The sequence below is a fragment of the Puma concolor genome, chromosome B1 (assembly GCF_028749965.1).
Source record: "Puma concolor isolate L17-30 chromosome B1, mPumCon1.1.hap2, whole genome shotgun sequence".
Classification (NCBI taxonomy): Eukaryota; Metazoa; Chordata; class Mammalia; order Carnivora; family Felidae; genus Puma; species Puma concolor.
The window spans coordinates 38,574,346-38,646,434 of record NC_141670.1 but is presented as its reverse complement, the minus strand read 5'-3'; the positions used below and the strand labels follow the sequence as shown (position 1 = coordinate 38,646,434).

Below are 72,089 nucleotides of genomic sequence, written 5' to 3'. Positions count from 1 at the left end.
AACATGAGATATATCAACAGGGGGGAGGTGGCTGTTTTCTTTGGAGGCAGGATACACACAGACCTCCCTGAAGTTTCCAAAGCCTGGAAGGATTAATGAAAGTTTACCTGCATGTTGAGAGGAGCCAACTCCTGCATACTTGTTTCTCCCCACACCTCATGCCTTTCTGTATGTTGCACCTCTACTTCATGGTGAATAATGGGCCACTCTGGCTCATCAAACCCTCTTTTTATTGCTAATGTTATGCCCACTGCACCTAGGGTGCTGAGAGAGACAAGAAGTATGAAGAAGATGCCTTGTGTCTTTGTGCTGGTGACATGGAGGAGGCTATTGTAAGACTGCAAGTTTTCCAAGGTGTACTCAATCCTGGAATACTGCAATCTTACCTACTTAAACCTGCACAAAAGATGCTTGACTAGGGAGTTCCTGTTCCTCTCAGTTTTCTTAAGGATTTAGCCCAGTATCTCATAATATATGGCCTTATATCCTGAGAGATTTCCCGTAAGATTACACAAATTCTCTCAACAGAGAAGAGGTGCCTGTTTTTGTTGAAGTCAGGACAGACACAGACTATGCGGAATGATCCAAAGTGTGGAAGGACCAAGAGCCTGCCTGTATGTTCAGAGGAGCCAGCTCCTGGGCACTTTGCTTGTGCCCAAATCTGATCTCCTGGTTCTATCTGATCTCCTGACCTCCTGGCCTCTTGTTTAGCATGAGTAATGGGCTTTTCAGGCCATTTGTCACTTTATCAGTGATCTGTTGTTATGCCTACTACACTTTTTTCTTTTTTGCATTTTTATTTATTTTTTTAATTTAAATCCAAGTTAGTGAACGTTATAGTGTAATAATGATTTCAGGAATAGAATTTAGTGATTCACCATTTATATAACACCCAGTGTTCATCCCAACAAGTGTCCTCCTTAATGACCCTTGTCCATTTAGTTCTTCCCACAACCCAACACCATGCCAGCAACCCTCAGTTTGTTCTTTGTATTTAAGAGTCTCTTATGGTTTGTCTCCCTCTCTGTTTTTGTATTATTTTTTGTGTCTCTTCCCTTTATCTGTTTTGTATCTTAATTCTGCATATGAGTGAAGTAATATATTTTTCTTTCTCCAACTGACTTATTTTGCTTAGCATAATACACTTTAATTCCATCCATGTTGTAAATGGCAAGATTTCATTCTTTTTGATCAAGTATTACAATGTGTGTGTGTGTGTATCACATCTTTAGTCTGTGTCTATATGTGTGTCTAGTATGTGTACACACACACACACATTTACCACATCTTTATCTAGTCATCAGTTAATGGACATTTGGGCTCTTTCTATACTTTGGCTATTTTCGAAAGTGCTGCTATAAATATTGGGGTGTATGTGCTCCTTTGAATTGGCACTCCTGTATCCTTTGAGTAAATACCTAGTAGTGCAATTGCTGGGCTGTAGGGTACTTCTATTCTTAATTTTTTGAGGAACCTCCAGACTGTTTTCCAGAGTGACTGTACCAATTTGAGTTTGAATTTCCACCAGTAGTGCAAATACGTTCCTCTTTCTCCACGTCGTCATCAACATCAGTTGTTGCCGAGTTGTTAATTTTAGACATTCTGACAGGTGTGAGGTGGTATCTCGTTCTAGTTCTGATTTGTATTTCCCTGTTGATTCGTGATATTGAGCATTTTTCATGTGTCCATTAGCCATCTAGGTGTCTTCTTTGGAAAGGTGTCAATTCATGTATTCTTCCATTTCTTCACTGGATTATTTGTTTTTTGGGTATTGAGTTTGATAAGTTCTTTATAGATTTTGGATACTAACCTTTTATCTGATATGTCATTTGCAAATATCTTCTCCTATTCTGTTGGTTGCCTTTTAGTTTTGCTGATTGTTTCCTTCTCTGTACAGAAGCTTTCTATCTTGATGAGGTCCCAAAAGTTCATTTTTGCTTTTGTCTCCCATGCCTCTGGAGACATGTCAAGTAAGAAGTTGCTGTAGCCAAGGCCAAAGAAGTCTTTAATCAATTTTGAGTTTATCTTTGTGTATAGTGTGATTAATTGATTTATATATTTGGGTTGGGGTCATAAATATTTACAATGGTAAGATCTTCTTTATGGATAGACCCCTTGATTATGATATAATGCCCTTCTTCATCTCTTGTTAAAGCCTTTATTTTAAAATCTAGTTTGTCTGATATAAATATGGCTACCTCAGCTTTCTTTTGATGACCATTAGCAGGATAGATGGTTCCCCATCTTCTTACTTTCAATCTGAAGGTATCTTTAGGTCTAAAATGAGTATCTGCTGTGAATCTCATCTGCCTTCCCTTATAGGTTAAGGCCTTTTTTTCCCCCTTGTTGCTTTCATAATTCTTTCCTTGTCTGTGTATTTTGTGAATTTGACAATCATATACCTTGGTGATGGTCGGCTTTTGTTAAATCTAATGGGAGTTTTCTGTGCTTCTTGGATTTTGATGTCTGTTCTTCCCCAAATTAGGAAAGTTTTCAGCTATAACTTGCTCACATACATCTTCTGCCCCTTTTTCTCTCTCTTCATCTTCTGGGACTCCCATGATTCAGATGTTATTCCTTTTTAATAAGTCACTTGCATTTTAAGAATGAGACTAGCTCAGGGTCTCCGTGATGCTCTGCCATCTTAACTCCTCTCTTTCACCTACTGCACTTAAAATGGTGACAGTAGCAGGAAGTATGAGCAAGGAATTTTGTGTCACCCAAACCACAACCCTAACCCTAGCATTTGCTCTGCCCCTGACATGAGCCTGAATTCTAGGTGTGAGAAAAAAAATCATTCAAAACACATGACTGACAGAATGTTATTTAGACAGGAACACAGAAGGAAATCTTGCCATTTGCAATGACCAGAATGTGGTAAGAGATTCTGATTCTTAGCAAAAATCTAACCCAAACCTACATCTTTATAGTCATCTCAGAACCCTATTTCTAACTATGACTTTCAAGGTACTCAACACTCTCAGCTTATCTTTCCAGATGTTCTCTACCATGCCTGTGCATTAGACTCTACCCTCACCTGGACCCTAACACTAACAATTCTTTCTCTGACCTTGAACATGGCCTGAATCATAGGTCTGAAGAAAAAAAACATTTCAAGACACATGACTGACAGAATACTAAGAGAGGAACACAGAGGAAACCCTGGTAGTTTTGTTTGTTCATTTGTTTTTGGTTTTTGTTTTGTTTTCTTTTTTTGCAATGACCAGGATATGTCTGCAGAAAATGATTCTGAAGGAAAGCCTAACCAGGACTCACATTCTCAGTCTACCCATGAACTCTAACCCTAAACCTGACCGCACCATAACACTCACCCTCAACTTATAACTCCAGAAAGGTATTTTCACTGAGCACAGATTGACCCACAACCTCACCTGGGCCCTAAACCTAACCCTAGCCCTTGCTCTGGCTCTGACCCAGGCTTGAATCCTATGTCTGAGGAAAAAACAGGTTGGGGACACATGATCAAGTGATTATTATTTGGCCAGGAACACAGAAGGAAACCATGCCATTTGAAATGACTGGGATGGGAAGAGAGAGTATGATTCTTAGTGAAAATTTAACATTAACCAACACCATCAGCCTAGCCCCTGAAACCTAAACCTAACCCAGACCCACACCTTAACACTCATCCTCAATTATCCCTCTGGAGAAGTGTCCACAAGGCAAGTGGATAGATGACTACCCTTCCTCAGGCCTAACCCCAGCCCTAACCCTTGCTCTGTACCTAGCAAGAATCTGAATTGTATGTTTAAGAAAAAAGCAGATTGGGGCGCCTGGGTGGCGCAGTCGGTTAAGCGTCCGACTTCAGCCAGGTCACGATCTCGCGGTCCGTGAGTTCGAGCCCCGCGTCGGGCTCTGGGCTGATGGCTCAGAGCCTGGAGCCTGTTTCCGATTCTGTGTCTCCCTCTCTCTCTGCCCCTCCCCCGTTCATGCTCTGTCTCTCTCTGTCCCAAAAATAAATAAACGTTGAAGAAAAAAGCAGATTAAGGACACATGACTAACAAAGTATTATTCATCCAGGAACACAGGAGGAAATTGTGCCTTTTTCCATCACGGAGATGAGGCTAAAGAGGATGATTCTGAACAAAAACATAACCTTAACCTGCACACTCAGCCTCAACCCTGAAGCCTAACCCTAAATGTGACTGTCATGCTAAACTTTTCCTTCAACTTTTCCCTCTGGAGAAGTCCACCACTGCTGGTATATAGGCCGCTACCCCTACACAAGCTCTAATCCTAATCTTATCCCTTTCTCTTGCCCTACCTGGGCCCAAATCTTAGATCTGAAGGAAAAACCAACTTGAGACACATGAATTATGGAATGTTACTCATCCAGGAATATGGAAGAAATCTGTGCATTTGCAACTAATGAGATGGGGCTATAGAGTATGATTCTTAGTGGAAACCTAACATTAACCCACCCCATGAGTCTAGCTCCTAAATTTTTTTAGTTTATTTATTTATTTTAAGAAAGAGAGAGAGAGCAAGAAAGGGAGTGACAAAGAGGGGGAGAGAGAGAATCCCAACGAAGCTTTGTACTGTCAGTGGAGAGCCTGATGTGAGCTCAAACTCATGAGCCATGAGATCATGACCTGAGCCAAAATCAAGAGTCAGATGATAAACTGACTGAGACCCCCAGGCACTCCAAGCCCCTAAATCCTAACCCTTAACCTGACTCTCACACAAAACACATCCTCAAATTATTCCTCTGGAGAGGTCTCTGCACTGCCTGTTAACAGGCCTCTACCTTCACCCCACATCTGACCCTAATTCTAGCCCTTCTTCTGTCCCTGACCTGGAACTGATATCCAGTCTGAGGAAAAACCTGATTTGGGATACAAGACTGAAGAAATATACTGGGCCAGAACCAAAGAAGGAACCCATGGCATTTGCCATGATTGGAATGGGACTAGAAAATATGATTTGAAGGATCCCTAAACCTAACCCACACCCTGAAAAATTACTCTAAGCTTCTTACCATAACACAGGCCCTCAGCTTATTCCACCATAGAAGTTGTAGATCTGAGGAAAAGACTGATTCAAAACACATGACCAAAGGAATATTTCTCAACCAGGAACATTGCCAATTGCAATGACTGAGATTGGACTAGAATATGATTCTGAGCAAAAATCTAACATTAACCCACAAACTCAAACTAGCACCTGAAACTTAACCCTAACCCTCATTCTCCCACTACACTCATTCTCAAATTATCCCTCCAGAAATGTCTTCACACTGTCAGCAGATAGGCCCTTACTCTCATGTGGGCCCTAAACCTAACACTAGCCCTTGCTCTGGACTTGAGCCAGGCCAGAATCTTATGTATAAGGAAAAAATCAAATTGGGACACATAACTGAATTAATATTATTCTGTCAGGAAAACAGAATAACCCTGACCAACACACTCAGCCTAGCCCCTCAATACTAGCCCAAATTCTGACCTTCATGATAACAACTTTGATAACATGATAAACTTCATGATAACAACCCTCAACTTTCCCCTCTGGAGAGGTCTCTGCACTGCTAGAGGATAGGTGTCGACAATTTACATGGGGTCTGACTCTAACCCCAGCCATCTTCTGGAACTGACCAGGACCCAAATCCTAAGTCTGAGAAAAGAAAATGATTCAGGACATATGACTAACATAACATTACAGGACCAGGCACACAGAAGGAAACCATGCCATTTGCAATGACTGGAATGTGGTTAATGAATATGATTCTGAAGGAAAATTTAATCCTAACCCATGCTCTCAAACTAACCCCTGAACCCTAACCTTAGCCTGATCTCAGCCTAACACGCCTTCAAGTTATGCCTTTTTCCTTATCCTTTATCCCTTAAGAGATTTTCTGACCAAGGCCCAAATCCCAGCTCTGAGGAAGAAACTGATTTGGTATATATGACTGATGGAGTATAACTTAGCCAAAACACAGAAGGAAGTCATGCCCCTTGCAAAGACTGGGATGGGGGAGAGAGTATGATTCTGAACAAGAACCTGAGCTTCATCACAAACTCAATAGTCCTGAAATGTTAACCTTAATCCTGACCTCAGAATAAACATCACTCCCCAAGTTATCATGATGTAAAGGTCCCAGAACTCTTGGCGAACAGGTCTCTAAATTCATTGGGCTCCCAACCCTAACCCTCCCCATTGCTCTGGCCCTGACTGAGGCTGGAATCCTAGGTATGAGGAAAATATACCGATTCTGAACACATGACTGCCATAATATTAAAAAGCCAAAAATCCAGAAGGAAACTATGCCATTTGCAACCACCAAAATGGTGCAAGAAGTATGAGTCTTTGCAAAAACCCAGCGCTAACCCATAACCTCAGCCTAGCCCAGGGACTCTCATGTTATACCTTGTCCTCAAATGACCCTCTGAAGAGATCTCTTTACTGCTGGAAGGTTGGTCCCTAATTTTACCAGAGCCCTATCTATAAACCTAACCCTTTCTCTGGCCCTGACCCAGGCCTGAATCATAGGTCTGAGGAAAAAGCCAAAATGGGACACATAACTGATGGACTATTACTCAAACAGGAATACAGAAGGAACAATCTTTGCATCCTTTTGCAATGACCAGAGGAAGAGACTATGATTCTGAGTGGAAACGTGAGCCTCACCACACACTCAGCGTAGCCACTGAACCCTAAACCTAACTGTGACTGTCACAATAATAATTGCAGTCAACTTACCCAACTGGAGAGGTCTCTTCATGGCTGGCAGATAGGCCTACATCACTCAGACCATAACCTTAACACTAGATCTTGCTTGGCACAGACCAAGGCCCAAAAAATAGGACTGAGGGAAAAACTGATTCAGGACATATTATCAAAGGAATATTACTGGAGCAGGAACACATAAGAAAACTTTGCCAGTTGCAATAAAGGGAATGTGGCTACAGAGTATTATTCTGAGCAAAAACATAACCCTAAAACACACTCAGCCTACACCTAAACCCTAAACTTAACTTTGACACTCATGTCAAACCTCCTTCAACTTACACTCTGAAGAGATCTTTGCCATGACAGCAAATAGGCCCCTAATCTCACCTGGACTCCAACCCTAACCCTATCCCTTGCTTTTGCCATGACCTGGGCCATGGATTCACTAGGTCTGAGAAAAATTCTGGTTCAGGACACATGACTGACAGAATATTATTCAACCAGGAACACAGGAGGAAACTGTGCCATTTGCAATGAAAGACATGGGATTAGAAAGTATGATTCTGAGGGAAATCCAAACCCTACCCACACAATCAGCTGAACCCCAAAACCCGAACACCAACCCCAACATTTACCCTAACCCTCGCCCTCAACTTATCCCTCTGGAGATGTCTCCACACCGATGGCAAAGAGGCCCTTAACTTTGCTCACACCCTAACCATAACCCTAGCCATTTTTCTGGCCTGACCAGGGCTGGAATCCTAGTTGTGAGAAACAAACTGATTCAGGACACATGAGTGAGGGAATATTACATGGTCAGGAAAACAGAAGGAAACTGTGCCCTTTGCAATGACTGGGATGGGGATAAAGAATATGATTCTGAATGAAAACTGAACTTTGACCCACATGTTCTGCACAGCCCCTGAACCCTAACCTTAAACCTGACCCTAACCCTAATGATCACCCTCTACTCTGTAGAGGTCCCAAACTAGGACCCTAACTTCACTGGGCCCTAACCCTAACCCCAGCCTTTACTGGCGTCCTGACAAGGGGTCTGAATCTTAGGTCTGATGAAAATACATATTCTGGGGACATGATGGCCATAATATTAATTGGCAAAAATACAGGGGGAAACCATGCCAGTAGCAATGACTGGGATGGTGGTAGAGTGTATGATTCTTTGGACAGTCTAACCTTAATGCACACCCTAGCTTAGCTGAACCCTAACCTAAAGCTGACCCTCACAATGAATCTCACCACCACCTACCCTTTCAAGAGATTTCTGCACTGCTTGTAGATAATCTCATAGCCTCACCCTAACCCTAAAACAAATCCCTTCTCTGGCCTTGACCTGGTCCCCAAACCTAGGTCTGAAGAAAAACCCAAATTGGAACACATAACCAACGGAATATTTCTTGACCAGGAACACAGAAGAACCTTGCTTTTTGCAGCAACTGGGATAGGTCCAGAGACTATGATTCTGAGTGAAAATCTAAGCCTAAGCCTCATGCTCAGCCTAACTTTGAGCCGTAACCACAAACCTGGCCTTCATCGTATATATCGCCATCAAATTATTCATTTGGAGAGATATCCAAACTGCTGGCATATATGGAACTTCCCTCACACTGACCCTAAATTTAACCCTCACCATTGATCAGGCCCTGATGTAGGCGCAAACCTAAATTTGAAGAAAATACTGATTTGGAATATACGACCAATAGAATATTACTCAGCCAAAATCACAGAAGGAAACTATGCCTTTCAAAGACTGGGAAAGGACAGGAGAGTATGATTCTGATCAAGAACCTGAGCCTCACCACACACTCAATAGCCCTGCAATGTTAACCTTAACCTTGACCTCAGAATAAACATCACTCCCAAATTCTCACTCTGGAGAGGTTCCAAACACCTGGCAGTTAGGTCCCTAACTTCACAGAGCTCCTAACCCTAACCCTAGCCCTTGTTCTGGCCCTGAGGCTGGAATCCTAGGTGTGAGGAAAATATACCACTTCTGAAAACATGACCACCCTTATATTAAAGGGCCAAAAACTCAGAAGTAAAATGTGCTTTTTCAACCAACAGAAAGGTGCTGCTTTGCAAAAACCTAACCCTAACCCATACCCTCAGCAAACCTGGGACCCCAACACTAACACTGAACCTCATGTTAAACCTTGCCCTCAACTTACCCTCTGAAGAGATTGCTTCACTGCTGGTGGATAGGTCCTTATTCTCACCCAGCCCTGTCTATAAACCCAATCCCTTTTCTGGCCCTCACCTAGGCCTGAATCTTAGGTCTGAGGGAAAAAAAAAGTTGGGACACATAACTGATGGAATATTACTTGGCCAGGAATATAGTGGGAACAACATTTTCATCCCCTTGCAATGACCAGGATGGGACAAGAAACTATGACTCTGAGTGGAAATTTGAGCCTCACCACACACAGAGTAGCCACTGAACCCTAACCCTAACCCTGTGCCTCACAATAACAATCACACTTAAGTTATCCATCCAGAGAGGTCTCTGCATGGCTGCCAGATAGACCTACCTCACCTGGGACCTAACCATAACTCTAGCCCTTGCTCTGGCTCTGACAGGGTCCAAAGTATAGGCCTGAGGAAAAAACTGAATCAGGACACATGAGCAAGGGAATATTACAATGCCAGGAAGAAAGAAGGAAACTGTGTCTTTTGTGACAACCGTAATGGATATATAAAGAATATGATTTTGAGTGAAAACTAAACCCTGATCCACATGCTCTGCTCAGCCCCTGAACTTTAACCCTAACCTTAACCCTCACCCTAATGAACGCCCTCAGTTTATTACTCTGTTGAGGTCACAAACTACTGGTGGATAGGTCCCTAATTTCACTGGGCCCCTAAGCCTAACCCTAGCCTCTGCTCATCCCTGAACAGTATCTGAATCCGAGGTCTGATGAAAATACCATTTTTGTGGACATTGCTGTAATAATGAGCCAAATACAGAATAAAACTATGCCATTTCAAACAACAGGATGGTGGTAGAGAGTATTGTTGCCATGCACTGAAGAAGAAGTTCTCAGACACCAGACTGAGAGGATGTGTAGGATTGCCTCTGTGAGAGAGCAGCAAAAGGAGAAGACTGCACAGTTTTTATTTCATGTTTTATGGGATATAAGTATCAAAGAGTATCAAAGAATGGAAAGAGAACACAAGAGATTTTTAACATTACCCAGACACACATCTGGTGGTTACATGAAGGCATGCAGGGAATACCTGCAGTTCCAAGGAGTGTCAGTAAGTTACAGCCATTTTCGACTTTCTTACTATCCTCTGGGGGATCATGGGGCTCTGTATCTCATAATGCTATCACGTTCAATAATCTTGAGACCAGAACATTGCTGACATTTCAGCTATTGCTCTGCTCACCCTCCAGGGCTTACAATACATTCTCTAGAAATAACTCCACAGAGGATGATTCTTTGTCACAACTTAACCCTAACCCACACCTTAGGCTAGGTCCAGAATGCTAACTGGAAAGCTGACACTCACATTAAACCTCACCCTCAACTTCCCCTTTGAAGAGATCTCTGCACTGTTGGCAGGTAGTCCCCTATCCTCACCCAGGCCTTCACCCCAAAGTTAACCTTTACTCTGACCTTGACCTGGGCCCAAATCTTAGGTCTGAGGAAAAACCTGAATTGGGAAAAAACCAATGGAATATTGCTTAACCAGGAACACAGAAGGAACTTTGCCCTTTGTAACAACTGAAATGGCAAAAGAGTATGATTCTGAGTGAATATCTAAGCTTAACCCACATGTTTAGCAGAGGCTTGAAAACTAACCTTAAATTGACCCCCACAATAACAATCGCCCTTAAAATAATCCTCCGGATATGTATCTGCATTACTGGGGATTAGACCACTTCCCTCACCCTGGCTCTAAAAAACCCTAAACCTAACTTAAACCAAAACTCTTCCATTTGCAACGTCTGGGATGGGATAGATAGTGTAATTCCGTGCAAAAGCCCAATCCTTACTGATATCCTCATCCTAACCCTTGACATCAACTTATCCCTTTGGAGATGTCTCTGCACTAGGAATAGATAAGCCCTTACACTCACCTGGGCCCAAACCCTAACCCTAAGACTTGCTCTGGCACTGACATGGTCCTGAATACTAGGTTTGAGAAAAAAAGTGATATGGAAAACACGACCAAGGGAATATTACTTGGCAGAAAACACAGAAGGAAATCATGCCATTTGCAACAACCAGGATGGCCCTAGAGGGCATGTCTCTGAACAGAAACCTAACACCAACCCACATCCTCAGCCTAGCCCCTGAACCCTAATCCTAACCCTAACCCTGATTTTCCCACTAAACCTTGCCTTCAGCTAATCTGTCTAGAGAGGGCTGTGTACTGCTAACAGGCCCTTACCCTCATACAAGTCCTAACCATAGCCCTAGTCCTTGTTCTGGCCCTGAGCCAGGGCCAAATAATAGGACAGAGGAAAAGCCGATTTTGGACACACAAATGATGGAATATTACTTTAACAGAAACAAAGAAGGAAACTAAGCCATTTGTAATGAATGGAATGGGGCTTGAGCATATGATTCTTAACAAAAACCTAACCATAACACACGCCCTCAGTATTGCCCATGAATCCTAACCCTAAACCTCACCCTAACTCTATTCCTCAACTTATCCCTCCAAACAGGGGCACCTGGGTGGCTCAGTTGGTTAAGGGTCCATCTTCAGCTCAGGTCATGATCTCTTGGTTTGTGAGTTCAAGTGCCAAGTCAGGCTTTGTGCTGATGGTTTACAGTCTGGAGCCTGCTTCAGATTCTGTGTCTCCCTCTCTCTCTCTGCCAATCCCCTGCTCTCAATCTGTCTCTCTCAAAAATAAACATTAAAAAAAAATTATCCCGGGGCGCCTGGGTGGCACAGTCGGTTGAGCGTCTGACTTCAGCCAGGTCACGATCTCGCGGTCCGTGAGTTCGAGCCCCGCATCAGGCTCTGGGCTGATGGCTCAGAGCCTGGAGCCTGTTTCCGATTCTGTGTCTCCCTCTCTCTCTGCCCCTCCCCCGTTCATGCTCTGTCTCTCTCTGTCCCAAAAATAAATAAAAAAACGTTGAAAAAAAATTTAATAAAAAAAAAAATTATCCCTCCATAGAGGTCTCTATACAGCCATCAGATATGTCCTTCCCTCACCCAAATACTAACCCTAACCCTGCCCTTGCTATTGCCCTAAAGGTTCAACCCTAGGTGTGAGGAAAAAAATGACTCAAGACACATGATTAATAATATTAGACAGGAATAGAGAAGGAAAATGTTCTATTTGCAATGATCAGCTGGTGCTAGCAAGTATGATTCTCAGCAAAAACATGACCCAAACACACACCACCAGCCTCACCCCTCAATCCTAACCCTAACCCTGCCCTTACACAAACTTTTGCCCTCAACCTATCCCTCTGGAGAGGTCTCCATACTGCTGGTGGATAGGTGACTACTTTCACCTGGGCTCTAACCCTAGCCCTTGTTCTGGCCCTGACCTGGGCCTGAATCCTAGGTCTGAGGAAAAAACAAAATGGGACAGAAAACCGACAGAATATTACTTGGCAAGGGACACTGAAGGAAACCATGCCATTTGCCATGACCAGCAGGGAACTAGAGTATGATTCTCAGCAAAAAAACTGATTCTATCTCCTGAATCCTAACCCTAACTCTGACCCTCACATTAACACTTGTTTTCAACCTACCCTTTTCTAGAGGTCTTTACACTGCCCATGGATAGGCTCCCCTTACCTGGACTCTAAACCTAACCCTAGCCTTTGTTTTAGCCAAGACTCATGCCCAAGTTGTATATCTGGGAAAAAAACAATTTGCACCACCTGAGTGATGGAAAACTACTGGGCTTAAAACACAAAAGGGAATAATGACATTTGCAACAAACAGATTGGGGCTAGAGACTAATATTTTAAACAAAAACCTATCAAATCCACAATTTCAGCCTAGTCCTTAAACCCTAACCCTAACCTTGACCATTACCCTAACACTCAAACCTCAACTTATACCTCCAGAGAGGTCTCAATACTGAGGAAAGATAGGCCCCTACACTTACCCTGGCCTGAATTCTAGGTTGGAGGAAAAGAGACATTTGGAAAACAAGACCTAAGAATATTACTCTACCAACAACACAGAAGGAAACGCCATTTGCAATGACCAAGATGAATCTTCAGAGTATTATTCTGAAGGAAAACCTAACCCTATCATACATTGTCTAGCACTTGAACCTAAAACTGACCCACATCCTAATGCTCAGTCCCTACTGAGAAGTTTTTGCACTGCTGGTGGATAGGCCCTTACCGTCTTCATGGGCCCTAACTCTAACCCTAGCCCTTTATCTGTCCCTGAACTGTGCTCAAATCCTAGGTCTGAAGGACCCTAGGTCAATTTGGGACCCACGGCTGAATAAATATTATTCTAACAGGAACACCAAAGGAAACCATGTCATTTGCAATGACCAGGATGAGGCTAAAAATTATGATTCTGGGAGAAAATCTAATGATAACACACATCATCTGCCTAGACCCTGAAGGCTAACCCTACATCAGACCCTAACACTTGCCATGAATTTATCCCTCGAGACAGGTGTCCAGCAAGAGAGCAGATGCAGAATTTAATATGAGAGAGGCTAATGTCTGGGATGAGACAAAAACCCCGAGTAAGTGTCCTTGCTCCGTATTTATTAGGATCAGAAGTCTTACAAAGGTGACGGATATGCAGAAAGAGAAAATGACACAATGATCAACACAAGTGTGTGAGAGAAAGGGGGTTTCAAGAATATGTGGTGCTAGGGGTTTGGGTCAATACAAAACAAAACCCTGGAGCTGAGAAGATAGCTATTTATGGCAGGCACCAGGTGCCTCGTCTGTGTATCTTAACTTGCCTAGGGGATGACAGAGCATGCTATCTCAGGGCTAACAAGGCACTTTTATTTTGCCAATTAGCTCTGGGAAATTTCACCCTGATGTGGTGGTCTATTGCCTGTTTACCTGTTTTCCTATTCTGGACAAGTTCCTCCTGTGGAAGTAGCTTTCTGCTTTTGTTCTATGCTGGGGGTGCTTTCTCCCTGTTTACCTATTCTTGGATGCTTTCATCCTAAGCCTACTTAATCCATTCGTGTAAGCTCAGGGAATTTGTAAATTTATTCCCCAGAGTCAGGTCTCCTCACTGATTGAGGATAGGCACCTACACTCGGACGTGCTATAATGTTAACTCTAACCCTTTCTCTGGTCTTGAACCTGGCCTGAATCCTCCAAGGGGAAAAAAACTGATTGGGGACACATGATCAACAGAATACCAGGCAGGAACACAGAAGGAAACTGTGCCATATGCCATGACCATGAGTGGATTAGAGAGTATGATTCTTAGTGAAAACCTGACCCTAACCTATACCCTCAGCCTATCATCTGAATCCTAACCCTAACCCTGACCCTCACACTAACACTCACCCTCAACTTATCCCTCTGGAGAGGTCTCTGCACTGCCTGCAGATAGGCCACTACTCTCACTTGGGCTCTAGCCCTAATCCTAGGCCTTGCTCTGGCCCTGATCCAAACTCAAATACTAGGTCGGAGGAAAAACCGGATTCAAGACACATGACGATAAGTCATTTACAAATATATTCTCCCTTATCTTTTAGTTTTGTTGATTGTTTCCTTTGCTCTGCAGACATTTTTTTTATCTTGATGAATAGTTCATTTTTGCTTTCATTTCCTTTGCTTCCAGAGATATGACTAGGAAGAAGTTGCTACACCCGAGGTCATAAAGGAGGTTGACTGTTTTATTCTCTAGGATTTTAATGGTTTCCTGTCTTACATTTAAATCTTACATTCACTTTGAATCTATTTTTGTGTATATGATGTAACAAAGTCATTAGGTTTCATTGTTCTGCATGTCACCATCCAGTTTTCCCAACACCATTTGTTGAAGAGACTTTTTTCCACTGGATTTTCCTTCTTTGTTGAATAATAGTTCACCATGTAGTTTGAAGTCTATTTCTGGGTTTTCTATTCTCTCCCAATGATCTCTGTGTCTGTTTTTGTGCCAGTACAATAGCGTCTTCATGATGACAGCTTTGTAATACAGCTTGAAGTCTGGAATTGTGATGCCACTCACATCACTTTTCCTTTTTAATATTACTTTGGCTATTAACAGTCTTTTTGGTTCCATACAAGCTATAAAAGCTCAGTGGATAATGCTGGTGTTATTTTGATAGAGATTACATGGATTCTCTGGATTGCTTTAGGTAGCATAAACATTTTAACAATATATGTTCTAATACATGAGCCTGGAATTTTTTTTTAAATATGAAATTTATTGTCAAATTGTTTTCCATACAACAGCCAATGCTCATCCCAACAGGTGTCCTCAATGCCTATCACACACTTTCCCCTCCCTCCCACCCCCCATCAACCATCAGTTTGTTCTCAGTTTTTAAGTCTCATGTTTGGCTCCCTCCCTCTCTTTTTTTTCCTTCCCCTCCACCATGGTCTTCTGTTAAATTTCTCAGTGTTCACATAAGAGTGAAACATATGGTATTTGTCTTTTTCTGTATGACTTATTTCATTTAGCATAACACTCTCCAGTTCCATCCACGTTGCTATAAAGGCCATATTTCATTCTTTCTCATTGTCAAGTAGTATTCCATTGTGTATATAAGCCACAATTTCTTTATCCATTCATCAGTTGATGGACATTTAGGCTCTTTCCATAATTTGACTACTGTTGAAAATGCTGCTATAAACGGGATACAAGCGCCCCTATGCATCAGCACTCCTGTAATCCCTTGGGTAAATTCCTAGAAATGCTATTGCTGGGTCATAGGGTAGATCTATTTTTAATTTTTTGAGGGACTTCCCCACTGTTTTCCAGAGTGGCTGCACCAGTTTGTATTCCCACCAACAGCGCTAGAGGGTTCCTGTTTCTCCACATCCTTGCCAGCATCTATTGTCTCCGGATTTGTTCATTTTAGCTAATCTGACTCGTGTGAGGTGACATCTCAGTGTGGTTTTGATTTGTATTTCCCTGATGAGGAGTGACGTTGAGCGTCTTTTCATGGGCCTGTTGGCCATCCGGATGTCTTCTTTAAAGAAGTGTCTATTCATGTTTTCTGCCCAATTCTTCACTGGATTAGTTATTTTTTTGGGTGTGGAGTTCAGTGAGTTCTTTACAGATTTGGATACTAGTCCTTTGTCTGATATGTCATTTGCAAATATCTTTTCCCATTCCATCAGTTTCCTTTTAGTTTTGTTGATTTCTTTCCTTTGCAGTGCAGAAGATTTTATCTTCATGAAGTCCCAATAGTTCATTTTTGCTTTTAATTCCCTTGCCTTTGGAGATGTGTCAAGTACGAAATTGCTGTGTCTGAGGTCAAAGAGGTTTTTTTCTGGATTTATCCTCTAGGGTTTTGATGGTTTCCTGTCTCTCATTCAGGTCTTTTATCCATTTTGACTTTATTTTTGTGAACAGTGTAAGGAAGTGGTCTAGTTTCATTCTTCTGCATGTTACTGTCCAGTTCTCCCAGCACCATTTGTTAGACTTTTTTCCATCGGATATTCTTTCCTGCTTTGTCAAAGATTAGTGGGCCATACTTTTGTGGGTCCAATTATGGAGTCTCTATTCTATTCCATTGGTCTATGTGTCTGTTTTTGTGCCAATAGCATTCTGTCTTGATGATTACAGCTTTGTATAGAGGCTAAAGTCTGGGATTGTGATGCCTCCCACTTTGGTCTTCTTCAAAATTACTTTGGCTATTCGGGGTCTTTTCTGGTTCCATACAGATTTTTAGGATTGCCTGTTCAAGCTTCGAGAGGAATGGTGCAATTTTGATTGGGATTGCATTGAATGTGTAGATAGCTTTGGGTAGTATTGACATTTTAACAGTATTTATTCTTCCAAATCCATGAGCATGGAATGTTTTTCCATTTCTTTATATCTTCTTCAATTTCCTTCATAAGCTTTCTATAGATTTCAGCGTATAGATCTTTTACATCTTTGGTTAGATTTATTCCTAGGTATTTTATGCTTCTTTGTGCAATTGTGAATGGGATCAGTTTCTTTGTCTTTCTGTTGCTTCATTGTTAGTGTATAAGAATGCAACTGATTTCTGTACTTTGATTTTGTATTTTGTATTTGTTTTCCTTTTGTTGTCTGATTGCTGATGCTAGAACTTCCAACACTATGTTAAACAACAGCAGTGAGAGTGGGCATCCCTGTCGTGTTCCTGATCTCAGGGGAAAACCTTTCAGTTTTTCCCCATTGAGGATAATATTAGCTGTGGGCTTTTCATAAATGGCTTTTATGATGTTCAAGTATGTTCCTTCTCTACCGACTTTCTCGAGGGTTTTTATTAAGAAAGGGTGCTGAATTTTGTCAAATGCTTTTTCTGCATCTATTGACAGGGTCATATGGTTCTTAAATTTTCTTTTATTAATATGATGTATCAAATCGATTGATTTGCAGATGTTGAACCAGCCCTGCAGCCCAGGAATGAATCCTACTTGATCATGGTGAATAAATCTTTTTATTTGCTGTTGAATTTTATTTGCTAGTATCTTATTGAGAATTTTTGCATCTATATTCATCAGGGATAGTGGCCTGTAGTTGTATTTTTTTTTCTGGGTCTCTGGTTTGGGAATCAAAGTAATGCTGGCTTCATAGAATGAGTCTGGAAGTTTTCCTTCCTTTTTATTTTTTGGAACAGCTTGAGAAGGATAGGTATTATGTCTGCTTTAAATGTCTGGTAGAATTCCCCAGGGAAGCCATCTTGTCCTGGACTCTCATTTGGTGGGAGATTTTTTTTTTTTTCAACGTTTTTTATTTTTATTTTTGGGACAGAGAGAGACAGAGCATGAACGGGGGAGGGGCAGAGAGAGAGGGAGACACAGAATCGGAAACAGGCTCCAGGCTCCGAGCCATCAGCCCAGAGCCCGACGCGGGGCTCGAACTCACGGACCGCGAGATCGTGACCTGGCTGAAGTCGGACGCTTAACCGACTGCGCCACCCAGGCGCCCCTGGTGGGAGATTTTTGATAACTGATTCAATTTCTTCTCTGGTTATGGGACTGTTCACATTTTCTATTTCTTCCTGTTTGAGGTTTGGAAGTGTGTGGCTGCTTAGGAATTAGTCCATTTCTCCCAGGTTGACCAGTTTGTTGGCATATAATTTTTCATAATAATTTCTTGTATTTCTAAGAGATTGGTTGTAATAATTCCATTTCATTCAGGACCTTATCTATTTGGGTCACCTCCCTTTGCTTTTTGAGAAGCCTGGCTAGAGGTTTATCAATTTTGTTTATTTTTTCAAAAAACCAACTCTTGGTTTCAGTGATCTGCTCTGCAGTTTTTTTTTTTTTAGATTCTACGTTGTTTATTTTGGCTTTGATTTTTCTTATTTTTCTTCTTCTGCTGAGTTTGGGGAGTCTTTGCTGTTCTGCTTCTATTATCTTTAGGTAGGCTGTTAAATTTTGTATTTGTGATTTTTGTTTGTTTGTTTCTGGAGATAGGCCTGGATTGCAATGTATTTTCTTCTCAAGACTGCCTTTGCAGCATCCCAAATCATTTGGATTGTTGTAATTTCATTTTCATTTGTTTCCATATATATTTAAATTTCTTCTCGAATTGTCTGGTTGACCCATTCATTCTTTAATTGGGTGTTGTTTAACCTCCATGCTTTTGGAGGTTTTCCAGACTTTTTCCTGTGGTTGATTTCAAGTTTTGTAGCCTTGTGGTCTGAAAGTGTGCATGCTATCATCTCAATTCTTTTACACTTTTTTTTTTTCTTTTACACTTTTGAGGGGAGGTTTGTGACCCAGTATGTGATCTGTCTTGGAGATGGTTCCATGTGCACTTGAGAAGAAAGTACTTGAGAAGTACTTGAGAAGAAAGCACTTCTAACGTAGTGAAACATGGTGTTGCTTGAATGATGGTGTCTCCCCAGGATTCTTTCACGCTGGCGGGCACATGTCACCTCTCCCCGTCGTTCCCCGCATAGGTGTTCCTACGCTTCTGGCGTAGTGAGACCAGATGTCAGTTGAAAGGTGGTTTCCCCAAAGTGCAGACGGGCAGAGTGGAGTGTAAGGAACTTTACGCCTGGTCTCCGGAGACTTTTGGGAACACTGCTTATTGGGGGAAACAAGCTGTTAGTTCAAAGATGCTTTCTCCAGACTGTTGTCTCACACAGGTGAGGATGCGGCACTTGCCTTGGAGGCCCTGCAGAGCTGTCCAGACAGGTCTCCCTTCGCGAAACAAGCTATCAGTTGCAAGACCCTTTGCCCAGCGTGTAGTTCCACAGAATCAAGTTACATAGCACTTCCCGCCTAAGCCCCACAGGGTTTCAAGCCTTTCTCACTTCGTGAAACAAGATGCGAGTTGACAGCTGGTTGCAGCCTAGCGTTGCTTCACAAAAACGAGCATGTGGCACTGTCTGCCCAGGCCCCGCGAAGGTTTCCACACAGGTGTGTCCTTGGGAAACAAGACGGGCCTTGAATGATGACGACGGGCCCGAAGTGTAGTTTGACAGTGTGGAGCATATGGCCCTTTCTGGAGGGTCCCGGCAGAGGTGTTCCACCCCTGCTCACTGAGTGACGCAAGGTGTTAGTGGAAAGGTGGTTTTCCCAAAGCGCAGGTGGACAGAGTTGAGTGTACGGAGCAGGACGCAGAGTCGCCGTAGAGGTTTGGAAACACTGCAGGATGAGTGACATGAGATCTTAGTCAGAAGTTGGTTTCGGCAGCGTGTTCTCAGGCACAGTTGTGGGCACGGCACTTACCTGGCAGGCCCCGCATAGGCTGCCAGACACTTTTCACTTTGTGAAACAAGCTCCGAGTTTAAACACTGCCTGGCCGCCGTGGTGTTTCACATCATGGAGTGTACGACACTTTGTTCATATGCTTCCCCCCCACCCCCTCCCACCGCCACCTTCATCACCACGCACCCATGCATAAGGCTTCCGACCTCTCTAACGCAGGGAAACGAGACGCTGGGCGAGGGACGGTTTCGCCATTGTGTTGGCTCACCAAACCGAGGGCCCGGCACTCTCTGCCTAGGCACCACGTCGGTTTTCCAACAGCTGTGTCCTTGTGAAACAAGATGTTCCTTGAGTGATGCTGTCCCCGATGTGCCGTCTGACGGAGTTGGACTCTCCAGCTCTTGGGTCCTAGTCCCGGCAGAGGTGTTCCAGCATGTGTGACTGAGCGAAACATGTTAGTTGAAGGATGGTTTCCCCACAGGGTTCTTTCTCAGGTCGACTACGTGACACTTCGCTTGTGGGGCCCACGTAGCTTTTGACACAGTGCTCACGTAGTGAAACCCGGTCTTCCTGGAAAGAGTGTTTCAGCACGGTGCTAGCTCACAGGATTGAGTACATGGCACTTTTCCACCTAGGCCCCGCCGTAGCTTTTCGAACCCTTCTCACTGAGTGAAACGACATGTTCATTAACGGAGAGATAGATGGGTTCCCACAGTGGGGCTGCTGAGAGCCGAGCCTAGGGCACTTTCTGCCCAGGCCCCACACCGGGGTTTCAAACACTTGTAACCCAGGGAAACGCGATGCCATTCTAAAGGTGGTTTCTGCACCGTGTTGTTTCACAGCATTTCAATCCGTGGCCCTTTCTGCATTCGCCCCACTGGGTTTGCACACCGTTGGGACGTGGTGAAACAGCACGTTGTTGGAAGGCTGCCTTCTCTTCCCCGGGAGCTGTTTCACGGAGCGGAGGTGTGTGGCGTTTTCCTGCTAGGCCCCGCGTGGGGTTTCGAGCGCTTCCAAGTTCGTTGCAGCAGGTGTGAGTTGAAAGATGCATTCCCCCAAGGGCAGTTGGAGACAGTGGAGTATAGGACACTGTTCACCTAGGCCCGCATAGATTTTCAAACCCTTCCAAGTGAGAAAAGATGTTCGTTTCAAGACGGTGTTCCCCCACAGAGCTCTTCGGAGAGTGGAGGATAGACCACTTCCCTGGTGGGCTCCGCATAGCTTTGCAAACAGTTCTCACTTAGTGAAACCATGCAGGGCCTGAACGACGGCTTCATCAAAGTGCCGGTTCACAGGCTTGAGTACATGGCACGTTCCTCATCGGCCCCGCAGGGGTTTCCCGACACTTCTGACGTAGTGAAACATGGTGTTGCTTGAATGATAGCGTCTCCCCAGGATTCTTTCACGCTGCCGGGCACATGTCACCTCTTCACGTCGTTCCCCGCATAGGTGTTCCTACGCTTCTGGCGTAGTGAGACCAGATGTCAGTTTAAAGGTAACTTGTACTAGGCAAAGATTTCTTACATATGAAAACTGAAAGGAACAATCATAGAAGAACAAATGAATGCATAAACTGGACTTCACCAAAAAGAAAAACTGCTCTTCAAAAACACTGTTGAGAGAAGGAAATCACAGACTGGGAGAAGAAAAACCTTGCCAAAAAAACAGGTGATAAAGGATCTGTATCTAGCTCTTTCCACCATCTTTCTGTGCCACCATCATGATGCATGTGACTGTCGTGGCAGATACTCCCCAAAGTATAACAATACTGAAAAGAGAAGCAAACGCCAGGTTCTTACTAGGCCATGCTCCAAAGACATTGTCCACTTTCTAACTGTGATGATGAAGCATGGTTACACTGGTGAATTTAAAATCATTGATATCTCAGAGTTGGGAAAATTGTTGTGAACCTCACAGGCAGGTTAAGCAAGCATGAAGTGATTGGCCCCAGAATTGACGGACAATGCAAAGATCTAGAAAATTGGCAGAATAATCTGCTAAGTTTGGTTTCATTATACTGCCCACCTCAGCTACATGTAGTCATGGACCATGAAGAAGCAAGTTGGAAACACACAGAAGGGGAAATCCTGGGATTCTTTTTCTAGGGATGTAATACATATGTGCAAATAAAATGCCTCAGTGGAGAAAACAACAACAACAACCACAAAAAAACAAAAAGAAAACAAAATAAGAAGGAACTGTGTCTAGAATATACAAAGAATTCTGAAACTCAACAAGAAAAGATACTAATTTTTAAAACAACAAAAGATTTAGACGATTCAAAGAAGATACACAGATGGCAAAGAAGCACATGAAAATATGCTCACCATCATCAGTTATTAAGGAAATGTATATTAAAACCATAATGAGATATATACTAAATATCCATCCAAATGGCTTGGATTTAAAAAGCTGACAATACTAAGTGTTCATGAATATGTATGTAGGAATTGGTGCTCTGACAGACTGTTGGTGGGGATGGAAAACAGTACAACTCCTTTAGAAAACAACTTGGCAGCTTCATAATAAGGGAATGTAAAGGGACATGAGATTTTCAAGGGTGATGAATATGTTAACTGTCTGGATTATGGTTATCATTTCAAACGTGTAAACATATGTCAAAACTATCAAATGACACACTTCATGTATGTGCAGTTTACCTAACTAAGCTGTTGGAAACGAAAAGCTCTTTCACAGGAAGAAATGTCTAAAACAGTGGGTAAGACACAGATGGAAAGAAGGATGTAAAACAATACAAGATGAAGCCAGAGGACTGTGGCCTTTAACCTAATAGCAATGAGAAGTAATAGCTAAGCTTTAAGCAAGGGCGTACCATGATGAAAGACACATTTTTAAAAAACATATACTAATTATGGTTTCAGGGTAGACCAAGGTCCTGAGAGGTAGAACAGCAGGGAAAACAGTCCTGAGGTTATTTCAATCATCTAGGAGAAAAATAATGACCTGACCTGGGTGAAGGCACAGAAGAGAAGCAGAGTTAACACATTATATGTGCCATTCCCACTAAGAAAGGTACAGTAGAAATGATGACTCTTTGGCTGAGAGGATACAATAGTTCTCCTTTTATTTTAATATAAAACATATTTCTGAGATAAGCAGCTCTATAATACAGCAGTATTCTCTGGTGCAGTAGTAGGCAAGGTGTGTACATAATACTACAGCAATATACCTAAAAAGGCGTCCTATCTTTACAATCCATGCCAAGTTGTTCAATCAGCAACATGAAGTTCTTAAAGTAAGGCAACTCACAATGCTCTGAAGCTGTTTCAGATGACTGAAGTCGACAAGGTCATCCATAGAAGTAATTTGCTTTTTGACCTACCAATGAATAATACCATTTCAAAATGTCCCCCAAATATTTATAAAATATACTAGGTGTAGAGAAGTGATAAATACCCATCTTTTTATAAAAGCAAAAACATGGGCACCTGAGTGGCTCAGTCGGTTGAGCATCCGACTCCATTTTGGCTCAGGTCATGACCTCAGGGTACTGAGTTTGAGTCCCACGTTGACCTCCACAATGACAGCATGGAGCCTGCTTGGGATTCTCTCTCCCCCTCTCCCTTGGCCCCTCCCCCACTTGTGCATGCTCTCTCTCAAAATACATTTTAAAAATAAGTGAATAAACATTTAAAAGTGAAACCACAGAGACTTTTTAAAAGAACGGATTTTTATCAAAAAGACACTGTTATCCATAGCTAGTATTTCTATGTAACTTTTTCACAGCAAATGTCTCTACAACAAAGAAAGATTTTCTATTTTTCACTACATCTTTAATAAAGTAATTTTTTGCCACTGAACAATATTCCTAACAAATGTGTATCAAAATAATATAATAAAAAATAAAATAATAAATAAAATAAAATTATATTGTCTATTTTTTTTACCTTTTTCTTTTTCTTAGAAATTTTCTTTGCAGGTCTGAAAAAACCCAACAATTCTTTTCAGGCAAATATTAAATACTTAAAATACAAAGCATATCTAAACCTATTGTTTCTGATATAAAATCTCTGCATTTGAAACTAATTTTCTACAAAGGAGATTAAACAACAAAGTAACATTAAACAACATAGAAAATATACTACTGCTAATATTAACAAAGGATTAGGTGTATCCAGTTGTAGTATATGTGCTGCTGAAGCGAGCACAACAAAGTACTAAAGTTAGATAAAAACTAACAAAAGCAAAGGAAAATCCTAATGCTACTTGCATTATTTGATAGGAATGATACCATTGTTTCTGTTGTCATTTCACTAAAAATAAGCTTTTACTGGCACTAAAACCTACTTGGAAAGTGCAAGTTAAGTCCCTATATGAAAGAACCCCTTTTTAACAATCATGATATTAACGTGTTGAAGACTCACTATGCAACTACTCTCTAGGCATTACTATGACCACTTCAAGGTATTTGAAGTCCCACAACAATCCTATGAAGTGGGTTATTATATTAGGTATTTTACACAGGAAGAAAATGAGGCACAAAAAGTTGAAGTGACTTGCCCAAGAAGCCCTAATCGCTGGCCAAGAACAGATCCTGAATTCAAACCCAGGAACGTGCCTTCAAAGCATGTGTTTTATACTATGTGGTTAAAGTAATACTCCAGTGTTTCTAATATGACAGCAAATGAATCTATATTATGATTCGATTTCTAGCTATAGTGATACATAATAATTTCTGAATCTTACACATTTTTTAAGACTTTATACTTGGCAAGATGGGAAATCTACTTTCAATAAACTAAATATTTGCTTCTTCTAAAGAAGTTCCTCAACAGGCATTCATTCATTTATTCATTCATTCATTCAACTGTTTATTCCCACATTCAACACATACTTATTGAGCATACAATCTGTGTCAATGGCACTGTTGGTACAGGAAGCATGGTTTTTGTAATTTAGAGCTCTCTAATCCAAAAGGAATAATCTGTTATGGATTACTAGTTTCTTTTCCAATTGTAAATAAACAAAATCTTCCCCTTTCCCAGAATCTAAATAAATATTAACTTAATAGAACCAGATACTTTAAAGTCCCTAACAAAATCATAGCTATTTGTGATACTATCAAAGGCACTGGATATCTAAAATCATCAAGGAAGGATTAGTTTTATTCAGAATGACCTCAGTGTTTGCATACACTTATGATAAGTGTGTGTGTGTGTATACACTTATATATACATATAGAAGTCATACACATATATTTATATATACATATAGAACTTATACAGCCATATATATGTGTGTGTATGTATATATATATATATGTATATATACTTGCATACATACATATATATTTTTAAATCTGCACATTCAATTATATGAGAATACCTCATTGTGGAACCAATTCAGAATAAACCAACTTCTTCCACAAAATTACATGAATAAGAGTACTAAAGACAATTACTATAATCTTTATTTATTTATTTATTTTTTTAATTTTTTTTTTCAACGTTTATTCATCTTTGGGACAGAGAGAGACAGAGCATGAACGGGGGAGGGGCAGAGAGAGAGGGAGACACAGAATCGGAAACAGGCTCCAGGCTCCGAGCCATCAGCCCAGAGCCCGACGCGGGGCTCGAACTCACGGACCGCGAGATCGTGACCTGGCTGAAGTCGGACGCTTAACCGACTGCGCCACCCAGGCGCCCCAACTATAATCTTTAAAAGATAATGTAATACAATCAACAAACTTCCTAATGTTTGGAAACGCAAACAAAATTAAATTAACTAATCATGTCTATCTCTATTGATCATTTCCAACAGAATACATACTCTAAAAGCTCCCATCTTATAAAAAGAGAAAGAAAATGCCTTTGCAATTCACATTCTTTTTCAGTTATCATCCATTTCTCTATTACCTTTCCCAATTAAAAAAATCTAAGGAGTTGTTTACACTTAGTCATCTTCCATGCTTCCATGGTGACTACTGAAACTGCTCCTTGACAAGGTCACTTACCCTCATCATAACTTTTCAAGCAGTGTGTTTGATATGTTGAATATTTCTTGCTTTAGCTTGGACCTACCTACACTACAGCATTTATTTTCCACAAAAGGTAATCACTGCTAAAATTCCTTCACAGGCACAAAGAATTTATAGATTTTACCTGCTTTCATGCTGATCCTTTTCACTGAAATGGCTGCCATCATTCTTTTGTACTGGACCACCAGTTAGGGAATCTGCCTTCTGCAACACTGGTTTGATCTCAGATCCTTTTGATGTCCCTTTTTCATTTTCACCTTTCTTTAACTTCTTCATATGTAAACCAGGTTCCCTCCTTAAAAAAACAAAGCCATTAAAAAGCCATAAAAAACCTAATGTTTTCTAATAATTTTACTGATAAAGAATAAAAAGACAATTTTCATCAAGTTCTGAATTTTACCCATCTGACTTAATTTGATTAATTCAGAGAACAGTGCTGAAGTACCAACCATACAGAAGGAAATACTCATCTGTTGCTTCAAACACAGATAAATATACAATTAGAATACAATGTGATTTGTAAGAATTGACATGTGAAAAGCTGTAAGTGAGGATAAGAAAGGCTTTACTGAAGAGGGAAAATAAACAGCAGAGGTCACCAGGGAAAGAAACCGAAGAAAACCATTTTCTTAGAGATTAGAATGTGAGCACAAAGATTACACAGATGGCATCTAGGTGCCTTGAAAGGAAAAAGTATAAGCTTTTAGGAATTTGGAAAAAAAGCATAAAATACATGGAAGCAAGTAGTAAGAGATCATTCAGGAGAGAAATTCTGAAGAACCTTGAAGGTCACACTAAAAATTTAGAGTTGATTGCCTAACGGCAGTGACTCTTAGACATGGGAGTAATAACAGATTTGTGCTATATTTTCGGCTTTGCTTTTAAATATAAGAATGCTTAATTTCAACAAAGTTTTAAAGTAGCATGAGGTCCATATAACATGAAAGAAGAAATCAGGGAAATACCTTAGGGGATAAATTACTTTTAAAATACCCATATGTCAGAGCGATATCAGTATCATAGCTGAATAAGATGTACCTTGTTGCATCTCCCCACCTACAATCAACTGGCATCGTATCCACCCACGGGCAAAACTGCCTTTGCAGGAGCTGTGGGAATCTAGCACCTTATTCCAAGGGACCGAGGAAAAGTCTTACCTACCCGTGCATCAGGTAACAGGCAGACATACTACAGTCTAATCTGTGGACCTAGCAATAGTCCATAAAGTGCCTCCAGCCCCTCCCTCTCAGCCACATCTGGGAGTCCCTCCCTAGAAAACACTCTCCAAGATAATCACCCGTGGATGAGAGAGCCTTTTTGGAAAACCAGGTGTCCTGCAGAGAATTTTCAGAATACCACTGGAGCAAAAAAGTCAGGTTTGGACACACTGAAGTCATTAAAGACTTGAGGGGGTGACTGCTACTTCAAATGCAAAGACAGCAATGCAAAATTGCAAAGAATATAAAATATCAAGGAAATATGATACCATTAAAGGATCACAATAATCTTCCAGTAATCAATCAGAAACACATGGAGATCTCTAATTTATTCAAAAGAGAATTCAAAAATAGCAGTTTTAAGGAAACTCAGTGAGTTACAAGAAAAACACAAAAAGCCAATTCAGTAATATCAGAAAAACACTCTATGAATAAAATGAGAAGCTTAACAAAGAGCTGGAAATAGTAAAAGCTAACTAAACAAAAATCCTGGAGCTGAAGAGTATAATGAAGGAGATGAAAAAAGCAGGAGTGATCACTGACAGGAAATGGATCAAGCAAAAAAAATGTGAATTGAAAGACAGGAACTATCAAATTATCCAGTCAGCAGAGAAAGTAAAAAGAATGAAAAAGAGTGAGGAAAGACGACTATGTGACTACAAGTGAACCCTCATAAGGCTATTATCAGTTTCTCAGCAGAAACCTTACATGCCAGGAGGCAGTGGGATTACATATTCAAAGTGCTAAGAGAAAAAAGACTATTAATCAAGAATCCTTTTCTCAGCAAAATTACCCTTCAGAAATCAAATTGAATAAATACATTTGATACACCGCATTAACAGGATAAAAAAAATCGTATCATCCCACCATGGAAGGAAAAAGAATTTGACAACATTCAACATCTTTTCAGGATAAAAACTGTCAACAAAGTGGGTACTGAATTATCATACCTGGGCATAATGAAGCCCAATATGATAAGCCCATAGCCAACATCATATGCAGTGGTAAAAAACTGAAAGCTTTTACTCTAAGTTCAAGAACAAGTCAAAGCTGCCACTTGACCACTCCGATTCAACAGGATAGAGGAAGTCCTAGCCAAAGCAGTCAGGCAAGAAAAGGGAATAAAAGGCATCCAAATCAGAAAAGAAGAAATAAAACTGTCTGTTTGCAGATGATATGTTCTTATATATAGAAAATCCTGAAGATACCACCAAAAAGCTGCTCAAAGGATGAAGGACACAAAATCAACATAAAGATGCAGGGGTGTCTAGGTGGCTCAGTCAGTTAAGCTTCTGACTTCGGCTAAGTTCATGATCTCGTGGTTTGTGGTTCAAGCCCCCTATTGGGCTCTGTGCTGACAGTTCAGAGCCTGGAGCCTGCTTTGGATTCTCTCTCTCTTTCTTCCCCTTCCCTGTTCACACTCTGTCTCTTTAGCCTCTATTACAAAGCTGTGATCATCAAGACAGTACGGTATTGGCACAAAAACAGACACACAGACCAATGGAATAGAATAGAAACCCCAGAGGTGAACCCACAAATGTATGGCCAACTAAACATTGACAAAGCAGGAAAGAGTATCCCATGGAAAAAAAAAAGACAGTCTCTTTCTTCTGGGAGAACTGGACAGCAACATGCAGAAGAATGAAACTAGATGACTTTTCTTACACCATACACACAAATAAACTCAAAATGGATGAAGGACCTGAATGTGAGACAGGAAACCATCAAAACCCTAGAGGAGAAAACAGGAAAAAAACCTCTTTGACCTCCGCCGCAGCAATTTCTTACTTGACACATCTCCAAAGGCAAGGGAATTAAAAGCAAAAATGAACTATTGGGACCTCGTCAAGATAAAAATCTTCTGCACTGCAAAGGAATCAATCAACAAAACCAAAAGGCGACCGACAGAATGGGAGAAGATATGTGCAAATGACATATCGGATAAAGGAAGGGCTAATATCCCAAAACTGTAAAGAACTCACCAAACTCCACACCCACAAAACAAATAATCCAGAGATGAAATGGGCAGAAGACATGAATAGACACTTTTCCAAAGAAGACATCCAGATGGACAACAGACACATGGAAAGGTGCTCAACGTCACTCCTTATCAGGGAAATACAAATCAAAACCACACCGAGATACCACCTCACGCTGGTCAGAGTGGCTAAAATGAACAAATCAGGAGACTACAGATGCTGGAGAGGATGTGGAGAAACAGGAACCCTCTTGCACTGTTGGTGGGAATGCAAACTGGTGCAGTCACTCTGGAAAACAGCGTGGAGGCTCCTCAAATAATTAAAAATAAAACAACCCTATGACCCAGCAATAGCACTGCTGGGAATTTACCCAAGGGATACAGGAGTGCTGATGCATAGGGGCACATGTACCCCAGTGTATACAGTAGCACTTTCAACAATTGCCAAATTATGGAAAGAGCCTAAATGTCCATCACCCGACGAATGGAGAAAGAAGATGTGGTTTATATATACAGTGGAATACTACTTGGCAATGAGAAAGAGTGAAATCTGGCCGTTTGCAACAATGTGGATGGAACTGGAGGGTATTATGAGAAGTGAAATAAGTCAGGCAAAGACAGATACCATCTGTTTTCACTTATAAGTGGATCCTGAGAAACTTGACAGCAGACCATGGGTGTGGGGGGGGAACGGGGGAAAAAAGTTACAGAGAGGGAGGGAGGCAAACAATAAGAGACTCCTAAACACTGAGAATAAACTAAGGGTTTATAGGAGGTGGGGGAGAGGGGAAAGTGGGTGATGGGCATTGAGAAAGGCACCTGTTGGGATGAGCACTGGGTGTTGTATGGAAACCAATTTGACAATAGATTATATTTAGTAAAAAAAAAATTACAAAATCAGCATCAAGAGATCAGTTGCATTTCTAAACAATAACAATGAAATAGCTGAAAAAGAAATATGAGGAAAAAATCCCCTTCCCCAAAGCATCAAAAAGAACAAAATACTTTGGAATAAATTTAACAAGAACTTTCTGAAAGATAGGTAGAGTAAAAACTACAAGACATTGGTAAAAGAAACAGCAGAGACACAAACAAATGGGAAGATACCCCGTTGTTTATGGATTCGAAACATTAGTATCATTAAATATCCACATTACCTGAAACCACCTACAGAATCAATGCAATCCTTGTCAAAATTCCAATGACATTTTTCACAGAAATAGGAAAAGCATTCCTCAAATGTGTAAGGAACAAAAAAGACCCCAAATGGCCAAAGCATTCCTAAGAAAGAAGAACAAATTTGGAAGCATCACACTTACTGGTGTCAAACTATTACAAAGTTATGGTAATAAAGACCATATGAAGTTGCACAAAGACAAACACATAGATGAATGAAACAGAATCAAGAACCCAGAAATAAACCCATGCATAAAGTCTCCTTGTTAAGAGACCCAAAAATACTCAAAAGAGAAAAGGTAATCTCTTCAATACATGATGCTGAGAAAACTGGATATTAACATGCAAAAGAATAAAACTGTGCCTCTACCTTACACCACTCACAAATAAACCCAAACGCAAATAAAGACTTCTATATAAAATCTTAAATCATAAAACTCCTAGAAGAAAACATAGGATAAAAGCTCCTTGACATAGATCTTACCAATGATTTAGGATAGGACATCCAAAGTACAAGCAATAAAAGCAAAAACAACCAATGCAATCAACATTGTTTCTGCACAGCAAAAGAAACAAGCAACATGACGGAAAGGCAACCTATGGAAAGGATGAAAACATTCGCAAGCTACAAATATGAAAAATGTCAATATCTAAAATGTGTAAGGAATTCATACAATTCAACGGCTAAAAACAAATATAATTAAAAACTGGGCAAGGCACCTTAAAAGGCGTCTCTCCTCAGAACATATTCAAATAGCCAAGGGTACACAAGAAGGTGCTCGATATCACTCTTCATCAGGGAAATGCAAATCAAAACTGCAGTTTTTATCTATCACTTTGACCTATTAAAATAGCTATTGTCAAAAAGACAAGAGATATCGTTGGCAAGGATGTACAGGAAAGGAATTCCTTGTACTCCGTAAGACTGTAAATTGGGACAGCCACTGTGTAAAACAGTATGGTGGCTGGTCAACAAACTAAAAATAGAACCTCCATATGAGCCAAAAATCCCATTTCTGGGTATATATCTTAAAGACATGACATCCTTACCTTGGAGAGATATCTGCAGGCCTATGTTTATTGCAGCATTATTTACAATAGTCAAGAAACAACCTGCCATTTGTGACAAAATGAGTGAAACTTGAGGGCTTTATGCTTAGTGAAAAGAAGTCAGACACAGGAAGACAAATACTGTATGATCTGACTTATATGTGGAATTAAAAAAAATTGCATGAAAAACAGAACAGACTGGTGGTTGACAGGGTTAGGAGGCTGTGAGAAATGGGTAGATATTGGTGAAAGGGTACAAACTACCTGTTACAAGATTAATAAATTCTGGGGATTTAATGTGCAGGATGGTGATTACAGTGAACAATACTGTATCATAACATTTGAAAGTTGCTACAAGAGTAGATCACAAACAAGAAATGATAATTATGTGAGGTGATGGAAGTATTGACACTATTGTGGTAATCATTTGACAATATAAAAGTATATCAAATTAATACAGGTATACCTTACAGTTACACAGATGTGTGTTACTTATATCTCATAAATCTGGAAAAACTTCAAAAATTCAAATGTACTCATATGTCATTATCTATCGCTCAAAAATAGCAATCATCTGATTAGTTATGCTTTTGTTTTAAAAAAAAATGGTTTGCGGCACCTGGATGGCTCAGTCTGTTAAGTGTATGACTTTGGCTCAGTTTGTGATCTAAGGGTTTGTGGCTTCGAGCCCCACATAGGGCTGTTTGCTGACAGCCCAGAACCTGGAGCCTGGTTTGGAATCTTTGTCTCCCCCTCTCTCTGCCCCTCCCCAACTCTCACTTTGTCTCTCTCCAAATGAATAAACGTTTAAAAAATTAAAAAAAAAATGATTTGGTAACTTTTGTATACTTTTAGCCTAATATCTAATCCTGATAGAAAATACTGGGGGATTCACCAAAAAGAAAATTATAATTCTTTTTTCATGGACTAAATGCATGCAACAGAATATTATTACCATATAGCTACATACATTTCCAAAAATAATGAAATTTCCCACAGATTATTTAGGACTTAAACATGAGCCCCAAAGAGCACCAAAAACAAAAACAAAACTAGCAATTGTGTTTTTTTCAAAAAACTGTTATACAGGTAAATTTTCTTGTGGAAATAACATCCAAGAAAAGAAGAATCTCTCTGAAAGCAATTATCAAACAATTCCTCTCGACCCAAACTTCAAAAATGAATCTGTAATTACAGAATTTGAAATAGCTTTCATTTTGAACCCAGTCAATAGAAGCAACTTTTAAGTAGAAAACATCTGGTGAAAGCCACCTCAAACTTAGAAAAAACAAAACAAACAAACAAACAAAAAACCCTAACATGTAGCCATGGTAACAAGAAGCCACCAAAATCAGTTTTAAATGTGTTAATGCCCACTAGCCCTACTCACCAACCAATCCATTTCAGCTCCTTCCTTCTGAAAGACAGACAATAAAGGACAAAAATCACTCCAATACACATGCTTCAGCGTGCCAACCAATCCACAACAGTCTCACCCAAATAAGCATGGTGCTTCAGATGATGACAAACCATTTAGTTTTCTGAAAGTCCCCCAATCCTTATCCACTCTTCCCCAAACCCTGTATAAGAATAGCAGACTGCTCTGTTAGAAAAGACTATACCTAACCAGCATAGCTCGCTCTTATTTGTAAGTGATCAATTCCAACTTCATCTTTTTATTTCAGATATTGAGGGCTCATAATCCTTTGGCAAGAATTTTTAAAGTCCTATAATAATTTGCCACCATATTTTAATTTTCTTAATAAATATAAAGGAAGTTTACTATTCCTTTGATACATTTCACCATAAATAAAACTAACATAAATACAACTAAAGGAATAAGTAGCAAGTAAACACAATATTGGGCCCCCCAAAATCCAAAAAGTGTATATAACTGGCAGGTTTAGTTGTCAGAATTAACCCACGCCATACTTTGGCAAAGTGAGTACTAGTATTATGTTAAAAACAATACACACAGGTTAAACTCCGTTCACTCAATAAACATTATTGAGTAAGTACTATATAGACTAGAACATTTTCTAGGCACTGAGGACATGGCAATAAACAGATAACAATCCTACTCATGAGTGAAGTAAACATACAATAACAATAAGCTACACAAGCAAAATATACAGTATTAGAGGAGAAAAACTAAAGCAGAGAAACCACATTTTGATGTGTCATAGGGAAAAGGGTAGTTGAAGTACTAGTCAGGATGGCCAAGAAAGGCCTTGCTGAGAAAGTGACTTTTAAGCAAGAACTGAAAGAAAAAACAAACAAAAAAAGAAAAAGCAAGCCATGAGGTATCTGAGGGAAAGCATTCCAGATAGAGTCAACAGCAAGTACAGAAGTATGTCCGAAGTACTTAAAGAGTAGTGAGAAATTCAGTATGGCTGGACAGAATGAAAGGGGTAGAAAAGACTTCAAATCAGAGAGAGAGAAGGAGACACCTGATCATATATAGGCCTTGTCGGCATTAGGAAGAGTTTTGGCATGTACTCTGAGTGAAATGGGAGGCAATTAGGCTTTGAGCAGAGGAAGGACACAATCTGACTTACGTTTTACTAGATCCAATGTGTTTAGAATTAACAGAAACAGAGGAAAAACAAAAGAAGAAACAAACAAACAAGAAGACCAGTTAGTTACCTATTACACAAATATAAACAACAGATGATAGTCTCTTGCTCATGGAAGATGTGTTTGGATTCTGGATATATTTGAAGGAAGACCTGACAAGATTTGCTGACAGATGAGATGTGATGTGTATGAGAAAGAAAAAGAAAAGAGAAAGAAAAAGAAAGAAAAGACAGGACTCAAAGATGATACCAAGTTTTTTAGCAGAGCAACTCATAGAACTGTTATTAACTCAATTAGTAAAGACATGAAAGGCAAATATTAAGAAAGAATATCAGGAGTTCAATTTGGGACATGTTAAGTTTGCAATAGCTATCCAGAAAGAGATATCAAGTAGGCAGTTTGATATGCGGGCCTGGAATTATGGAGAGAGACCCAGGCTGAAGATATAAACTTGAGAATCATTAGAATATACAAGATAGTAAAAGTCAAGAGAAGGAAAATGAAAGGCAAATTCCTGGAAGACATCAATGGGTTAAAAGGTGGGGGACAAGGAGAAACAAGCAAATCAGGCTGAGGTGTAGAGACTAGAAAGGCAGCGGGAAAATCAGGTGAGTGAGTGATATCCTACAAGCAACATGGAGACAGAATTTTGGAGGAGAGAATTTTCCGTTGGGTCAAATATTGCTGAAAGTTTAAGTAAAATGAGATGTATGAAATTATGTTTAGATTCAATAAAGTGAAAATCGGTGGTAACCTTGAAAAAACAATTCTGGAGGAGTGAGAGGGAAAATTGCTACAATGAATTCGAGAGTGGATGGGAGGGAGGAAATCAGGATCAAAGAGTGAGGAAGGCTCTTGAAGGATTTCATAGCTTAGTGGAATGGTCATGGTTGATCTAATTTTCTATTGTTGCTGTAGTTTTCAATTGTTACATAATGTTTAGGTAGAATATTTGTAATATTTGGAAGTCTTAAAAATTGCATATATGTAACACTAGGGTTTTTGTGGTTTTTTTTTTTTTTTTTGCTTTTTTAAAATGCCAGACCAAGGTACTAAATAACTCAAAAAATTATACAATGAGAAGACTCCTTAAAATTTTTCTAGATATATATTATATAAGCTGATTACCATTTTTCTCATGCTTAGAAAGACCACAGAAAAACTAAGTGTCAAGGGCAGTATTTCGTGCTTGATAAAAATTATTGAACTCTAAGGGCACCTGGGTGGCCCAGTCCATGAAGCATCCAACTCTTGATTTCAGCTCAGGTCATGATCTCTAGGTTCTCTAGGATGGAGCCCTGCACTGACAACACAGAGCCTACTTGGGACTCTCTCTCCCTCTCTCTTTGCCCCTCCCCCACTCATGTGTGCATGCTCGCTCTCCCTCCCTCTCTCTCAAAATAAACAAACATTTTTAAAAAGTCACCCAACTCTAGGATATTTTACACTATCCAAAGTAATTAACCATATTAAAATTTTATACACAGAAGTAAAAGGGGTTGGGAATGCAGAAAATAGTCCAACTTTGTAAACTGAATTGTCATAAATTGCATAACATGAAGGCACTGTTGAAAAATTTGGTGTGGTGCATGTTGAAATATGTTCTCTAAAAAGGCAGGATAATGGCATGCAAGCAAGGTACCTTTATAAAAACAATTCATTGCATTATCAGCATCTTGGTTTATAGCACAGGGGTCATGAAATGTTTACATAGAATATGAAACATGTTGCCACGTGAAACCTCTTGGCAATATTCAGATTAAGTTGAGGGTCCAACATTGGAGCACCCATGCACTGGGAAACAAAACCAAAAATCTAATAACTAGCAATTTTGTTGGTAGACTGCCAGTGTAGCAGGGAACTTCCGTTTGCAATTCAGTAGATATTCAAAGTATTCTAACAAAATATGCATAAGACATGACATCAAACCAAACCAAATGCCTTAAATATACTTTGTTAAACCATCAGTACACATAGACCTAAATTCATTTTTTTAAATGGTCCCATACTCCATTACTTTATAGAAGTGAAACTTTACTTCCTTATTAATGAATGGATATTTAGCCTATCTCTGGGGCACCTAGCTGGCTCAGTCTGGTGAGCATCTGACTGTTGATGTTGGCTCAGGTCATGATCTTATGGTCGTGAGATCGAGCCCTGTGTTGGCCTCTGCACTGTTAACGTGGACTCTGCTTGGGATTCTCTCTCTCTCCCTCTCTGTCTCTGCTCCCCCTCAATGCTTGGGCTCCCGAGTGTGCACATTCTCTGTCTGTCTCTCAAAATAAGTAAATAAACATTTAGACTATCTCCAAATGTTTGATATGGGAATGCTATAATAAATATCCTTCACATATACATGTAACATATTTATATAAGTAACCTTAATATATCTATCCTATTTTGTATATGTAATAATATATAATAAATGCCCTTACAGTGTGTGTGTGTGTGTGTGTGTGTGTGTGTGTGTGTTTGCACGTGCAGGCGCACGCGCTTGCTTATAGAAGTCACGTATTTCAGAAGGACCCAGTCCTGGCAATGAAACCATTGGAATAAAGGGATGACCTACCTGAAATATTTTCCTCATGTTATATTATTTATTTTTGACAGTGACAGAGACAGAGCACAAGGAGGGGAGGGCAGAGAAAGAGGGAGACACAGAATCTGAAGCAGCCTCCAGGCTCTGAGAGTCTGACACAAGGCTCAAGCTCATGAAGTGCAAGATCATGACCTGAGCCAAAGTTGGATGCTTAACCAACTGAGCCACCCAGGTGCCCCGACATATTTGAAATTTTGAAATACACTGCTAAATCACCTTTCAGAAAGGAGTTACCAATTTCATACAGCCACAGTGTCTAAGAATGTCATTTTGCTCACATTTCCTAACTTTGGTTATTTTTTTAATAAAATATTTATCACTATGACTGCAAAAAATGGTATCTCATTGGTATTTACATTTTTCTCATTAGCACGTAGGATGAAATATCTCTACAAAAAATACGAAATTTGTTCATCATGAACATTAGCTCAAACTAGAAAAGTTTGTTGAATAGGAAAATAACAATTACCTACTACTTAAGTATTGCTATAGTCTTACCTGTCAGAATCTTTATTTCTGTAATAGGCAACTGATGGTTATCAGTTTTTCCATTCTGTTTTTGTGGAATTAATCCAGCAGCTGCAGCATCATGTATGTTTTCTGATACTTCCATGTCACTTCCTCTGTGCTTCTTTTTTTCTTCAACCTTTAATGGAACTTGATACTAAAGGTAATTGTTACTTTAGTCAATAAAAAGAAGTTTTTTCATTCATTTTATCAGTTGACACTTAGTTTGTCATAAATTCAATGGAGGAAAATATTTTGTGTTTATCATTACAAGTAATTGTAATTTTTATAAACTCTGCTTCATTTCTACTGGAATTAAAAAAAAACAGAAGTTACTAAAATTTCTAAAAGGGCTTTCTTAATTTTGTACTCTTATTCATATCCACACTTTGCTACCGAGAATTCCCCACCCACTCCCACCCCATCTGACCGAGAGATACAAAGAAATAAAAAGACAAGAGGCAAAATTTATCCTTTTCTATCCTTACCACCTGGGTTTTACACAACAGCTAGATTTAAAACATGTGACATGGAAGTGCTCCAGTAACAAAAACAGGAATTTTTCCTCTTTCTGCACGGAGCTATTCTTTCCCTGACTGCCTTTTACAATTCTTTTTCTTTTGGATCCTAAGTTTCTCAAAAAAAGTGACAGTGTCCCCTAAAATTTATGAACCAAAGTTTGCCACAACACAAAATGAATAAAGTGAAACGGACGTTAGGGTTGAATTCTGGGAAATTAGTAATGCTCTCCGAATCTCACATTCAAAAACCACAAAACTTTATAGGGAGAGGGTATAAAAGTAATGATCACCTTTAATCCCATTTACTACTGATAACGTGAGTAAAACTCAAAAAGGTTAAATGATTTGTCCCAAGTTTCTAAAGTGGCATTACCTAGCATTTTATGGCACCAAAAGAGATGATACAATTCTTGAATGCTGAATCAGAGAAATGACCACAAATTCATTAAATTAGTCAGATGCATGAAAATTATGACTTTGGCACAGTAAATTAATACCTTGATAGGGGACGAGTAGATTAGCTACTTATTCTTTTAAAGGAGGGTACCTCTAGATTTTGTCTATTTCTAAAGTCCACACATCTCAAAACTCAGTTTTCTCCCTTGGAGTTAAATACTGAAGGTTTGCTGAAGGTTTATGCTACCCACATGGTAAAAATCATACAGGCCAAAAGGTATCATACTTTATTGAACATAAAGTGAAGGTTTGACTCAACAGAAACATCTGAGAATGAGATTTTAAAAATGTGAAAAAAAGGGGTGATAATACAAATAACTGCTATTAAGCCTATCTCAAAGGGGTCATGTTGAAATTCTAAGTTCCAAGATTGTGAGTAAAGCAGACAAGACTGCATATATTTGTGGGGAATAAGCTTAGGAATTCCCTGAGCCTACACTGATGGGTTAACCAGGCATAGAAAATTACAAAACCATAGGATGCTCACACCCTATGTGTGAGCATTTGTATTCCCACAGTACAAACCCTCCTGGTTCAAGGGTCAACTGTATACCTATATGATGTCTCCACTAAGAGATTACTGGAACTTAACATAGCACCAAATTAGAAAATCAAAAACCCATTCCTACTTTCCCATTCTTTTCTGGAACCGACGGCCATTTTTTGGCCTCCAGACATCTTCACATTTAAAACAAGTATTCTTGAGGGGCCTGGGTGACTTAGTCGATTAGGCGCCCAACTTTGGATCAATTCATGTTCTCACAGTTCATGAGTTCAAGTGCTGCATTGGGCTCCTTGCTCTCAGTGCAGAGCCTGCTTCGAACTTCTGTCCCCCCACCCCACTCTCAACAATAAACAAACATTCACCAAAGTATCCTCAATATTTAGTAAGTCACTAAAAGCCACTGTGATCATTTTGTCTTCTATTTCTATAGCACCCTTTATAGGTTACAAAACGTTGCCACATTTGTTCATTACACATAACCAAGAGGTGGGTATTGGTGCCATTTTTAGGAAAGAGGTCATTGACATTCAAGCAAGTTTTTCCAAGATCCCACAGCTAGGAAGTGATGGAACCAAGATGCTAGCATGTCTTGATTTCAAATACAGTGCTTGTAGCTTTATGCAGCAGCTGCCTGGGCCTAAGAGATCAGGACTTTTTTTACCTCCTTCCTTAGTTCTCACCTTAGAATAGGTCATCATTACTTTACTTATATTACTACAAGTATGACTGCGACGTTATTTTAATTATCCAAAAGTCAAAGTCAAAGCATCTCTTGGATGTTTTAACATCACTCCATGCTTATATTTAAAAATAAGAAGAAGACAGTACCTCAGGAAGAGAAGGTGATTCCACATCTTCCTCTTCTCCTAATTCTAATGCTGACATCATATCTAAAGAATAGTGTCACAGATAAATTAATGAAAACATGTGTTACTATAAATTTTAAACACATACAAAGTCTATCTCCATTCATGAATATTTCAATAAAATAAAAGCAATAGCAGAAAAGATGTTCAGGGGTTCAAGATTTTCCGGAAGTAAAAGGGGGTAGTACTTGAGATACTTCTAAAGAAAGATAGCAACAGAAAAATATCTTCATGAAAAAAGGATAATATATTTGGATCTACATACTTTCAGATTTTTTTCGTACTAGCATTTAATCATAGGAAAACAACTCACAGAGATTCACTAGCTTACCACTTCTGTAATTTTTATGCACTCCACCAGCAGAAGTCCAACTGTCATTAACTGTTTACTCTGGTGGCACATTTTCAATAATACCAACACCACCTTCCTTTGCTTCCATTGCTGACTTTTCTGTTCCTTCCTAGAAAAACAGCACAAAACAAAAACCCAACTTCAGAAAAATATCACATTAATTCATTTGGTCATGCACTCACCCACTCAAAAAGACAAGCACATACTGTATCTGTCAAGTCATAGCCACGATCCAGGGAAAAGCTGGAAATATAAATAAAAGACAGAGTCTGTTCTATATGCTAGTAGCGGTAGAGATGCATGAAAACAGGCAAGGACAGAAAAATACCATCCACTAGTTCTGCAAGGGAAGTGAATAACGTACAGTGAACGCGCAAAGGAGAAAACACTTACATTTGGGAAGCTCAGCAAACGCTGGGAAGATAGGGCTGTATCTTAAAAAACAGACAAAGTGCACAGGGAGGGTGGGAAGGGCATTCTATAATGGCAAAAGGATCAAGTATGAAATAATATAGTAAGTGACAACACCTATGCAATATGGCAAAACTGGAATAGAGTTATTGGGAATGGGATAGATAGAGAGACGTTAGTGGAACATGAGGACGAAACCAAAAAAAAAAAAAAAAAAGGAGGGGGAGCAGTGTTATGCTAGAACATAAATTTTCTCCTTCAGGTAATGGGGATCCATTGAATAAGCAGAGGAGTGACATCGTCACAAGTATATTTAAGAAAGGTCACTCTGGCAGCAATGTAGGAGGAACATAAAGGAAGAAAAACCAGAAGAGTACTGCAAAATTATAGGTGAGAGAGTGAATTACAGGAATAACATATGAAAAATGATAAGCAGGTACAAAATATCGAATGTGGTGAGTGACTGGATGTGGTGATTTCAGGGAAGTTTGGAGTCCAGGACGTTTCATGTTCCAGGGTTGCTATTTATTAGGCTAGGGAACACAAATGACAGAGCAGATTACAGAGTCAGGGAAGAGGAAAGGGAAAGGGTCAGAAACAATGTCTTTAAATTAAGGCATATTAAATTAAAAGTACCCAGGGGACTTCCAAAAAAATGGTAGGGCCGCCTGAATGCCTCAGTCAGTTAGCACCTGACTCTTGATTTTGGCTCAGGTCATGATCTCACAGTTCATGGGTTCAAGCCCCCCATCTGGTTCTGCGCTGATAGTGCAGGGTCTGCTTGAGATTTTCTCAATCTCTCTCTGTCTCTTTGCCCCTCCCCACTTGTGCTCTCTCTGTCTCCCTCTCCAAATAATAAATGAATAAACTTTAAAAACAGAAAAAGACAGAAAATTCAGATCAATACACTTCATGTAAGAAGTGTGGTGTTGTCAGACGTTGGTATTGGGTATCCATGGGGAGAGCCTTAGCTAGGGTTAGGATTCAGTCCAGGAACGTCGCCAGGCCCAAAACAACTCTGGTCTCATGATCTCCCTCGAGGACTGAAGTGAGGGCCCATGCCAGAAGGTGGCTAAATTGCAGGGTTAAGGTCGAGGCAAGCTTAGGTTTTGGTGGAGGGTCCCGGTTCTGGTAGGGTTAGGGTTAGGGTTAGGTCCCAGGAGGCTTCAGATGCCAGACCCACAGCAGGGCAGTGGTCTCCCCAAAGGGCTGAGTTGAGGGCACAAGGGGCGGTGCCTGTCAGGATCCGTCTTTGGCTGCCAAGGCCACACACGTCGATTGGCCCCTGGTCGAAGAAACATCTGGAATCCTCTCGGGCAACTGCAGCCGGGCTTGTGAAACAACATGGTGAGATTCCAGGTTCCATGCCAAGTCAGCCTGCACTGCTTCTGGACCCCAGGCGCGTCGTGTTTTCAGACGTTGCAATTGGGTCACCATGGGGAGATAATCTGAGCTAGGGTTAGGGTTCGTTTCAGAGACGTTGCCAGAGCAGAAGAGACTCCGGTCTGGTGATCTCCCTCGAGGGCTGAAGTGAGGGCCAATGCCAGAAAGCGGCTCAGTTGGAGGGTTAGGTTTCGAGGCAGGCTTAGGTTTTGGTGGAGGTTCCCGGGGTAGGGTTAGGGTTAGGGTTAGGATTAGGTCCCAGGAGGCTCCAGGCGCCGAACCCACAGCAGGACAGTGGTCTCCCCGAAGGGCTGAGTTGAGGGCACAAGGGATGGTGCCGACAGTATCCGCTTTGTCAGCCAAGACCACACTCGTGATTGGGCCCCTGATCGAGGAGGCCTCCGGCATCCTCTCGGGCAGATGCAGACGGGCCTGGGAAACAACATGGTGAGCTTCCATTTTCCATGCCGAGTCAGCCTGCACCGCTTCTGCTCCCCAGGTGCGTGGTGTTGTCAGACATTGGAATTGGTTCCTAATGGGGGAGAGCCTTAGCTAGGGTTAGAGTTCGGTCCAGGGTAGTCGCCAGGGCCAAAGCGACTCCTGTCTCGCGATCTCCCTCGAGGGCTGAAGTGAGGGCCCATGCTAGAAGGAGGCTCAGTTGTAGGGTCATGGTTCGAGGCAGGCTTAGGTTTCGGTGGAGGGTCCCCGTTCAGGGTAGGGTTAGGGTTATGTCCCAGGAGGCTCCCGGGGCCGAACCACAGAAGGGCAGTGGTCTCCCGAAGGGCTGAGATGAGAGCACAAGGGATGGTGCCGGACAGTATGCGTCTTTGTCTTCCAAGACCACACACGTGATTGGGCCCCTGGTCTAGGAGGCCTCTGGAATCCTCTCGGGCATCTGTAGCCAGGCCTGGGAAACGACATGGTGAGCTTCCAGGTTCCATGCCGAGTCAGCCTGCACCGTTTCTAGACCCCAGGCCAGTGGTGTTGTCAGACATTGGAATTGGGTCCCGAAGGGGAGAGAGCCTTAGCTAGGGTTAGGGTTCGGTCCAGCGACATTGGCAGGGCCGAAATGATCCGGTCTCGTGATCTCCCTGGGAGCTGAATTGACAGCCCATGCCAGAAGGCAGCTCAACTGCAGGGTTAATGTTCAAGGCAGGCTACAGTTTCAGTGGAGCGTCCCGGTTTGGGGTAGGTTTAGGGTTGTGGTTAGGAACCAGGAGCCTCCAGGCGCTGAACCCACAGCAGGGCAGTGGTCTCCCAGAAGGCCTGCGTTGAGGACACAAGGGAGGGTGCCGGTCAGGATCCGTCTTTGGCTGCCAAGGCCACACAGGTCGATTGGCGCCTGGTTGAGGAGGCCTCTGGAATCCTCTCGGGCAGCTGCAGCCGGGCCTGGGAAATGACATGGTGAGCTTCCAGGTTCCATGCCATGTCAGCCTGCACCGTTTCTAGACCCCAGGCGCGAAGTGTTGTCAGTCGTTGGAATTGGGACCCCATGGGGAGAGAGCCTTAGCTAGGGTTAGGGTTCATTCCAGGGACGTCGCCAAGACCGAAGCGACTCCGGTCTCATGATCTCCTTCGAGGGCTGAGGTGAGGGCCCATGCCAGAAGGCGGCTCAATTGCAGGGTTAGGGTTCGAGGCAGGCTTAGGTTTCGGTGGAGGGTCCCGTTTCAGGTAGGGTTACTTTTAAGGTTAGGTCCCATGGGGCTCCAGGCGCCGAACCCACAGCAGCGCATTGGTCTCCCGAAGGGCTGAGAAGAGGGCACAAGGGAGGGTGCCAGACAGTATCTGTCTTTGTCTGCCAAGACCACACACGTGATTGGGCCCCTGGTCAAGGAGGCCTCCGGTATTCTCTTGGGCAGCTGCAGACGGTCCAGGGAAGCAACGTGGTGAGCTTCCATTTTCCATGCCGAGTCAACCTGCACCGTTTCTGGACCCCAGGAGCGTGGGGTTCTCAGACGTTGGAATTGGGTCCCCATGTGAGAGAGCCTAAGTTAGGGTTAGGGTTCGTTCTAGGGACGTCGCTAGGGCCGAAGCGACTGGGGCCTCTTGATCTTCCTCAAGGGCTGAAGTGAGGGCCCATGCCAGAAGGCGGCTCAGTTGCAGGGTTAAGTGTTGAGGTAGGCTTAGGTTTCAGTGGAGGGTCCTGATTCCATGTAGGGTTAGGATAAGTGTTAGGTCCCTGGAGGCTCCAGGCGCCTAACACACAGCAGGGAAATGGTCTCACCGAGGGGCTGAGTTGAGGGCACAAAGGACGGTGCCGGACAGGATCCGTTTTTGGCTTCCAAGCCACACACGTCGATCGGCCCCTGGTCGAGGAGGCCTCCGGAATCTGCTCAGGCAGCTGCAGCTGGGCCTGGGAAACGACATGGTGAGCTTCCAGGTTCCATGCCGACTCAGCCTGCATCGCTTCTGGTCCCCAGGGGCGTAGTGTTCTCAGACGTTGAAATTGGGTCCCCATGGGGAGAGAGCTTTAGCTAGGGTAAGGGTTCGGTCTAGGGACATCGCCAGGGTCGAAGCGACTCCGGTCTCGCGATCTCCCTCGGGGGCTGAAGTGAGGACCCATGCCAAAAGGTGGCTCAATTGCAGGGTTAATGATCGAGTCAGGCTTAGGTTACGGTGGAGGGTCCCGGTTCAGGGTAGGGTTAGGGTTAGGCTGAGGTCCCTGGAGGCTCCAGGCACTGAACCTACAGCAGGGCTGTGGTCTCCCCGGAGGGCTGAGTTGAGGGCACAAGGGAAGGTGCCGGTCAGGATCCGTCTTTGGCTGCCAAGGCCACACACGTCTGTCCTCCCCTGGTCGAGGAGGCCTCCGGAATCCCCTCGGGCGGCTGCAGCCGGGAATGGGAAACGACATAGTGAGCTTCCAAGTTCCATGCCGAGACAGCCTGCACCGCTCGTGGACCCCAGGCGCGTGGTGTTGTCAGACGTTGGAATTGGGTCCCCATAGGGAGACAACCTTAGCTAGGGTTAGGGGTCGGTCCAGGGTCGTCGCCAGTGCCAGCACCACTCAGGTCTCGTGATCTCCCTCGAGGGCTGAAATGAGGGCCCATGCCAGAAGGCGGCTCTATTGCAGGGTTAGGGATCGAGGCAGGCTTAGGTTTCGGTGGAGGGTTCCGGTTTGGGGTAGGGTTAGGGTTAGGGTTAGGTCCCAGGAGGCTCCAGGCACCAAACCCACAGGAGGGCAGTGGTCTCCCCAAAGGGCTGCGTTGAGGGCACAAGGGACGGTGCTGGTCAGAATCTGTCTTCGCTGCCATGGCCACACACGTCGATTGGCCCCTGGTCAAGGAGGACTCCGGAATCCTCTCGGGCAGCTGCAGCCGGACCTGGGAAATGACATGGTGAGCTTCCAGGTTCCATGCTGAGTCAGCCTGCACTGCTTCTGGACACCAGGCACGTGGTGTTATCGACTTTGGAAAAGGGACCCCATGGGGAGAGAGCCTTAGCTAGGGTTAGTGTTCGGTCCAGGGACGTCGCCAGGGCCGAACAGACTCTGCTCTGGGGTTCTCCCTCCAGGGCTGAAGTGAGGGCCCATGCCAGAAGGGGGCTCAATTGCAGGGTTAGGGTTCGAGGCAGGCTTAGGTTTTGTGGAGGGTCCCGGTTCTGGGTAGGGTTAGGGTTAGTGTTAGATCCCAGGAGGCTCCAGGCGCCGAACCCACAGGAGGGCAGTGGTATCCCCGAAGGGCTGAGTTGAGGGCACAAGGGACGGTGCCGGTCAGGATCCGTCTTTGGCTGCCAAAATTACACACGTCGATCAGCCCTTGGTAAAGGAGGTCTATGGAATCTTCTCAGGCAGCTGCAGCCGGGCCTGGGGAATGACATGGTGAGCTTCCAGGTTCCATGCCGAGTCAGCCTGCACCACTTCTGGACCCCACGCGCGGTGCTGTCAGACGTTGGATTTGCGTCCCCATGGGGAGAGAGCCTTAGTAGGGTTAGGGTTCGGTCCTGGGATGTCGCCAGGGCCGAAGCGACTCCGGTCTCGGTATCTCCCTCGAGGGCTGATGTGAGGGCCCATTGCAGAAGGCGGCTCAATTGAAGCGTTATGGTTCGAGGCAGGCTTAGGTTTTGGTGGAGGTTCCGGTTCAGGGTAGGTTTAGGGTTAGGGTTAGGTCCCAGGAGGCTCCAGGCGCCGAACCCACAGCAGGACAGTGGTCTCCCAGAAGGGCTGAGTTGAGGGCACAAGGGTCGGTGCAGGGCAGGATCCGTCCTTGGCTGCCAATTCCACACACGTTAATCCGCCCCTGGTCGAGGAGGCCTCCGGAATCCTCTTGGGAGCTTCAATCAGGCCTGGGAAACGACATGGTGAGCTTCCAGGTTCCATGCCGTGTCAGCCTGCACCGTATCTAGACCCCAGGTGCGAAGTGTTGTCAGACGTTGGAATTGGGTCCCCATGGGGAGAGAGCCTTAGCTAGGGTTTGGTTCAGTCCCGGGATGTCGCCAGGGCCGAAGCGACTCCGGTCTCGTGATCTCCCTCGAGGGCAGAATTGAGGGCCCATGCCAGAAGGCGGCTCAATTGCAAGGTTAGGTATCGAGGCAAGCTTAGGTTTCGGTGGAGGATCTCGGTTCGGGGTAGGGTTAGGGTTAGGGTTAGGTCCCAGGAGGCTCCAGGCGCCGAAACCACAGCTGGGCAGTGGTCTCCACAAAGGGCTGAGTTGAGGGCACAAAGGACAGTGCTGGTCAGGATCCTGCCAAGGCCACACACGTCGATCAGCCCCTGGTCAAGGAGGCCTCCGGAATCCTCTCGGGAGCTGCAGCCGGGCCTGGGAATCGACATGGTGAGCTTCCAGGTTCCATGCCGAGTCAGCCTGCACCGCTTCCGGACCCCAGGCGCGTGGTGTTTGAGACGTTGGAATTGGTCCCCATCGGGAGAGAGCCTTAGCTAGCGTTAGGGTTCGGTCCAGGGACGTCACCAGGGCCAAAGTGACTCCGATCTCGTGATCTCCCTCGAGGGCTGAAGTGAGGGCCCATGCCAGAAGGAGGCTCAATTGCAGGGTTAGGGATCGAGGCAGGCTTTGGTTTCAGTGGAGGGTCCCGGTTCAGGGTAGGCTTAGGATTAGGGTTAGCTACCAGGAGGCTCCAGGCGTGGAAACCACAGGAGGGCAGTGGTCTCCGCAAAGGGCTGAGTTGAGGGCACAAGGGACGGGACCAGTCAGGATCCGTCACTGGTTGCCAAGGCCACACACATTGATCCGCCCCTGGTCGAGGAGGCTTCCGGAATCCTCTCGGTCAGGATAGGGTTACGGTTAGGGTTAGGTCCCAGGAGGCTCCAGGCCCCGAACCCACAGCAGGGCAGTGCTCTGCCCGAAGGGCTGAGTTGAGGGCATAAGGGACGGTGCCGGGCAGGATCCGTCATTAGGGCTGCCAAGGCCAAACACGTCGATCTGCCCCTGGTCGAGGAGGCCTCCGGAATCCTCTCGGGCAGCTGCAGCCGGGCCTGGGAAACGACATGGTGAGCTTCCAGGTTCCATGCCGAGTCAGCCTGCACCGCTTCTGGACCCCAGGCGCGTGGTGTTGTCAGACGTTGCAATGGGGTCCCCATGGGGAGAGAGCCTTAGCTAGGGTTAAGGTTCGGTCCTGGGACGTCGCCAGGGCCGAAGCGACTCCTGTCTCATGATCTCCCTCAAGGGCTGAAGTGAGGGCCCATGCCAGAGGGCGGCTCAATTGCAGGGTTAGGGATCGAGGCAGGCTTAGGTTTCAGTTGAGGGTCCCGGTTAGGGGTAGGGTTAGGGTTAGGGTTAGGTCCCAGGATGCTGCAGGTGCCGAACCCACAGCAGGGCAGTGGTCTCCCCGAAGGGCTGAGTTGAGGGCACAAGGGACGGTGCCGGTCAGGATCAGAGTTTGGTTGCCAAGGCCACACACGTCGATCGGCCCCTGGTCGAGGAGGCCTCCGGAATCCTCTCGGGCAGCTGCAGCCGGGCCTGGGAAACGACATGGTGAGCTTCCAGCTTCCATGCCGTGTCAGCCTGCACCGTTTCTAGACCCCAGGCGCGAAGTGTTGTCAGTCGTTGGAATTGGGACCCCATGGGGAGAGAGCCTTAGCTAGAGTTAGGGTTCGGTCCAGGGACGTCGCCAGGGCAGAAGCGACTCCAGTCTGGTGATCTCCCTCGAGGGTTGATGTGAGGGCCCATGCCAGAAGGCAGCTCAATTGCAGGGTTAGGGATCGAGGCAGGCTTAGGTTTCAGTGGAGGGTCCCGGGGCGGGGTAGGGTTAGGGTTAGGGTTGGCTCCCAGGAGGCTCCAGGCGCTGAAACCACAGCAGAGCAGTGGTCTCCCCGAAGGGCTGAGTTGAGGGCACAAGGGATGGTGCCGGTCAGGATCCGTCTTTGGCTGCCAGGGCCACACACGTCGATCCGCCCTAGGTCGAGGTGGCCTCTGTAATCCTCTCGGACAGCTTCCGCCAGTCCTGGAAACTACATGGTGAACTTCCTGGTTCACCTGCCGAGACAGCCTGCACCGCTTCTGGACCCCAGGTGCGTGGTGTTGTCAGACGTTGGAATTGGGTCCCCATGGGGAGAGAGCCTTAGCTAGGGTTAGGTTTGGGTCGAGGGACGTCGCGATGGCCTTAGCGACTCCGGTCTCATGATCTCCCTCAAGGGCTGAAGTGAGGGCCCATGCCAGAAGGCGGCTCAATTGCACCGTTAGGGTCCAGGCAGGCTTACCTTTCAGTGAAGGATCCCGCTTCAAGGTAGGGTTAGGGTAAGTGTTGGGACCCAGGAGACTCCTGGCGCCGAACCCACAGCAGGGCAGTTGTTTCCCCGAAGGGCCGAATTGAGGGAACAAGGGACGGTGTCGTTCAGGATCCATCTTTGGCTGCCAAGGCCACACACGTCGATCCGCCCCTGGTCGAGGAGGCCTCGGAATCCTCTCGGGCAGCTGCAGCCGGGCCTGGAAAATGACATGGTGAGCTTCCAGGTTCCATGCCGAGTCAGCCTGCACCGCATCTGGACCCCAGGTGCGTGGTGTTGTCAGATGTTGCAATTGGGTCCCCATGGGGAGAGAGCCTTATCTAGGTTTAGGGTTCGGTCCAGGACGTCATCAGGGCCGAAGCGATTCCAGTCTCGTGATCTCCCTGGAGGGCTGAAGTGAGCGCCCATGCCAGAAGGCGGCTCAATTGCAGGATTAGGGATCAAGGCAGGCTTAGGTTTCGGTGGAGGGTCCCGGTTCGGGGAAGGGTGAGGGTTATGGTTAGGTCCCAGGAGGCTCCAGGCGCCGGATCAACAGCAGGGCAGTGGTCTCTGCAAAGGGCTGAGTTGAGGGCACAAGGGACGGTGCCGGTTAGGATCCGTCTTTGGCTGCAAAGGCCACACACGTCGATCGGCCCCTTTTGAGGAGGTCTCCGGAATCCTCTCGGGCTGCTGCAGCCGGGCCTGGTAAAGGACATGGCAAGCTTCCAGGTTCTATGCCGGGTCAGCCTGTACCGTGTCTGGACCCCAGGCGCGTGGTGTTGTTAGACGTTGGTATTGGGTCCCCATGGGAAGAGAGCCTTAGCTAGCCTTAGGGTTCGGTAAAGGGACGTCACCAGGGCCGTAGTGACTCCAGTCTTGTGATCTCCCTCGTGGGCTGAAGTGAGGGCCCATGCCAGAAGGCTGCTCAATTGCACGGTTAGGGATCAAGTGGGCTTAGGTTTCAGTGGAGGGTTCCGGTTCGGGGTAGGGTTAGGGTTAGCGTTAGCTCCCAGGAGGCTCCAGGCGCTGAACCCACAGTAGGGTGTGTTCTCCGGGAAGGGCTGAGTTAGGGCACAAGGGATGGTGCCAGTCAGGATCCTTCTTAGGCTGCCAAGGCCACACACATCGATCGGCCCCTGTTCTAGGAGGCCTCCCGAATCCTCTCGGGCAGCTGCAGCCGGGCCTGGGAAACGACATGCTGAGCTTCCAGGTTCCATGACGGGTCAGCCTGTACCGCTTCTGGACCCCAGGCGCATGGTGTTGTCAGACGTTGGACTTGGGTCCCCATGGGGATTGAGCCTTAGCTAGGGTTTGGGTTCAGTCCAGGGACGTCGCCAGGGTCAAAGTGACTCCGGTCTCGTGATCTCCCTCGAGGGCTGAAGTGAGGGCCCATGCCAGAAGGCGGCTCAATTGCAGGGTTGAGTTCGTGGCACACTTATATTTTGTGGAGGGTCCCAGTTCGGGGTCGGGTTTGGGTTTGGTCTCATGAGGCTCCAGGTGCCGAACCCACATCAGGGCAGTGGTCTTCCCGAAGGGCTGAGTTGAGGACACATGGGATGGTGCCTGTCATGATGCGTCTTTGTCTGCCAAGGTCACAAACATTGATCAGCCCCTGGTCGTGGAGGCCTCCAGAATCCACTCGGTCAGCTGCAGCCAGGACTGGGAAACGATAAGTTGAGCTTCCAGGTTGCATGCCGAGTCAGCCTGCACCGCTTCTGGACCCCAGGCGCGTATTGTTGTCAGGCGGTGGAATTGGGTCTTCATGGGAAGAGAGCCTTAGCTAAGGTTAGGGTTTGGTCCAGGGACGTCGCCAGGGAGGTGGCGTAGGGGGATGGGTTAAATGGTTGACAGGCTATGGAGGCACTATTAGTGAGGATCACTGGGTGTTGTATGTAAGTGATGGATGACTACATTCTTTACCTGAAGCTAACATTACACAGTATGTTAACCAACTGGAATTTAAATAAAAACTTGAAAAAATGAATACTAAAGAAATACATAAATACATTTAAACTAAACTAAATAAACACATGTTAAAAAGGAAAAAGAAAACTCATGTGATGATGTCAATAGACACAGAAAAAGCGTTCTGAGAAAATTTGGTATCCATTTGGGCTAAAAATCTCTTTAAAATTCTGTGTAGAAGGGTCAAATCTCAACATAACAAAGGTCATGTATGTGAAGCCCACAGCTAATGTCATACTCAGTAGTGAAATTGTGAAAGATTTTCCACTAAGATCAGGCACAAGACAAGGATGCCCTAGATATGTGAAGGGGATTGGGTGATGCAGGCTTCTGGTTATGCAATGAATGAATCACAGATAGAAGATATAGCATAGGGGACATAGAGAATGGTACTGGAGTAGTGATGCATGGTGACAGATGATAGCTACACCTGTGTTAGCGTAGCAGAATGTATACATTTGTCCAATGACTATGTTGTTCATCTGAAACTAATGTAACATAGTGTGTCAGCTATTCAAAAATAACATGTTTTTTTTTAAACTAGGTAAGGGACTGAAATAAAAAGTTTAATGTAAAAGAACCTGTTAATATCTAATCAAGAAATGCAGTGAAGTTCCAAACTAGAGTCACCATATCAAATTCTGTATCATTCCTATACACTAACCCAATTATCTAAGAAGAAGTAAAGAAAACAATTCCATTTACAATAGCATCAAAAACAATAAAAATTATAGCAATACATTTAGCCAAGGAAATGAAAATCTCTCTACAGAAAACTATAAAACCTGTATGCAGGAATGGAAGAAATTCAATTTGGGTGAAAGAAAGGGGAGAACACACAAGTCAGTGAAAAGCCATCCCATGTCCAACTTTCGGAGGAATTAATACAGATACAATGTCCATATTACCCAAAGCAATCTAGAGATTCAGTGCAATCTCTATCAAGACTCCGATGCAATTTTTTTTTCAACGTTTATTTATTTTTGGGACAGAGAGAGACAGAGCATGAACGGGGGAGGGGCAGAGAGAGAGGGAGACACAGAATTGGAAACAGGCTCCAGGCTCTGAGCCATCAGCCCAGAGCCCGACGCGGGGCTCGAACTCATGGACTGCGAGATCGTGACCTGACTGAAGTCGGGCGCTTAACCGACTGCGCCACCCAGGCGCCCCTCCGATGCAATTTTTATGCAATTAGAAAATCATATCCTAAAATTTATTTGGAACCACAAAAAGACCCCATGTAGCCAACGCAAGAAAGAACAAAACAGGAGGCATCCCCCTTCTTGATTTCAAGCGTCATTCTAACACAAAGAAATCAATTATGTCACTGGCATAAGCACACACACAAGACAATGGAACAGAAATTGAGAGCCCAAACTAAACCCATGCATCACAGTCACCTAGTGTTCGACTAGGGCGTCAATAATACACAGTGGAGAAGAGTAGTCTTTTGAATAACTGGTGCTGGGAAAATTGGATATTCACATGTATAAGAACAAAGTTTAGCACCGTATAATACACTACTCCCTAGAGAGTGAAAGGAAGAAATAGAGATGTGGTTAGAGAGAAACAGAGACAAAGAGGAAGTACAAGAAGGAAAGTAGAGACCTGGTCAGGTATGTGGACACAGTTAGATGGGCCAGGGGAGAGGGGATGTAGGAAGTGGCTCTGAGTGCTGGGGCAGAAAGGGCTTCTATCATGGGCATCAGAGTTCCATGGCCCCAAGACTCCAACATCCCTGGGTCCAAGTTCTGCAGAGGCCATTGGAATTGAAAAGATGGGTAGCCCTCATTTCTTCTGGAATTGTGATGTTCAGCCTCACGTTCTGTCATGGAGAGGGATGTCTTGAGGGAGAGTGTGCTGCTCTTTGGCAGGTAAACTCCATAGCCTGCCCTGTGGGGAGGTGTCCCAGGGCCATCTCCCTCACTGCCCCAGGCTCTGTTGGATTTCCCCCCTCCCCCACCAGCTGGCCTTCCTCAAGTTCTGAACCCAGGCATCAGGCATTGTGTTGCCCCCAGTTCCTGCAGTCTGGACCTGTAGAGGTGGACTAGTAATATTGATAAAAATATATATATATATTTGACAATAAGGTACATATCCTCCCTCTGGGACTAGCGGTGTGCATCCAAATCATAGGTTGCTATCCTCCTCTCCACAACCAATCTGAGGAATCCAGAAGATAGGTGGACCCTTTCAAACACCCTAGTCTTCTCTTACATGAAATTCAAAGACATTTTCTTGACCCAGCTTTCTTTTAATTCTAAAGAGATGGCAATTAGTAATTGAAGGCATAATAGTCCTATAGGAAATTGACCTATATGACTGATGGACATTATTTCATCCATCCGTATCCCTAAAGAACATTTCTTTGGAAATATTAGCCAAGGATACACACTGTAAATTCACAACAGATGTGTAGCTCCCTGTAAGTTGCATTCTGACCTTGTCACATATGTGTCATCAAAGATATTATTAGTGACTTTTCAGATAAGCTTTCAACACCAAGAAGGTGATGTTAGAGAATCTGGTATAAATGGAAATTCGCAGATTCTAAATGAGGAATGATTTTTCCTTTTTAATGTTTCTTTTTTGAGAGAACCCGAGCTGGGGAGGGGGATAGAGTGGGAGACACCGAATATGAGGCAGGCTCGAGGCTCTGAGCTCTCAGGACAGAGCCTGATGCGGGGCTCAAACTCATGGACTGCAAAATCATGACTTGACTCAAAGTCGGACGCTTAACCGACTAAGCCACCCAAGCGCCCCAGGAAGGATAGTTTAGTGGCAAAGAAGAAGAAATTAAAGATAGTGTAAAGGATGTCTATTTTTATTTGAAATATTTTTCACACATTTGTTGTGTTAGTTTTAGGCATACATTGTAGTCATTCCATATGTCTATACATTATGTTGTACTCAACTACAAGTGTAGCTATCCTGTGAAAGCATGCAACAATATTGTTACAGGATTGACTCCACTCCATTGGCTGTCCCTTATATCCCTAGGACTCATTCACTCCATAGCTGGACGCCGGTATCTCTCTCTCTCAAATGTGTCCATTCTTTATCTAACCTAAGTATTTTGGTGGTAAATAAAATTACCTCTTGTTCAGCATGTGTAAATCGGTGGTCTATTTTTCTGTGAATATTGCTTAAAACATTACAAATGATGTCGTTATGTTAATCAATTCAGTTTCATTCTTCACTCACAAGAAAGAGAAGGAAAAGATTTTGTGTCCCAGGCCCTGTCACTAAAACCTTCCCAAGGAGGAGAACAGGTTTAGTTGCCCAGAGCACCTTTGGTCTCTCAGCTGAGCAACCAGGGCCTTCAACATTGAAGGAATTCCCATGGTGGCCAGCAGAGAGAGCTCAAGAACCTCAGACCCCCGAGGGGCGGGTTCCTCTGCTGGGCAGTGATGGCCAGCAGAGGGCGCACCATCTGCTTTTCTGACCCAGGGCACCTCAGAGCAGGAAGGGCTTAGATTGCTCTCAGAGGACTCAGGCCTCTGCTGGTGCCTCAGTACAGAGAGCAGAGATGCATTTCCAGCAGGTTCTGCCACCCGCCCCAGGGGAGACCTTGGGAGCTTAGCAGCAACTTGGCATCTCCTGAGTCGCCAGAGAGAAGCTGCCTTGTTGTACTGAGTGCTGAGGAGGGGGCGCCGGGTGGCTTCCCTGGTCAAGCTGGTTGCTGAGCTGCACAGGCCTTTGCATTTTCTGGGCTGTTCCCGTGTTTCATTCCACCCCTTCCTGGACAGTTTTTGAACAAGACCTATTTTACTAAAGGACTTGTGGATTGCGGGGTCCCACGACATCACCTCATAGATGCAGTCGATGGTTTGTTCCAGATCCAGGCTTGTTTCCGGGAAGTAACTCGAAGAGAAATTCAGAAGCACGGGAGCTGCATTCAATTACGACGTGGATACATGAAATGCTCGTCTCACGACTTCTAGAAGAATGAGCTGGGACCCATGTTCTGAGTCCTGCTGGAACCAGAGACCAAGGTAAGGGCACAAACTGTCCCACACATCATACATGCTTTTTAAAAAATTTCATGGTTATTTTTCCAACCTAGTGAAATGATTGAAAACTACAGAAAACCTGGTAGGTAAGTCTCATTAACCTTATGTTATCTTTTAATTTAAATTCCAGTGAGTGAAGACACAGTGTAATATTAGTTTCAGGTGTCCAATATAGAGTAACACGTCCACACGTCACCTGGTGCTCATCCCAGGTGCACTTCTTAATCCCCATCAGCTGTTTCACCCATTCTCTCACCTCGCTGTGGAACTCCTCAGTTTGTTTCCTCGTTAAGAGTCCATTTGTCTCCTCCCCACCCCCGCCCTTGTTTTGTTTTCTTGCCATGTGTTAGTGAAATCATTGGGTATTTGTCTTTCTCCGACAGGCTTATTTCACCCAGCATAACATTCTCTCTCTCCACCCACCTCGTGGCAAATGACAAGATTTCATGTTTTTACGGCCTAATAATATTACATTCCATATACCACATCTCAATTTATTCATCAGTTGGTGGATGCTTGGATAGTTTCTGTAATTTGGCTTTTGTAGAAAATGCTGCTGTAAACATCACGGTGCATGTATCCCTTTGAAGATTTTGTATTCTTTGTGGAAATACCTTGTAGTGAAATTGCTGCATTGTAAGGTACTTCTATTTCCAGTTTTGTTTTTTGACATCTCCATGTGGTTTTCCAGAGTGGCTGCACCAGTTTGCATTCCTACCCACAGTGCAAGAGGGTTATTCTTTCCCCACATCCTTGGCAACACCTGCTGTTTCATCCTTCATTGATTTTAGTCATCGTGACAGATGTGATGTGTGATCTCATTGTACATTTGAATTGTATTTCTCTGAAGATCAGTATTGTTGAGCATTTTTTCATGTGTCTCTTGGCCATGTATATGTCTTCCTTCGGGAAATGTCCATTCGTGTCTTCTGCCCATTTTTAATCAGATTTCTCATTTTTTGGGTGCTGTATAACTGTATATATTTTGGACACTAACCCTTTATCTGATGTCGTTTGCAAATATCATTCTGTTGATGCTTTAGTTTTGTTGATTATTTCCTTGGTGATGGAAGGTTTTAATTTTTATAAAGTCTCATTATTTTTGCTTGTGTTTCCCTTACCTCTAGAGATATATCTACAAAGACTTTTGTACAGGCAATGTCAAATAAGATACTACCCATGTTATCCTCTGGGATTTTTATGGTTTCAAGTTTCACATATAAGTCTTTGTCCGTGTTGGATTTATTTTTGTGTATGTTGTAAGAAACTGGTCCGTTGTTTTTGTTTTGTTTTGCAGATTGCTGTCCAGTTTTTCCAAAACCATACGTTGAGGAGCCTTTTTATAAATTTCTGTATTTATTTTTGAGAGAGAGAGAGTGCATGCAGAAGAGGGGCAGAGAGAAATGGAGAGAGAGAATCCCACGCATGCTCTGCACTGCCCTGAGATCATGACCTGAGCTGAACCCACCATCACATGCTTTCGTGACTGGGCCACCCATGTGTCCCAAGACTATCTTTTTTTCCATTGGATGTTCTTTCCTGATTTGTTGAGGATTAATTGACCATAGAGGTGTGAGTTTATTTCTGGGTTTCCATGCTATTGATCTATGTGTATGAGTTTGTTGTTGTTATTTTTTGTTGTTGTTTTGTCAGTACTGTTCAGTATGGACCTACTGATCATACTGTTCTGATCAGTATAGCTTTGTAATATAACCTAAAGTCTGGAATTGTGATGTCTCCATCTTTGCTTTTCTTCTACAAGTTTGTTTTGGCCGTTTGGGGACTTTTGTCTTTCCATACAAATTTTGAGATTATTTGTTCTTCTTCTGTGACAAATGTTTTTGTTAGTGTGATTAGGGATTTCATTACATGTGTGATTGTTTTGAGGAGTGTAGACATTTTAACAGTATTTTGTGCTTCCCATCCATGAACATGAAATGTATATCCATTTCTTTGTGTCCTCTTCCATTTATTTCATCAGTGTTTCATAGCTTTAGAGTACAGGTCTTTCACCTCTTTGGTTAGGTTTATTTCTGGTTTCTTGTGGTGTTTGTGAGCCTGTCAATGGGATTGATCCCTTACTTTCTCTCTGTGTTAATTCATGATTTGTGTTAGAAATTCAATACATCTATGTTCCTTGATTTCTGTAGAGTGTGACTTGTCAAATTCATATATCGATTCTAGCAATTTTTAAGGGAGCCTTTCATGTTTTTTATAGAACATATCATGTCAGTTCCAAACAGCAAAAGTGCTACTTCTTCCTTGCCGATTTGGATGCCTCTTATTTCTTTTTGTTGTCTGAGTGCTGTGGTTAGGGTTTCCCGTACTATGTGGGATAACAGTGGTGAGAGGGGTCATTCCTATCTTGTCCCTGACTTTGGAAGAAAAACTTTCAATTTTTACCCATTGAGGATGAGATGAGCTGTGGGTTTTTCATAGATGACCTTTATTATGTGCAGGTAGGTTGAGTCTCAATGTACTTTGCTGAGGGTTTTTATCAGAATGGATGTAACTTTTTATCAAATAGTATTCCTGCATCTGTTGAAAGCATCCTATTGTTCTTATCCTTTCTTCTATTACTGTGGTGCATCATGTTGATTGATATATGAATGTGGAACCACCTTGCAGCCCAGGAATATATCCCACTTGATTATGGTAAATGATTCTATCAATGTATTGTTGACTTTAATTTGAAGGTATTTTAATGAGAATTTTGGCATACATAGTCATCAGGCTATTGCTCTGCAGTTTTATTTAAAAATTTTTAAACATTGTTTTAAATGTTTATTTCTTTCCTTAGATAGAGTACATAAAAGTGAGGGAGGGGCAGAGAGACAGGGAGAGAGAGAATCCTGGCCATGCCCCACACTGTCATGGCAGGGCCCAACGTGGGACTCGAACCCACGCCCCACAAGATAATGTCCTCATCCAAAATTAAGAGTTGGACAGTAAACGACCGACGCACACAGGCATCGCTGCAGTTTTCGGTTTTAGTGGAGGCTTCATCTCGTTTTGGTATCTGGGTAATGATGGCCTCATACGATGAATTTGTAAGTTTTCCTTCTTTTTTTATTTTTTGTAATATTTCGAGGAGAATACATATTACCTCTTCCTTGAATGGATGGTAGAATTCATCAATGAAGCCATCTGGCCATGAACTCTTGTGTTGGGGGGAGATTTTTTTTAATTACTGATGGGGTATCTTTCTGTTTTCAGATGTTAGGTATCTTCCTGTTTCAGTTTTGGTAGTTTGTGTGTTTCTAGGAATTTGTCCATTTTTCTCAGAGTGTCCAATTTGTTGCATATAGTTGTTCATAATATTATCTTCTAATTGTATTTTTGTGGTGTTGACTGTCATTTCTCCTTTCTTATTTGTGATTTCATTTATTTGAGTCCTTTCTGTATTCTTTGTGAAGAGTCTGCCTAGGAGGTTTTCAAGTTGATTACTGCTTTCAATGAACCAGCCCCTGGTTTCATTGATTTGGTCTAGTGTCTTTTTGGTTTCTATATTCCTTATTTCTGCCCTAAACTCTATTATTTCCTTCCTTCTGCTGCTCTTTTTCTCATTCCTTTAGGTGTAAGTTAGGATTCTTTGAGATTTTTCTTGCTCTTTAAGGTAGGCTTGTATTGCTATATACTTCCATCATAGACTGCTTTTACCGCATTCCAAAGGTTTCTACCAGTGTATTTTCATTTTCATTTGTTTCAGTGTATTTTCTCATTGATTTCCTGTTTGACCCATTCATTTAGTAGCATGTTATTTAACCTCCCTTTATTTGTGGCCTTCCCCCCCTCTGCCCTTTATTTGTGGTTGACTTCAAGTTTCCTAGCTTTGTGGTTAGAAAAGATGCTTGGTCTGATCTCTGTCATTGGGTACCTCTTGACGCCTGATTTGTGACATAGAATGTGATCAATTCTGGAGAACGCCCCAGGTATGCTTGAAAAGAATGTGTACTCTGCCATTTTAGTATGGAGTGTTCTGAATATATCTGTTAAACCCTTCTGGTCCAGTGTGTCATTCAAAGCCATTGTTTCCTTGTTGACTTTGTGTTTATAGGTTCTGTCCATTGATGTGAGTGATGTGTTAAAGTCCTCTACTATCATCATATTATTATAAATGCGTTCCTTTATGGTTGTTGCTAAATGTTTTATATACTCGGTGATCGCATGTTGGGTGCATCAAAATTTACAATCATTGGATCTTCTTGTTTGGCTGTCCCCTTTAGTATGAGATTGTGTCTGTCTTCATCTCTTGTTATAGCTTTATGTATGTATGTATGTATGTATTTTAATTTAAGTCTTAGTTGACATACAGTGCATTCTCGGGTTTAGGAGTAGAATTCGGTGATTCATCCTTTACATACAACACCCAGTGCTCATCACAACAAGTGCTCTCCTTAATACTCGTCCTCCATCTAGCCCAGCGCTGACCCATCTCCCTCCATCAACTTTCACTTTTTTTTTCTCTAACATTAAGAGACTCATGTGGTTTGTTACCACGCTTCTCTTTTCCTGCCTCCTTCCCTAGTTTTCATGTGTTTTGTTTCTTAAATTCCACATGAGTGAAATCATATACATGTCTTTCTCTGATTGACATATTTCACTTAGCATAATACATTCGAGCTCCATCTACATCATTGCAAATGGCAAGATTTCATTCTTCTTGAAGCTGAGTTATATTTCATTGTACATACGTATGTGTGTATATATGAACATACACATATGTCCATATGCATATACATACATATACATACACACACACACCACAACTTCTTTACATCTTCGTCAGTTGATGGATACTTGGGCTTTCTCCATAGTTTGGCTACTGTTGATAATTCTGCTATAAATATTGGGTGCATGCAATGTCACTATTAGGTATTTACCCAAAGGGTACCAAAATAGAGTCTCGGTTTTAAAGTTTATTTTGCCTGATATAGGCATTGCTACTGGCTTTCTTTTGACATTATTGGCATGATAAATATTTCTTCATTCCCTCACTTCAAATCTGCAGGAGACTCAAGTCCAAATAAGGCTTTGTAGGCAGCATCTAGATAGACATTGTTTTTTGTTTGTTTGTTTGTTTGTTTGTTTGTTTGTTTTGTCCATTCTGACGCCCTATCCAATGTCTTTGGATTGGAGCATTTAGTCCATTTATAGTCAGAGTGATTATTGATAGGTATATATTTAGTCCCATTCTACTAGTTGTTTTGTCATTGTTTCTTGATGTTTTCTCTGATCCTTTCTTGTCTGTAACACTTTTAGTCTTTCCTTTCCACTCAAGAGCCCGATTTAAATATTCTTTTCTTTTGACTGGTGGTACATTTCTTTACTTATTTTTAATATTTCTTCTTTTTAAAATTTAAGCCCAAGTTAGCTACCTTATAGAGGAATACAGTTTCAGCAGTAGAATTTAGTGATCCATCAAGTACAAAATATACCCAATACTCATCCCAAGGTCCACCCCTAATGCCCATCACCCATTTAGCCCATACCCCTATTCAGTAACCCTCCAGGAACCCTGAGATTCTTCCCTCTATTTAACAGTCTCTTATCATTTGACTCCCTCTCTGTGTGTATCTTATTTTTGCTTTCCTTGCACTATGTTCATCAGTTTTATTAAATTCCACAGATGAGAGAAATCATAGGATGTGCGTCGTTCTCTGACATATTTTGCTTAGCTTAATAAAGCCCGGTTCCGTCCCCGTTGTTGCAAATAGCGAGATTTCATTCTATTTGATCGCCGAGTAATAGTCCATTGTATGAATATACCATATCTTCTTTATCCATTCATCTGTCAGTGGTCATTTGGGCTCTTTGCATAACTTAGCTATTGTTGATAATGCTGCTATAAATATTGGAGTACACGTGCCACTTCGAGTCAGCGTTAGTGTATCTTTTGGATAAATACCTAGTAGTGCAATTGCTGGGTCCTAGTGTACTTCTATTTTTTGTTTTTCTGACGAATCTCCATCCAATTTCCAGAATGGCTACACCACTTTGCATTCCCACCAGCATTGCAAAAGGGTTCCCTTTCCCTGCATCCTTGCCAACATCTGTCATTTCCGGAGATGTTAATTTTAGCCATTCTGATAGGTGTGAGGGGATATCTCATGGTGGTTTTGACTTGTATTTCAGTGATGACGAGTGAGATTGAGCATCTTTTCATGTGTGACCAATCTGGATGTCATCTTTCTTAAAGTGTCTTTTCATGTCTTTTGCCCATTTTTTCACTGGGTTATTTGGTTTCTGGGTGTTGAGTGTGATAAGTTTTTTACAGATTTTGGATACTAACCCTTTATCTGATATGTCACCTGCAAATATCTTCTCCCATTTCATTCCCTTGCCTTTTAGTTTGGCTGATTTTGTCCCCTGCTGTGCATAAGCTTTTTATCTTCAGGACCCAATAGTTCATTGTGGTTTTTATTGCCCTTGCTTCTGGAGACATGACAAGTGAGAAGTTGCTGCGGCCAGGATCAAGGAGGTACATTGCCTGTTATCTCCTCTAGGATTTTGATGGTTCCTGACTTACATTTAGATCATTCATCCATGTTGAGGTGTGTGTGTGTGTGTGTGTGTGTGTGTGTGTGTGAGATTTAAGAACAGTGTCCAGGTTCATCATTCTCACTGTCCAGTATTCCTAGTACCATTTGCTGAAGAGACTCTTATTCCATTGGATATTCTTTCTGTGTTAACAAAGATTACTCACCATATGTTTGAGGGTATATTTCTGGGTTCCATATTATGTTCCATTGACGTCTGTCTCCGTTTCTGTGCCTGTACATACTGTCTTGATGAATGCAGCTTTCTAATACACCAAAATCCAAAATAGTTATGTTTCTACCTTTGTTTTCTTTTTCAACATGACTTTGGCTTTTGGTATCTTTTCTGGATCCTTACACATTTTAGGGTTGTTTGTTCTAGCTCTGTGGAGAAAGCTCATGTTATTTTGATAGGGATTGCATTGAGTGTGTCGATTGCTTTGGTAGTATTGACATCTTAACAATGTTTGTTCTTCTAATACGTGAGCATGGAATGTTTTCCATTTCTTTGGGTTTCTTCAATTTTTCTCATAGATGATTTATGGTTTGTTGCTTACATCCCCATTGGAAGAGAGTCTGAGCTAGGGTTAGGGTTCAGTCCAGGACGTTGCCAGGGCCAAAGCAACTCCAGTCTCGTGATCTCCCTAGAGGAATGAAGTAAGGGACCAGGAGACAGTGTGGGTCAAGTGTTTGATTAGGTTTCAAGATCGGGTTAGGATTCGGTTGAGGTTTCAGGTTAGGGGTAGGGTTTGGGTTAGGACACAAGAGGCTCCAGGTACTGAACCCATAGCAGGGCAGTGATCTCCCGAATGGGCTAAGTTGAGGGCACAGGGGAGAGGGCCGGTAAGGTTCAGTCTTTGGCTTCCAAGGCCCCGCAACTCTATGGGCCACTGGTCGGGTAGGCCTCAGGAATTATCTCAGAAAACTGCAGCCGAGCCTGCAGAACGACATTGTGAGGTTCCAGGCACTATGCCGAGTGACACTGCCCCGCTTCTGGAACCCCAGGCGGGTGGTGTTGCCAGAACTTGGGATTGGGTCCCCAAGGGGAGAGAGCCTTAGATACGGTTAGTGTTTACACCAGGGACGTAGCCAGGATCGAAGCGACTCCAGTCTCGAGATGTCTCTCGAGAGAAGAAGTGAGGGCCCATGCGAAGGTGAGGTTAAAATGAAGGGATAGGGTTCAAGGCCAGCTTAGGATTCAGTGGAGGGTCTGGTTAAGGGTAGAGTTGGGGTGAGGTCCCAGGAGGCCCAGGTGCTGAAGCCAGAACAGTGCAGTGGTCTCCCAGAAGGACTGAGTTGAGGGCAAAAGAGAGGGTGCCGGTCAGGATCCGTCTTTGGCTGCCAAGGACACACACGTCGATGGGCCCCTGCTCAAGGAGGCCTCAGGAATCCTCTCGGGCAGCTGCAGCCGGGGCTGGAAAATGACATGGTGAGCTTCCAGATTCCATGCCAAGTCAGACTGCACCGCATCTGGACCCCAGGCGTGTGGTGTTCTCAGACGCTGGATTGGGTCCCCATGGGGAGAGAGCCTTAGCTAGGGTAAGGGTTCAGTCCATGGACGTCGCCAGGGACGAAGCGAATCCCGTCTCGTGATCTACCTCAAGGGCGGAAGTGAGGGCCCATGCCAGAAGGCGGCTCAATTGCAGGGTTAGGGTTCGAGGCAGGCTTAGGTTTCAGTAGAGGGTTCCGTTTCAGGGTAGGGGGAGGGTTAGGGTTAGGTCCCAGGAGGCTCCAGGCGCCGAACCCACAGCAGGGCAGTGGGCTCCCTGAATGGCTGAGTTGAGGGCACAAGGGAGAGTGACGGTCAGGACCAGTCTTTGCCTACCAAGGCCACACATGTCGATGGGCCCCTGGTTGAGGAGGCCTCCGGAATCCTCTCGGGCAGCTGTAGCCGGGGTTGGGAAATGACATGGTGAGCTTCCAGGTTCCATGCTGAGTCACCCTGCACCACTTCTGACCCCAGGCTCGTGGTGTTGTCAGGCGTTGGAATTGGGTGCACATGGGGAGAGAGACTTAACTAGGTTAGGGTTCAGTCCAGGCACGTCACCAGGGCCGAAGCCTCCGCAGTCTCATGATCTCCCTCGAGGGCTGAAGGGTGGGCCCATGTCACAAGGCGGCTAAAAGGCAAGCTTAGGTTGCAATGGAGGGTCCCGGATCGGGGTAGGGTGAGGGTTAGGGTTAGGCCCCCGGAGGCTCCAGGCGCCGAACCCACAGTAGGGCAGTGGTCTCCCCGAAGGGCTGAGTTGAGGGCACAAGGCAGGGTGCCAGTCAGGATCAGTCTTTGGCTGCGAAGGCCACACACGTCGATGGGCCGCTGGTCTAGGAGTCCTCCAGAATCCTCTCGGGCAGCTGCAGCCGGGCCTGGGAATGACATGGTGAGCCTCCAGGTTCCATGACGAGTGAGCATGCACCGCTTATGGACCCCAGGTGCGTAGTGTTGTCACACATTGGAATTGGGTCCCCATGGGGAGAGAGCCTTAGCTATGGTTAGGGTTCGGTCCAGGGATGTCGCAGGGGCCGAAGCCACTCCGGTTTCGTGATCTCCCTCAAGGGCTGAAGTGAGAGCCCATGCCACAAGGCGGCTCAAGTGCAGGGTTAGGGTTTGAGGCAGGCTTAGGTTGCGCTGGAGGGTCCAGGTTCGCGGTAGGGTTTGGGTTAGGGTTAGGTCCCAGGAGAATCCAGGCGCCGAACCCACAGCAGGGCAGTGGTCTACACGAATTGCTGAGTTGAGGGCACAAGGGAGGGTGCGGACAGGATCAGTCTTTGGCTGCGAATGCCACAGGAGTCGAAGGGTCACTGTTAAGGGAGGCCACAGGAATCCCCTCGGGCAGCTGCATGCGAAACGCCCTGCTGACCTTCCAGTTTCCATGGCGAGTGAGCCTGCATCGCTTCTGGAACCCAGGCGCATGGTGTTGTCAGACGTTGAGATTGGGTCCCCATAGGGAGATAGCCTTAGCTAGGGTTAGGGTTCGGTCCAGAGACATAGCCAGGGCTGAAGCGACGCCGGTGTCGCGATCTCATTCGAGGCCTGAAGTGAGGGCCCATGCGACGTATGGCCCAAGTGGAGGTTTAGGGTTCCAGGCACGCCTAGGTTTCAGTGGAGGTTTCTGTTTTGGGATAGGATTAGGATTAGGGTTCGGGTTAGGCCCCAGGAGGCTTCAGGGGCCAAACTCACAACAGGGCAGTGTTCTCCCCGAAGGGCTGAGTTGAGGGTACAAGGGAGGGGGCAGGTCACGATCACTCTTTGGCTGCGAATGACACAAGAGTCGATGGGTCCCTGGTAAGGGTGGCCACAGGAATCCCCTCGGGGAGCTGCAGCCAGCCTTCTGAAATGACCTTCCTGACCTTCCTGGGCATGGCGAGGGAGCCTGCACAGCTTCTGGACCCCAGGCGCATGGTGTTGTCAGACGTCTGGATTGGGTCCCCATGGGGAGAGAGCCTTAGCTAGGGTTCGGTTTCGGTCCAGGGACGTCGCCAGGGACAAAGGGAATCCGGTCTCGTGATCTCCCTCAGGGGCTCAAGTGAGGGCTTAGGCGACGGGGCGGCTCAAGTGGAGGGTTTGTGTTCTAGGCCAGCTTAGGTTTCAGTGGAGGGTTCTGGCATGGGGTAAGGTTAGGGTTAGATCCCAAGAGACTCCAGGGGCCGAACCCACAGCAGGACAGTGGTCTCCCCGAAGGGCTTAGTTGAGGGCACAAGGGAGGGGGCCGCTCAGGATCAATCCTTGGCTGCCAAGGACACACACGTCCATGGGCCCCTGGTCGAGGAGGCCTCCGGAATCCTCTCAGGCACCTGCAGCCGGGCCTGGGAAACGACATGCTGAGCTTCCAAGTTACATGCCGAGTGAGCCTGCACAGTGTCTGGACCCAAGGCGCGTGCTGTTGTGAGAATTTGGGAATGGGTCCCCATGGGAGGGCCTTAGCTGTGGTTAGGGATCGTTCCAGGGAAGTCGCCAGGGCCAGAGCCAATCCGGGTTCGTGATCTCCCTCGAGAGCTGATGTGAGGGCCCAGGCGATGGTGTGCTTCAAGTGGAGGGTTAGGGTTTCAGGCCGGCATAGGTTTCGGTGGAGTGTTCCAGTTGCAGGTAGGTTTAGTGTTAGGGTAAAGTCCCAGGAGGCTCCAGGGGCCGAACCCACAGCAGGCAGTAGTCTCCACAAAGGGCTGAGTTGAGGGCACATATCAGGGGGCTGATCAGGATCAGTTTTTGGCTGCCAAGGACAAACAACTCGATGGGCCCCTGGTCGATGAGACCTCAGGAATCCTCTTGGCAGCTGCAGCTGTGTTTGGGTAACGACAGGCTGAGCTTCCAGGTTCCATGGTCGAGTGAGCCTGCATCACTTCTGGACCCCAGGTGCGTGGTGTTGTCAGACTTTGGGATTGGGTCCCCATGGGGAGAGAGACTTAGCTAGAGTTAGTGTTCAGTCCAGGGACGTTGCCAGGGTCGAAGCGACTCCATTCTCGTGATCTCCCTCGAGGGCGGAAGTGAGGACCCATGCGACAAGGCGGGTCAAGTGGAGCTTTAGGTTTCGAGGCCGGCTTAGTTTTCGGTGGAGTGTTCTGGCGCGGGGTAAGGTTCAGGTTAGGGTTAGGTCCCAGGAGGCTCCAGGCACCGAACCCACAGCAGGGCAGTGGTCTCCCCGAAGGGCTGAGTTGAGGGCATAACAGAGGGTGCCGGTCAGGATCAGTCTATGGCTTCCATGGACATATAATTTGATGGGCCCTGGTAAGGGAGGCCTCAGGAATCCTCTCGGCAGCTACACCCAGGCCTGGGCAACAACATGCTGAGCTTCCAGGTTCCATGGCGAGTGAGCCTGCACCGCTTCTGGACCCCAGGCGCGTGTTGTTGTCAGATTTTGGGATTGGGTCCCCATGGGGAGAGAGCCTTATCTAGGGCTATGGTTCAGTCCAGGACATCGCCAGGGCCGAAGTAACTCCAGTCTCGTGATCTCCCTCGAGGGCTCGAGTGAGGGCTTATCTGATGAGGCGGCTCAAGTGGAGGGTTGGGGTTCGAGGCCGGCTTAGGTTTTGGTTGACAGTTCAGGCACTGGGTAAGGGTAGGGTTAGGGTTATTTCTCAGGAGACTCCAGTCGCCAAACCCACTGCAGGGCAGTAGTCTCCCCGAAGGGCTTAGTTGAGGGCACAAGGCAGGGGCCGCTCAGGATCAGTCCTTGGCTGCCAAGGACACACAAGTCTAGGGGCGCTGGTCGGGGAGGCCTCAGGAATCCTCTCGGGCAGCTGCAGCCGGGCCTGGGAAACGACATGATAAGCTTCCAGGTTACTTGCCAAGTTGGCCTGCACTGTGTCTGGACCCATGGCGTGTGCTGTTCTCAGACTTTGGGAATTGGTCCCCATGGGAGAGAACCATAGCTAGTGTTAGGGTCCATTCCAGAGAAGTCGCCAGGGCCGAAGCGACTCCGGTTTCGTGATCTCCCTCGAGAGCTGAAGTGAGGGAGGGCCCATACGAAGGTGTGCCACAAGTGGAGGGTTAGGGTCAGGTCGGCCTAGGTTTCAGCGGAGGGTTCCTGTTAGGGGTAGGTTTAGGGTTAGACTTAAGACCCAGGAGGCTCCAGGTGCCGAACCCACAGCAGGGCGGTAGTCTCCCTGAAGGGCTGAGTTGAGGGCACATGGGAGGAGGCCTGTCAGGATCAGTCTTTAGCTTCCAAGGACAAACAAATCGATGGGCCTCTGGTCGGGGAGACCTCAGTAATCCTCCCGGCAGTTGCAGCCAGGCCTGGGAAACGACATGGTGAGCTTCCAGGTTCCATGCCGAGTGATCCTGCACCACTTGTGGACCCCAGGCATGTGGTGTTGTCAGACGTTGGAATTGGGTCCCCTTGGAGAGTGAGTCTTAGCTTGGGTTAGGGTTCGGTCCAGGGACGTCGCCATGCCCGAATCCAGTCTGGTTTCATGATCTCTGTCGATGGCTGAAGTGAGGGCCTATTCCACAAGGCAGCTCAAGTGCAAGGTTAGGATTCGAGGCAGGCTTAGGTTGCGGTGGAGGGTCCCGATTCGGGGTAGGGTTAGGGTTAGGGCCTAGGAGGCTCCAGGCGCCCAACCCACAGCAGGGCAGTGGTCTACCCGAAGGGGTGAGTTGAGGGCACAAGGGAGGGTGCCCGTCAGGACCACTCTTTGGCTGCCAAGACCACACACGACGATTTGCCCCTGGTGAGTAGGCCTCCGGAATGCTATCAGGCAGCTGCAGCCGGGCCTGGGAAATTACATGGTGAGCTTCCAGTTTCCATGCCGAGTGAGCCTGCTCAGCTTCTGGACACCAGGCGTGTGGTGTTCTCAGACTTTGGAATTGGGTCCCCATGGTTAGAGAGCCTTAGCTAGGGTTAGGGTTCGGTCCATGGATGTCGCCAGGGCCGAAGCCACTCCGGTCTCTCAATTTCCCTCAAGGGCTCACATGAGGGCTCATGTGACAGGGCAGCTCAAGTGGAGGGTTTGGGTTCGAGGCCGGCCGGCTTAGGTTTCAGGGGAGGGTTTGGGCACAGGGTAAGATTAGGGTTTGCGTTAGGCCCCAGGAGACTCCAGGGGCTGAACCCACAGCAGGGCAGTGGTCACCCCGAAGGGCTTAGTTGAGGGAAAAAGGGAGGGCGCTGCTCAGGATCAGTCCTTACCTGCCAAGGACATACAAGTCGAGGGGTCCCTGGTCAGGGACGCCTCAGGAATCCTTTCGGGCAGCTGCATCCGGGCCTTGGAAACTACATGCTGAGCTTCCAGGTTCCATGCCGAGTGAGCCTGCACCGCTTCTGGAACCCAGGCGCGTGGTGTTATCAGACTTTGCGATTGGGTCCCCATGGGGAGAGAGCCTTAACTAGGGTTAGGGTTCGGTCCAGGGAAGTCGCCAGGGCCGAAGCGACTCCGGTCTCGTGATCTCCCTCGGGGGCTCAAGTGAGGGCCCATGTGATGGTGCGGCTCAAGTGGAGGTTTAGGGTTCGAGGCACACCTAGGTTTCAGTGGAGGTTTCTGGTTCGGGATAGGATTTGGGTTAGGGTTAGGCCCCAGGAGGCTTCAGGGGCCAAACTTTCAACAGGGTAGTGGTCTCCCCGAAGCACTGAGTTGAGGGAACAAGGGAGGGGGCAGGTCAGGATCAGTCTTTGGCTGCGAATGCCCCAAGAGTCGATGGGTCCCTGGTAAGGGTGGCCACAGGGATCCCCTCAGGCAGCTGCAGCCGGGCTTCTGAAACGACCTGCTGACCTTCCTGGGTGCATGGGGAGGGAGTCTGCACAGCTTCTGGACCCCAGGCGCGTGGTGTTGTCAGACGTCTGGATTGGGTCCCCATGGGGAGAGAGCCTTAGCTAGGGTTCGGTTTCGGTCCAGGGACGTCGCCAGGGACGAAGCGACTCCGGTCTCGTGATCTCCCTCGGGGGCTCAAGTGAGGGCTTAGGCGACGGGGCGGCTCAAGTGGAGGATTTGGGTTTGAGGCCGGCTTAGGTTTCGGTGGAGGGTTCTGGCATGGGGTAAGGTTAGAGTTAGGGTTAGATCCCAGGAGACTCCAGGGGCCGAACCCACAGCAGGGCAGTGGTCTCCCCGAAGGGCTTAGTTGAGTGTACAAGGGAGGGGGCTGCTCAGGATCAATCCTTGGCCGCCAAGGACACACAAGTTGAGGGCCCCCTTGTCGGGGAGGCCTCAGGAATCCTCTCGGGCAGCTGCAGCCGGGCCTGGGAAACGACATGCTGAGCTTCCAAGTTACATGCCGAGTGAGCCTGCACAGTGTCTGGACCCCAGGCGCGTGCTGTTGTGAGACTTTGGTAATGGGTTCCCATGGGAGAGAGCCATAGCTAGTGTTAGGGTCTGTTCCAGGGAAGTCGCCAGGGGCGAAGCGACTCCGGTTTCATGATCTCCCTCAAGAGCTGAAGTGAGGGCCCATGCGACGGTGCACCACAACTGGAGGGTTAGGGTTTCAGTTCGGCCTAGGTTTTGGCTGAGGGTACCTGTTAGGGGTAGGTTTAGGGTTAGACTTAAGTCCCAGGAGGCTCCAGGTGCTGAACCCTCAGCAGGGCAGTAGTCTCCCTGAAGGTTGAGTTGAGGGCACATGGGAGGAGGCCTGTCAGGATCAGTCTTTAGGTTCCAAGGACAAACAAATCGATGGGCCTCTGGTCGGGGAGACCTCAGGAATCCTCCCAGCAGTTGCAGCCGGGCCTGGGAAATGACATGCCGAGTGATCCTGCGTGGCTTCTGGACCCCAGGTGCATGGTGTTGTCAGACTTTGGGATTGGATCCCCATGGGTAGAGAGCCTTACCAGGGTTAGGGTTAGGTCCAGGGACATCAACAGGGCGGAAGCGACTCAGGTCTTGTGATCTCCCTCGAGGGCTGAAGTGAGGGCCCATGCGACGGGGCGGCTCAACTGGATATTTAGGTTTCGAGGCCGGCCTAGGTTTCAGTGGAGGGTTCTGGTTCGGGATAGGGTTAGGGTTAGGCCCCAGGAGGCTCCAGGGGCCAAACTCACAACAGGGCAGTGGTCACCCAGAAGGGCTGTGTTGAGGGAACAAGCGAGCGTTCAGGTCAGATCAGTCTTTGGCTGCCAATGCCCCAAGAGTTGATGGGTCCCTGGTAAGCGTGGCCACAGGAATCCCCTCGGGCAGCTGCAGCCGGGCCTGTGAAACGACCTGCTGTGCTGCCAGGTTCTATGGCGAGTGAGCCTGCACCGATTCTGGACCCTAGGCGCGTGGTGTTGTCAGACTTTGGGATTGGGTCCCAATGGGGAGAGAGCCTTAGCTAGGGTTAGGGTTTGTTCCAGGGACATCGCCAGGACCGAAGCGACTCCGTTCTCGTGATCTCCCTCAAGGGCTCAAGTGAGGGCTTATGCGACGGGGCGGCTCAAGTGGAGGGTTTGGGTTCGAGGCCAGCTTAGATTTCGGTGGAGGTTTCTGGCACGGGGTAAGGTTAGGGTTATGGTTAGGTCCCAGCAGGCTCCAGGGGCCGAACCCTCAGCAGGGCAATGGACTCCCTGAAGGGCTTAATTGAGGGCACAAGGGAGGGGGCCACTCAGGATCATTCCTTGGTCGCCAAGGACACACAAGTCGATGGGCCCCTGGTCGGGGAGGCCTCAGGAATCCTCTTGGGAAGCTACACCCGGGCTGCAGATTGATTCCATTCCCAATGGAAATGTAGAACATTGGCCTCATTGGGGCCATTACCTCTGTCACTATTTTTTTCTTTTTTTTTTTTTTTTTTTTTTTTAAAGTTTATTTATTTTTGAGACACAGAGAGACAGAGCATGAACGGGGGAGGGGCAGAGAGAGAGGGAGACACAGAATCAGAAACTGGCTCCAGGCTCTGAGCCATCCGCCCAGAGCCCGACGCGGGGCTCGAACTCACAGACCGTGAGATCGTGACCTGAGCTGAAGTCGGACGCTTAACCGACTGAGCCACCCAGGCGCCCCTTCACTATTTTTTTCTAATGAGATCTTTGCTTACCCATAGGAGCCATGGAGATCTCACACACTCAGACAGCACCCAGGAAGAGGCAGGGAGTTGCCACTTTGGTCCTGTGTTCAATGAGAAAGAAATGTGTCAAATATCCAAAGGAAAGATACATGAGCCCTTGGCCAGTTGTGCTCTGGAGGGTAAGGTGAGCCAATTTGCCTCATTTCTGTTGCTGGTTGAGATGCCTTCATTTTCACTAGCAGAAAGTTCACATATGGGCATTTTGCTCCAGGAACTGGTGAGTGCATGAAGAGCCCTTTCTAGGAAGACAATGTCAGGTTCTTGTTCCAGACCCTGAGTCACAGGTAGGAGTACCCAACAACTACAGCTCAACCAGTGCTGTTTCTATCCACTGATGACAAATGGGAAAAAGACAGACAAAGCCAGGGATTTCGGGCTCCTGCTGCAGGAAGAATGAAGGCCTCTTTTGACAGGGTTTCCCAGGTGTAGTTTGTAGAGGGCTCCCTTTGCTTAAACTCTCAGGCTTTTAGTATTGGTGAGACAGCCATACCACTAGGAGATTGTGCTGTATACTTCATTCTCAACTTTCTCCCATTAACATCTCTAGGAAAGAACTCTGGCCATCCGTGGTTTCCCTTTACACACCATTGTCTTCTCTTGGGAAACAACGTTCTGCATGGAATCCAAATAGAGACAGTGTCTCAGACTAATATTCCCTGCTTTTAATTTGGGAGTCTGGTGGTATCCCTGTGACTGCAATATGGGTTTGGCATTGGGCCTTTCTCAATTTAGTTTCAGAAGTACGTGGATATACAGTGGTCTAGGTCATTTGAAAGTGCCCAAAACAGAATGTTTGTATGTAGGCTAGTTCAGAGGTCTGGGGAGGGAACCAGGATCCTGCTTGGGGTAAGAAGAGGTGAAGAGTATATGGACATCTAGAGGCATGTCATTAGAAGAGGATCACTGGAGAATGATTCTATGCTGGACTACAGTTTGCTAGAGAGAGCTGATCTCCTTTATGGGCTGTGAGGAAATGAAGTGAGACATCCCCTTTCCAGATCAATCCTTTTCCCATTTGGAATGTTGAGCTTTGGTCCTCATCCTCCTAGACATTTCCATCCGATTGTCGTGTATCTATGTATATTTTTGTTCACATATAGGAACCATAAAATTGTCACTGACTCAGGTGGCACCCTAGGGTAGGCCACATACTCCCATTCTGGTTCTATGCAGAGGCTGATGTCACAGGAGACAACCAGCCCTCCTGACCCTGAGTTCTCACTGCTTAGCAGGGTAGAGTATCATGGGAGTAGCTACCTGGAGCTCCTGCCCCTAATTGATGGAGATACCCTCTTATGGAAGAACAGACAGTCTGTGCATGTGCAGCATGCTCCATGACTTAATCAGTTCACAAAAAGCCTTTTGAATAAACAGTGCACCTGGGCCTCATTCTAACCTCGATGATGGAAGCAAATTCTTCATATTTCAGAACCACTGCTGCCTTCTAAAGGGAGAATGTGGGTCTTTTGCTCAACATGGCTTCAAAGGGCATCCATTGGAGTACTCCTGTAGCCAAAGCCCACAAATGTTCTTGTGATTCAGAGCAAGCCAGCTAGTGAATACATTGTGTTAGTCAGATTCTTCTTCTAAACATGATCCAAACTCATCCTTCATGAAGGACTCTGGTCCTCAGTATATCAAGATACATTCCATTGCTTTATTATCCATCATGGTTGGTCAATGTGGCCCACAGATACTCCATCCTTCAGGTTACAACCTCTGGCTTGCAAGTGACAAATGTGGAGCAGCCCTTGTGACTGTGGGACAGGTGAAACCAAAGGAGCCCTGGAATTTTGGTTTCAGGAAGACATAGACATCCAGAACCCTAGGGCACTGGAAGGGTTCCAGGCGAGAGTTGTTTGTGTGGAGGCTGGGCCAGACATAGAAGAAAGGAGCTGACCTCCTTGCTGGGCCTAGAAGGAATGAAGTTATACATCTCCTTCCACATTGATCACATTCTCATTAGATGGAAATATTGAACACACTTTGATCCTGACTACAGCCATTCCCTCTCCCTTTCTGTGTTTCTGACTATCTCCTCATTCACACATAGGAATCATGGAGCCATCTAGCACTCAGGTGACACCTCAGGGTAGGCCACAAACTCCCACTCTGCTCCTGTGCTCAGTGAAAGCTATCAGGCTCTGCTCTACAAAAGGAAAGCGTGCTTGGTGCTTGGCCTGCTGTGCTATGGAGGATGAAGGGGAGCCAGCTTGCCTCCCTGACCTGGATGATTGAGTTGCCTTCATTCTGAGAAGCATACGGTTTGGCCAATGGCAGTACAAACAGGGAGAGGGTCAGCACTGGAAGAGGCCTTGCCATGAATTAGGGAACCAAGTCCTTGTGGCAGATTCCTTTAACAAGACCCATCAGAACCCAATAGCTCCAGCTG

The 72,089-nt window shown here is 44.9% G+C and overlaps 1 long non-coding RNA gene across 2 annotated transcripts; it reads right to left on the bottom strand.

The window, feature by feature from the left end:
* Positions 1–36,169: 36,169 nt before the first annotated feature.
* LOC147581583 (uncharacterized) lies at positions 36,170–39,776 on the bottom strand. 2 transcript variants are annotated; one of them, XR_015249708.1, is made up of 3 exons: positions 39,257–39,776; positions 38,888–38,949; positions 36,170–36,716 (listed from the first exon to the last, which is right to left on the bottom strand). It is a non-coding gene; the product is annotated as an uncharacterized LOC147581583 (long non-coding RNA). The 2 variants fall into 2 exon arrangements; XR_015249707.1 differs by having other exon boundaries at positions 36,170–36,734; positions 39,257–39,771.
* Positions 39,777–72,089: the final 32,313 nt, after the last annotated feature.